The sequence below is a fragment of the Hemitrygon akajei genome, unplaced genomic scaffold (assembly GCF_048418815.1).
Source record: "Hemitrygon akajei unplaced genomic scaffold, sHemAka1.3 Scf000036, whole genome shotgun sequence".
NCBI lineage: Eukaryota > Metazoa > Chordata > Chondrichthyes > Myliobatiformes > Dasyatidae > Hemitrygon > Hemitrygon akajei.
This window is the reverse complement of record NW_027331922.1, coordinates 9,128,761-9,185,737: the sequence shown is the minus strand read 5'-3', so window position 1 is coordinate 9,185,737 and position 56,977 is coordinate 9,128,761. Positions and strand designations below refer to the sequence as shown.

General features: G+C 48.4%; 1 protein-coding gene across 1 annotated transcript; it reads left to right on the top strand.

Moving 5' to 3' along the window:
• Positions 1–17,524: 17,524 nt before the first annotated feature.
• On the top strand, positions 17,525–35,527 carry LOC140720122 (NACHT, LRR and PYD domains-containing protein 3-like). Its single transcript, XM_073035013.1, has 7 exons — positions 17,525–17,589; positions 25,897–25,993; positions 28,323–28,826; positions 29,392–29,558; positions 31,845–32,016; positions 32,111–32,176; positions 33,757–35,527. Exons 2-7 carry the CDS (start codon positions 25,984–25,986, stop codon positions 35,496–35,498), a joined length of 2,661 nt encoding a protein of 886 aa, XP_072891114.1. The 5' UTR covers positions 17,525–17,589; positions 25,897–25,983; the 3' UTR covers positions 35,499–35,527.
• The last annotated feature ends 21,450 nt before the right edge of the window (positions 35,528–56,977 follow it).

Genomic DNA, 56,977 nt, shown 5'->3' with positions numbered 1-56,977 from the left:
GCGGGGAATATTTGCAAGAATTTAGGGATGAGAGGGAGAAAGCAGAGGGCGGGGTGACGGGGGAAAGAAAGTGAGAGAGAGAGAAAGGGACATGGAGTGGGAGAAGAGTAAGTAAGGGAGGACAGAGAGTGTTACGGGGGGAGGAGGGATGCAGGGGAGGGACGATGGAGGGGATGGAAAGAGGAGAGGGAGAAAAGAGTGGAAGAAGGAGATTAGAGAGGGATGAGACGAGTGAAGAAGAAGTGAAAGGAGGGATATGTGTCACTCTTGCAGAGCCTCTGTTGACCGGATGAATTTTATCCTATCTCTCTCCAAAGCTATTGTAAAGAAGATAAAATTATGTTTATCTCCAAAAAGGTCTCCCACTGACTGTTCTGATACCTGACCAAGTTCATTTCCCAATGCCATATCAAGTGCATCCTCTCCTCTTATGGGCTTATCTACATATTATGTCAAGAAAACTTCATGAACACACCTAACAAACTCGACTCATCTAAATGCCTTGCTCCAGGGAGATACCAAATGATATTTGGGAAATAAAAATCTCCCATCGCGACATCTTTGTTATTATTTACCTTTCTAGGATTTGTTTTCCTATCTAGTCTTCAATATCCCTGTTTCTATCGGGCAGCCTATAAAAACACCCGGTAAAGTTATTGCCTCCTTACTGTACGGAACCTCCACCCACAGAGATTCCGTCGATATTGCCCTATGGTGTCCAACTTTTCTGGAGCTTAGTCACGATCTCTGATCAGCAGTGCCAGCCCCCATCTCTTTTCAGTTCCTCCCAGTACTTTCTGACACATCTGAACCCCGGCACCTGAAGTAACCATACCTGTCTCTGAGCATCCAAGTATCTGTAACGGTCACCACATCATATCTCCAAAGGAGATAGTGGTCACACACTACATCTTTTACCAAAGCATCGAAGAGGGATAGGAGGAGATAAGTTAGCAAAGCGTTTAGTTGGAATCGGGGGAAATATGAGGCTATTAGGCAGGAGATTGGAAGCAATAGCTGACAATAGGCAATCGACAACAGTTACAGGAGTAGGTCATTCGGCCCTTCGAACCAGATCCGCTATTAGCTGTGATCATGGCTGAATTGTGATCAATTGTACTCAGAAATGATTGAACGAAATGTGGCAAATGATATTAGGTACTTTCCAATGTGACAAGGAAGTTAGGGTAGCGTACAGGAACAGTGCTGTACGAAGGCTGTTGCAAATCTAGTCAAGAATTAAGGAAGGCCTTAGGAAAGGTTCAAAAGAGTAGTTGATGACAGAGATATCGGAGATTATAAAGCCAGCAGCAGTGGACCTAAGAAAGAAATTAGGAGAGCCTGAATGGGGCATGAGAAGGCCTTGCAAAACGGGATTAAGGTAAACCGCAGGGCACTCTATACGTATGTGAAGAACAAGAGAATAGGACGGATCAAGTGTGACAATAGAAAAGTGTGTATGGAACTGGAGGAGATAGCAGAGGTACATAATGACTACTTTGCCGCAGAATTCACTTGAATAAAGAATTCTGGCGATTGTAAGTATGACAGAGCAGACTGAAATGCTTGAGCATGTAGATATTAATAAAGACAATATGCAGGGAGCTTTCACAAAACATCAAGTTGCATAGGTCACCAAAGACAACCAGGCTACTGTGGGAGCCGAAGGAGGAGATTGCTGAGCCTCTGGCGATGATGTTTGTATCATCGATGGGAATAGAAGCGATTCCGGAGGATTGGGGGATTGTGGATTTTGTCCCTTTGTTCAAGAAAGGGAGTAGAGATATCCCAGAAAACTATCGACCAATGAGTCTTACTTTAGTGGTTGGTAAGTTGATGGAGCGGTTGATGGTAGCGTTTATTAACATTTGGAGAGACATAATATGATTAGCAATAGTCAGCAAGGATTTTTTAAAGGCAACGACACACACAAAATGCTGGTGGAACACAGCAGGCCAGACAGCATCTATGAGGAGAAGCACTATCGACGTTTCAGAGAGTTCTTGGGGTTCGAGTCCATGGACGCTCAAAGCTGCTACCTTGTTGTGATACCTGTGGTTAAGAAAGCATACGGTGCACTGACCTTCATCAATCGTCAGATTGAATTTAGGAGCAGAGAGGCGATGTTGCAAATACTTAGGACCCTGGTCAGACCATACTTGGAGGACTGTGCTCAGTTCAGGTCACCTCTTACAGGAAGGATCTGGAAACGATAGAAAGGATGCAGAGGAGATCTACCAGGATGTTCCCTTGATTGGGGAGCATGTCGTACCAGAATAGGTTCAGTGAATACGGCGATATTTCCTTGGAGTGACAGAGGATGATGGATGACCTGATAAAGTGTATACGATAATGAGAGATTTGATCGTGTGGATATCAGAGGCTTTTTCCCATGGCTGAAATGGATAGCACGAGAAGGGGCAGTTTTAAGGTGCTTGGAAGTAGGGAGAGAGGGGATGGCAAGGGTGTTATTTTTGGTCCGGTGAGTGTGGTGAGTGTGCGGAATGGCAACGGTGGTGGAAGCCGATACGATAGGTTCGTTTAACAGACTCCTGGACAGGGAAATGGGGCTCAGTGAAACCCTTGGTAATTTCGAAGGTAAGGACATATTGACACAGTTTGTCGGCCGAAGCGCCTGTATTGTGATCTAGGCATTTTCTGTGTTTCTGTGTTTCTATGACGGCTGGGAGGAGTGGACTGAGCAGAGTGAGTCCGAGGGTCGGCTACTCTCGGGAGAGGTCGACGGGAACAAACGGACGACAGTGTGAGCTCCAACGTTTGCACATTAGACTGTCTCATGAGAAGGTGCACCTTTCTTTTTATGTTGCTTTACTGATAGGTAGTCAAATTACGAATTATAAAGCTGAATCGTTTACTCTCATATTATGTACTCTTTGTAAACATCGCCGAACGTCCACCCAAATGAGATTTCGTAAGTTTCTCGGTCCGGGGGCTACCATCACCTAGATGAAGCCGGGAGCCGAACCGATGATTATATTCCCACTAATTTTTATTTTCTTGTAAGCCCTTTCTTTGGCTTTTACAAGAGCTTTGAGTTCCCTTTTCGGTCAGAATTGGATACTTCTTGAGAACTGAGAACATCTTTATTTTTGGAATACACATGTCCTGCACCTTCCTCATTTTTCACAGAAACGAAAGCCATTGCTGCTGTGCTGACAACCCTTGCAGATGTGGTTGGAGACATGGCAGATGAGTTCAACCCGGACAAATAGAAAGATAGAGCACACTATTAAAGACAAGACAATATCGATGAGCAGAGGGATCTTACGTTCCGTGTATGTAGCTCCAGGAACGTGGCTCCACAGTTTGCAGACGATATGAGGATAAGTGGAGGGGAAGGTAGTTTTGAGGAAGTAGACAGGCTACAGAAGGGCTTGGACAGGACAAAGTAATGGCAGATGTACTGCTGTGTTGAAACATGCATGGTCATGCACTTTGGGAGAAAGTAAAATGGTTGACTATTTTCTAAATGTAGAGGAAACACAAAAAAAAAAACACAGATTCAAGGGGAATTTAAAGTCCTTGTGCGGGATTCCCTAAGGTTTTTTAGGGAAGTCCAATTTGCAGACTGAATGTAGAAATCTACAGCACATTCCCAGCCCCTCAGCCCACAATGTTGTACCGATGATGTAACCTTCTCAGGTTGAGTCTGTGGTGAGGAGGGCAAATGCGTGTCAGCATTTCTACTCCAAAATAAAGGAAAGGTGAGATGCTGAGACTTTATAAAGCACTGGTGAGGCCTCACGTGGAGTATTGTGAACAGTTTTGGGTCTCTTATCTTAGAAAGATGGTGCTCAAAGTGGAGCGGGTTCAAACGAGGTTCACAAAAATGATTCCCAGATTGAAGGACGTCATATGAGAAGTGCTTGATATATCTAGGTCTGCACTCTGGAATTTCGAAGGAAGAAGGGTGACCCCATTGAAATCTGTTTATTTAAATTCCTTGATCGAGTGGTTGTGGAGAGGATAGATCTATGGTTGGGGAGTCGAAGACCAGCGGACAAAGACTTGGAAGAGTGGCGCGACCATTTAGAACAGAGACGAGGAAAAATGTAATTAGCCAGAGAGCGGTGAATCTGTGGATTTCCTTGCCACAGGCAGCCGTGGAGGCCAAGGCTAAGATTTCATTTTGCATATTTATATCAACGGTTCAGGGCTTGAAGGAATACCGGCAGAAGGCAATGGATTGAGGCTGATAAGTAAATTGGATCATCCACCATGAAATGGTGGAGCAGACTCAATGGGCCAAATGGTCTAATTTTTTCTACTGAATCTTACATTCTTATGATAAGTTACTTTGTTTTATTGTTGCAAAAATAAAAATGCAGTTGCTAAACTTGACTAACTGAAGATTGTGGCGACAGGTTAAGATGCAGACGCTGCCTTGCTTGTGCGAGCTAACAAAAGCTAACCACATTTTATACCAAGAATGAGGTCATGTTAACTTTTCTGCGAAACTGTCTTGGTAATGGAGGAACTGACAGCAGATGTGCAGTTCTAATTTTGTGCACCTCCCAGAATCATTCGTAGTCTGGCTAATATCCAACAAGTGCTTCCTGAAATCGCTCACTGAGTATATTTGTCTGTTGGCTATCGCCCAAAATTCGCTGTCTAAATTTAAGATATAACCTGAATTTGGCGGAGTCGTAAGGCAACGTGATCACGAATTCAAGTGTTAACCGTACACCGATGTCTGTGTCTTTATTTCTCTTTGATCGCGGGATAAATAAGTGTCTGTCCTTTCTTTAGCTTTTACAAGAGCCCTGAGTTCCCTTTTCGGCCACAATTGAATACTTCTTGAGAATCGAGTACTTCTCCATTTTTAGGAATACACATGTCCAGCACCTTCCTCATTTTTTTTCCGCAGAAATTAAATCCATTGCCGCTCTGCTGACATCCCTTGCAGATATGGTTGGAAAAATGACAGTGGAGTTCAACACGGTCAAATACAAACATATAGCACACTATTAAAGACAAAACCGTGTCGATGAGCAGAGGGGCCTTGCGCTCCGTGTTCATAGATCCCTGAACGTGGCTCCACAGTTTGCAGACCAAATGAGGACAAGTGGAGTGGCAGGTAGTTTTGAGGAAGTAGGCAGGCTACAGAAGGACTTAGAGAGGGCAAAGAAATGGCAGATGGACTACTGTGTGAGGTATTGCACTTTGGAAGGAAAAAACAAGGTAGAACATATAATGCCAATGGTAAGGCACCGAGGCCTGCAGTGGAAAACAGGGATCGGGGAATACAGATATATAATTCCCTATAAGTAGCTTCACAGGTAGATACGGTAGTAAAGAGAGCTTTTGGTACATTGGCCTTTCTAAATCAGTCTAATTCAGAATAAGACTTGGAATGTTATGGTGAGGTTATATAAGGCATTGGTGAGGCCGAATTTGGAGTATTGTGTGCAGTTTTAGTCACCACATTACAAAACCGATATTAATAAGGTTGAAAGAGTGCAGAGAAGGTTTACAAGGATGTTGCCGGGACTTGAGAAACTGAGTTACAGAGAAAAGTTGAATAGTTTTGGACTGTACTCACCGGAACGTAGAAGAATGAGGGGAGACATGATAGAGGTGTATAAAATTATTATGGGTATAGATAGAGTGAATGCAGGCAGGATTTTTCAAATGAGGCGAGGGGACAAAAAAATCAGAGGTCAAGGGTTAAGGGTGAAGGGTGAAAAGTTTAAAGTGAACTTTAGGGGGGCTTCTTCGCACAGAGAGTGGTGCGAGTGTGGAATGTGCTGCCAGATGAAGTGGTAACTGCGGGCTCACTTTTAACATTTAAGAAATAACTTGGACAGGTACATGGATGAGAGGTGTATGGAGGAATATGGCCCAAGTGTAGGTCTGTGGGACTAGGCAGAAAAATGGTTCGGCACAGCCAAGAAGGGACGAAAGGCCTGTTTTTGTGCAGTAATCTTCTATGGTTCTGTGGTTTATAAATGACAGACCACATCACCTCAAACTCCTAACGTTGTAATCCCTTCTGTTACGAGAGAGCCATAGGTGGGGATGAAAGCAAGTGGCGATTAAATTCTCGAACACACTCCGACTCAGACTTGAAATAAACAGGACAACAGTGATGAAATCGGAAGATAACGTCACAAGCAGCAGTACAAGACATGAATCTCCTACGGTTGAGAGCTGAGAGCTCAGCGTGAGGCCTTTAAGGACATACATTCCATGAAGGAAGATTGGCAGATAATAAATGGCAGTCCGAGTCTTAAAGGGAAAGAAACGCCTTACTACTCTCCGCCACCTGGATGCCTGAAGCTGTTCAGTCGGGGACATGACACCTTCTTCGCATCTGGGTGAATGTGTTGGGTCTAATGTAGATGTTCTGAGATGCTGACAGTCAGATTCCCAGGAACTTCAAATCATGGGGAGAGGCAGATTTAAGCCATTTGGCCCATCGGGTCTGCTCCAACATTTGATCTTGTCTGAGCAAGTTGGCTGAATCCCAATCAAACTCCGACTAAAAATATGCCCAGTAACCGCTTCTCCACGGGCGTCTGTGGCAACGAATTCCACAGACTCACCCCTCTCCGGCAAAATAAATTCCTCCCACCCACTCTCCGTTGTAAATGGACATCCCTCCATTCTGAGGCCGTGTTCTGTAGTTTTAGTATCGCCCCCGCCAAACCTCAGGAAGCCTTATCTCCACACGCACTCTATCGGGGATCTTCAACGTTTGATCGGCTTCAATAAGGTTCTTGTGAAGGATGAACAGCTCTGATGGGCAGAAGGGTGCAAGGTTGCCCACGTCCCCCTCCCCTGGGAGAATTACAAACCGTTACTGTTGCCAGGCTGCTAATAAGAGAGAAAGAGATGGAACAAAACATACTGGGACTGGAACATTTGCTTCAGACAAGGGCGAGATAACACCGGGGGAGAGAGACAATATTATGACTCCAGTAAGACTCACAGCTCCGGAGAGGGCTGTTTACTTGGTACTATTCTGTTCATTGAAATTCCTCAGTGGACAGCCGGAGTGGGCTGGTTTGATGGACTAAGCCATTCAAAGCTGATTGACACCTGAGACCCCGTGAGTAGGGATAAAAGTGAGGTCTGGGGAGACACCCCTCAGACACACCAGGAGACGCACCAGGAGATACACTAGTGAGCACTGTTTAAGGATTGGAACCCATGAGAAAGTGTGGAGGCATCGGAGACCGAACGAAGGATCGGTCAATTTTAACTCACAGTGTTTATAGCGAGGCCGGTGGGGGCTTCTGTGTGTGTCCACCCTTGCCTGGGTGACGAGTCAACCATGGAAGAACGGTCTAGCTAATGGACAGAGGGGTCATACCTGAATGGCCACAACTGCACATCGAAGAATCAAGAAAGTAAATGAAGATTTGCAAGACAATAGCTGTTACTGTTTGCTCTCTCTCTCTCTCTCTCTCTCTCTCTCTCTCTCTCTCTCTCTCTCTCTCTCTCTCTCTCTCTCTCTCTCTCTCTCTCTCTCTCTCTCTCTCTCTCTCTCTCTCTCTCTCTCCAACAATTACAACACATCGACCAACAACTACCTCAGCCTGTATGAACTGAACTGAACATTATATTCACATATGACAATTCATTATCCCCTAGACATCGATAGAGCTTGTTTATTATTGATTATTATTATACCCACACTTTTAGGTTTAGGATTGCTAACGTGTATTCTCTGTATATTTGCATTGTTGATATTGATTTGTATATTTTACTAATAAACACTGTTTGGAAAATAGTACCAGACTCCAACGGACACTTCTATCTTTGCTGGTAAGACACCCAGTTACGGGGAACGTAACAAGGTCAAGGAAGATAATCAGCGTTTTTTTAAGGTTTTTAGAAAGATCAACTGTTTCATTCTAACTCACCGACCGAACTGAAAGGCGTTTCAATTTTCATAGACACCTCGATCTCATTTGTTCATTATAACATAATCTCAGAACATATGGTAGATTTCTATTAATTACTGGTTTACTTTATAAATAAAAGGTAGATTTGGTTAACATTTATGCACCGAGTACTGACTATCTTGAATCATTTAAGGATATATTAGTACCTCTTCTACATTTAAATGAATATATGTTAATAGTGGGCGGAGATTTTAAATGTTGTCTGAATAATGTGAATGATAGGTCTGCTCCCAATCAGGTACTTCCAAACAAATCTGCTACTTTTATTAATTCATTTTAGCTGACTCGAGAATTTTAGAAATTTGGAGGGTTTTACATCCTAATGTATTTCATTTTTTCATAAATATCATAATTAGAATCGATACCTTCTTTATTGATTCGCGATTAGTTTCGTCTATAACTGCGTGTGCGGATGATGCAATCGCCATTTCTAATCATGTCCCTTTGAAATTATCAATTAAATTGATGTAACTTTTAGAAATAGACAATGGCGATTCAACTCTATTTTGCTACAGGATTTAAATGTTGTTAATTTCATTAAAGAACAGATCGAATTTTTCTTTTCAACTAACTCAACGGAAGAAATTTCCGGTGGGCTATTGTGGGATACCTTTATATTATATATCCGTGGGAAAATTATTTCATTTTCTGCAGAATTGTAAAAACGAATTAATAGTGAAATATGTACATTGTTTGATAAGAATAAGGACATTGATAAATATTCCATTGTTTCCAATCTGGAGATTTATGAAGAGAGAGTTGAACTTCAGATGCAACACAGTTTGGTAATACCATCCCAGATTGAAAACCAATTACTTAAAGCTAAGAGTCAATTTTATATACATGGTAATAAATCCAGTAATTTATTGGTCAAATATTGAAAGCTGCTTCGGCGAAACGTCTGATTAATAAAGTTCGCATACGTGAGGTATTTTGACGGTTGACCATGATGAGATTAATTATTCTTAATTAATTAATTAAACTGATGAACGTTTAGCAGTAGATGTGCCCATTACTAAAGAGGAAATAAAGAAAGCAATTTTTTCGATGAACTCTGGTAAAACACCTTACCCGGTTGGGTATATTTCTGAATTTTAAAAATCTTTTTCTGATTTACTTTCTCCCTGGTTATGTAGAATTTTTGAAGATGCTTTATTTGTAGTTATATTACCACAAACCTTTTAGGAAGCATCTTTTTCTCTAATTGGTAAAAAAGACAAAGATCCCACTTAATGTGTATCATACAGAGGTATATCTTTTTTGAATGTGGATTCTAAAATCAATACCAAAATATTAGCAATTAGATTAGAGAAGATATGGCCGGAAATTGTCTCCGAGGATCAGACAGGATTTGTTAAAAATCGTAATTCGCATTTTAATGTTAGGAGGTTAATGAACATTGTATACGCAACTTCATCTAATACTCCAGAATGTGTTATTTCGCCTGACGCCAAGAAGTCTTTTGACAGACTTGAATGGGAATATTTTTTATATACTTCAATAATTTAATTTTAGCCCACAATTTATATCTTAGATTCAACTGATGTATCATACACCTTTGGCCGCTGTATTTTCCAATAATCAGAGATCTCTCTTTTATTAGGCTTTTTCGAGGTACTAGACCGGGTTGACCTTTAAGCCCTTTACTATTTGATATTGCCCTGGTGCCCTTGGAAATCGTTCTTCGTAATTCACACAATATATTTGGAATTATTCCTGGGAATGGGACGCATAATGTTTCACTGTATGCAGATGACCTGTTCATATATATCTCTAACCCAAAGGAATCCATTCCTGCAGTAATAATGGTACTTGCTCAGTTTAGTAGTATTTCTGGTTATAAATTGAATCTTAATAAGAGTGTCCTTTGCCATTAAATATGAAAGTTTCAATTTATAGACAATCATCATTTGGGTAGTTTACTGATTATTTTATTTATTGTCGTGGTAAAATTGCTAAGAAGCATAAGGACCTATTTAAAGTTTTTTTAAACCCTTAATTAATCATGTTAAACAACTGTTTACTAAATGATCCCCATTGTCGTTATCTTTGATTGGTCGAATTAATGCTATTAAGATGATTATTTTACCTAAATATCTGTATCTGTTTCAGGCGGTATCATTTTTCATTCCTAAATCTTTTTTTTTATATTACTAATTCTAAAATTTCTTCATGTATATGGCAGAATAGAAATAGTATTTACAGAAATCAAAAAAGGAAGGTGGATTGGCTTTGCCGAATCTTGGACTTTATTACTGTGCAATTAATATTCGATAATTAACGTTTCGGACAAAAAAGCTGGATGAAACTCAATGTTCACAATTGATGAACCTCGAGCGGGTGTCTGCCCATGGATTTTCACTGGCTTCTATTTTAGGGCATCCGCTTCCATTTGCACTTACTAAATTGAATAACCCAATGATAAATCCAATAATTAAACACACAGTACGAGTATGGTTTCAATTTAGTATTTATTTTTGGATTGAATAAATTTATCCTGTCAAGTTCTATTATATCTTTTTTTTTCTTTCAACCATCTAGAATTGATCAAGCTTTTTTCTTTTACGCAAAGCAAAGGGAATAACATGTTTTCGTGGTTTATTCATGGATGAATGTTTTATGTCTTTTGAACAGTTGACTAATGAATATAATTTGCCTAGATAGCATTTTTCAGATATTTACTGATTAGAAACTTTCTGAACGCCACTTTAGTAAGCTTTCGGATATCGCAACAAATTGAAATTACAGAAGAAATAAAAAGTAAGTTTAAATCCATATCAGAAGAGCTTAATAGCATTTATTCATGATTTAATTATGAAAATACCCTTGGGTACTTCCGACAAAACAGACTGAGTGGGAAAGAGAATTTCAAATATCTTTATCTACAAAGAAATGGGAGACAATTCAAATAGTTAATACTTCAAGATGTGCCAGACTGTTTGATACAATTTAATGTAGTTCATTGGGCTCATATATCCAAGGATAAGTTTGCTCGTTTTAACTTCCATATAAATCTTGTCTGTGATAGATGTAATTCTTAAGTAGCTCCCTGGCACATATTTTCTGGAATTGTCCTCTCATAGGAAAATATTGGGAAGATATTTTTGATATTATTTCAATAGTTCTGCGTGTTGCTTTACAACCTCATCCTATTACTGCAATTTTTGGACAACCAGTGATAGAATCCACTCATTTATCCTCATCAGCTTGCCGTTCAATTGCATTTGTTACATTAATAGCTAGTAGATCCATTTTACTTAAATAGAAATATTCCAATCCTCCTACAACATTTCATTGGTTTTCCCAAACAATTGCATGGTTAAACTAAAAAAAATAGGAGCGGTAAGAAGGATCCTTCGTTTAAATTTGAAGAAACTTGGCGGAAATTTATTCAATATTTTTTTTAATGATGTAAACTGACACTTTCTGGATCCTTTTTTAGTATTTTTTTGTTCAGGTATAGAGGAACGGAGTTAAAAAAATATAATTTTAGCCGATGGGATATGGCAGCCCAATCTTTGTTTGTTTGTTTTTTAGTTTAGTTTTTTCATAGTTTGAGGTTCTTTTTTCACTCTTTATAAAATATCTTTTTCACGGCTGGTTACTAAGAGATTGGGAGGCTAAACTACATCTGTTATTTGGAAACTGTGTTTGTACATGTTGACCGTTATTAATGTAATCCCGATCTCTTTGAATCACTGTCATTATTGTTATGTTTACCTATTTGAAACTTAATAAAATGATTGAAAAAGAAAGAAAGAAAAAGGAAAACATAGAGAAGCTACAGCACAATACAGGTCTTTAACCACAAATCTGTGCCGAACATGTACTTAACTTAGAAATTACCCATTGTTACCCATAGCCCTCTAATTTTCCAAGCTCTATTTACCTATCCAAAAAGCTTCCTGCCATCAAGGTAACCGTGCATCCAGTTCGCTGTCTCTCCCTGGGTATCATGCGGGGTAACTTCCCACAGCAGCTGACCATGTGGAACCTGATCAAAGGCCTCACTGATGCCCGTATCGGCCACAGTCCGGGAGCAGAAGTGTCATAGTTCAAAGGGAATATATTTGGGAATAAGAGGTTTAGAGGGATCTGGGGAAGAGATTATTTGGAACATAGAACAAAGAACAGTACAGCAGAGTTCAGGCCCTTCGGCCCACAATGTTGTGCGACTCTTAAACCCTGCCTCCCATATAACTCCTCCATATACCTGTCTAGTAGTCTCTTAAACTTCACTGGTGTATCTGCCTCCACCACTGACCCAGGCAGAGCATTCCACGCATCAACCACTCTCTGAGTGAAAAAAAACTTCCTCTAATATCCCCCTTGAATCTCCCTCCCCTTACCTTAAAGCCATATCCTCTTGTATTGAGCACTGGTGCCCTGAGGAAGAGGTGCTGGGTGTCCACTCTATCTATTCCTCTTAATATCTTGTACACCTCTATCATGTCTCCTCTCATCCTCCTCCTCTCCCAAGAGTAAAGCCCAAGCTCCCTTAATCTCTGATCATAATGCATTCTCTCTAAACCAGGCATCAAACTGGTAAATCTCCTCTGTACCCTTTCCAATGCTTCCACATCCTTCCTATAGTGAGGCGACCAGAACTGGACACAGTGCTCCAAGTAAAAACACAAAATGCTGGCAGAACTCAGCAGGCCAGACAGCATCTATGGGAGGAGGTAGTGACGATGTTTCGGGCCGAAACTTTTCATCAGGAGTGAAGTATCATGGGATGGTCGAGGGGGGATAAGAAGTAGGGGGAGGGATCACGTAGTGAACTGGGAAGTGATAGGCTGGAGGGAAATGGGCTGGGGGGAAGGTGGAGAATTATGGGAAATAAAAGAGAAAGAAAGGTAGGGCCGGGGGAAGATTATAGTGACGGCGGAAAAAGAAAGAAGGAGAACAAGACTAAAATAATAGATAGGGATGGGGGTAAGAGGGGGGGGCAGGGGTATCAACGGAGGTCTGTGAGTTGAATGTTCATGCCGGCAGGTAGGAGGCTACCTGGGCGGGAGATAAGGTATTGCTCCATCGACCTGCGTGTGGCCTCATCTTGACGGTAGAGGAGGCCATGGACAGACATGTCGGAGTGGGAGTGGTCTGTGGAATTGAAGTGTGTGGCCACTGCTGGATGACTGAGCGCCGGTTGCGGCGCGTCTCCCCAATGTATAAATGGCCGCATCGGGAGCACCGGATACTATATATCACCCCAGTTGACTCGCAGGTGAAGTGGTGCCTCACCTGAAAGGACTGTCTGGGGCCTGGGATGGTGGTGAGGGAAGAAGTGTGGGGGCAGGTGTAGCACTTCTTCCGTTTGCAGGGATGAGTGCCCGGAGGGAGGTCGGTGGGGTGGGATGGGGGGTGGGATGAATGGACAAGGAAGTCGCGTCGGGAGCGAAACCGAGAGTCTGGGGTTTGAGAGGACAACATCCAAATAATCAAGCTTCCCTTTAAAACTGAGATGAGAGAAACCTCTTCAGCAAAACAGTGTTCAATCTGTGGAGTTTGCAGCAACAGATGGTGATTGAGTTTCTCACTGAGTATATTTACGGCAGAGGTTTATATATTATTGATCGCCAACTATTGATCATTTTTGTTAGCCAGAGCTACTAGAGAATTAACTGAATACAGCACGTTAAAAGCAGACTTTACAGTTTTAGATTCTTCATTTCAAAATGGCTGCAGTGTCAACCTTTGTCACAATGAAACTCACAGCATACGATGTCGAGTCTGTCATTTCCCTTTTAGGTTATTTTGTGGTGGGCCACTTCCTCCGTTTCCAGGGTAACGGCCCACCAGAGCTGCAAGAAGAGCTGCACATTTTTTTAACGCTCAGTGTTCGCCGCCTCTCAGGGTAGAGACAGTGGCCTCAGGAGCAAAGGAAACAGAATGATAGTGGGAGGAAAGGATGCTGTGAGCATTGGCGGTATGGAATGAACTGAGAACATAGAAGCATAGAAACATAGAGAACCTATAACATAATACACTGGCCCTTCGGCCAAGAGTGCTGTGCTGTCCCAAACATGAACTTACTTTCGAGAATTCCTAGGGTTACCCATCAGCCCTCTATTCCTCTAAGTTCCATGTACTTGCCCAAAATTCTCCTAAAACACCCCACTCTATCCGTCTCCACACCGTCGCCGGCAGGCCATTCCACGCACTCACCACTGTCTGCGTACAAAAACCTTACCCAGACATCGCCTCGGTACCTATTTCCAAGCCTCTTAAAACTGTGTCCTCTCGCGTTAGCCATTTCAGCCCTGAGAAAAAGCCGCTGACTATCCACAAGATCAATGCCTCTCATCATCTTGTACACCTCTATCAGGTCACATCTCATCCTCCATCTGTCGAAGGAGAAAAGGGCCAAGTTCACTCAACCTATTCTCATAGGGCATGCTCCCCAATCCAGAAAAAATCCTTGTAAATCTCTTCTGCAAACTTTGTATAGTTTCTACAACCTTTCAGCACTGAGGGGACCAGGACTGAGTCCAGTACTCCAAGTTGGGTCTGACCAGGATCCTAAACAGCTGTAACTTTACCACTTGACTCTTGAACTCATCCCATGGTTGATGAAGGCCAATGAACCGTACGCCTTCTTAACCATAGAGTCAATCTGCGCAGCTGCATTCAGTGTCCTATGAACTCGGACCCCAAGATCCCTCTGATCCTCCACACTGCCAAGAGTCTTGCCAATAATACGACATTCTGCCATGATATTCGACCTACCAAAATGAGCCACCCCACAATTATCTGGGTTGAACGCCCTCTGCCACTTCTCAGCACAGTATTCCATCCTATCAGTCCCGCTGTAACCTCGACAGCCCTCCACACTATCCACAACACCCCCAACCTTTGTGTAATCGGTAAATTTACTTTTTTTGTAATTTATTTTTTATTGAAGTTCATCATCAAACAAACATTTCCATGAGATATACTTCAGATATTGTACATACATATCACATAATCATATTTGCCACAAATATCATCTCTCTCATGATTCTGCCTTCTTCAACTACACATAGTGCTTTCCCCTTACACTCCTTCTCTACCTTTCCTGCCTAACCCCACCCAGCTTCCCCTCCCCCACCCTTTGATCTTTCCCCTTACCGGTTTTTCACCTGGCACCTCAAAGCCTTCGCCTTCCCACCCTTCCCCCTTCTTTATAGAACATAGAATCGTACAGCACATTGCAGGCCCTTCGGCCCACAATGTTGTTCCGACCCTCAAACCCTGCCTGCCATATAACCTTCCACATTAAATTCCTCCATATACCTGTCTAACAGACTCTTAAACTTGACTAGTGTATCTGCCTCCACCAATGACTGGCATTGCATTCCACGCAACAACCACTCTCTGAGTGAAAAACCTTCCTCTAATATCCCCCTTGAACTTCCCTCCCCTTACCTTAAAGCCATGTCCTCTTGTACTGAGCAGTGGTGCCCTGGGGAAGAGGCGCTGGCTGTCCACTCTGTCAATTCCTCTTAATATCTTGTACACCTCTATCATGTCTCCTCTCATCCTCCTTCTCTCCAAAGAGTAAAGCCCTAGATCCCTTAATCTCTGATCATAATCTATACTCTCTAAAACAAGCAGCATCCTGGTAAATCTCCTCCGTACCCTTTCCAATGCTTCCACATCCTTCCTATAGTGAGGCGACCAGAACTGGACACAGTACTCCAAGTGTGGCCTAACCAGAGTTTTATAGAGCTGCATCATTACATCACGTCTATTAAACTCTGTCCCTCGACTTATGAATGCTAACACCCCATAGGCTTTCTTAACTACCCTATCTACCTGTGAGGCAACTTTCAGGGGTCTGTGGACAAGTACCCCCTGACCCCCCTGCTTCTCCACACTACCAAGTATCCTGCCATTTACCTTGCCTTGGAATTTGTCATTCCAAAGTGTACCACCTCACACTTTACCGGGTTGAACTCCATCTGCCCCTTCTCAGCCCTATCAATGTCTCTGCCCAATCGTTGACAATCCTGTATACTATCTGCTACACCATCAACCTTTGTGTCGTCTGAAAACTTACCAACCCACACTTCTACCCCCACATCCAGGTCGTTAATAAAAATCACAAGAAGTAGAGGTCCCAGAACAGATCCTTGTGGGACAACACTAGTCACAACCCTCCAATCTGAATGTACTCCCTCCACTGCGACCCTCTGCCTTCTGCAGGCAAGCCAATTCTGAATCCACCTGGCCAACCTTCCCTGGATCCCATGCCTTCTGACTTTCTGAATAAGCCTACCGTGTGGAACCTTGTCAAATGCCTTATTAAAATCTATGTAGATCACATCCACTGCACTACCCCCATCTATATGCCTGCTCACCTGCTCAAAGAACTCTATCGGGCTTGTTAGGCACGATCTGCCCTTCACAAAGCCATGCTGACTATACCTGATCAGACCATGATTCTCTAAATGCCCATAGATCCTATCTCTAAGAATCTTTTCCAACAGCTTTCCCACCATAGACTATAGTGACCCTGCCCCCTCCCTCTCAATCCTGCCGAAGGGTCTCGGCCTGAAATGTTGACTTTTCGTGTCCACGGAAGCTGCCCGACCTGCTGAGTTCCTCCAGCGTGTTGTACGTGTTCCTTTGACCCCTGCATCTGAGAGTATTTGGTGTAAAATCCCGCTCCCCATACTAACACGGGTTATACAGACCAAAGAACAAACTGCCGGAGGAACACAGTGGGTCGGGCAGCGGCTGTGGAAGGAAATGGACCATCAACATTTCGGGCCGAGACCCTCCCTCTGGACTGAGAGTGGACAGGAAATATTCAGAGAAAAGCGGTGAGGGATAGGGATGGGGCAAGAGCTGGGGAGAGAGAGGTGGATCCAGGTGAGGGCAAGGTGGAGATAGTGACAGGGGTGGGAGGTGTGTTGTGCAGAAATAGAATTTAATTCCATGGAGGATTATAAGAAGTTAGACAGTGTTTGCTTTAGAGATTCGCCAGACTGATTCCTGCAGGACGATAAAGTCTCAGTGATCATCTTCACATAAATCAGAGGCCGGCGGATGTGAGGAGACCGAAGGGATCGAGGAAATGAGGATCGGGGAGAGCAGCCGCCATCTTGTTTTTGATTTGAGGGGCTGAACAGACTCCTCCTGCTGTTTCTCACTTGATGTTATAGTGTTCCTGTTCAGTGAGGCTCCGGAGGATTGTGAATAAAAATTACTGTTTATAAACAGACAAGTGATTTCAATGAAACCCGCGCAATTCCTGTTCGGGTGGGCATTGTGTATCGGACCGGGATGGAATCGAACCCGCAAAGCTCCAGGAACCGGGAGGCGGAGCAATGGGGACGGGAGAGATACAGAGGGGAACATTAAAAATGTAGCTGGTGTAAATATGAAATAAGGTTTAAAATGCGGCAGGTAGGTCGGGCAGTGTGTGAGGGGCGAGGAGCAGAGTCCCCAGTTCAGGAGGGAGTCCCTCCTCCCGTCACGTGATCCAGCGTCTGGCTCCCATTTCAAACACAGATCCGCAGCATCTGAGGTTTTCGCTTCCAAGGCCCCGCCCCCGCTCTCACAGTCTCCGGATGGGCGGTGCTTTTCTTCCCGTCCTCTGTTGAAGCGGGTCGTCGGCGGGGAGTGGTGTACCGATCGCTCTTTGCGGGACAAATTAATCAAGTTCTCATCGGTGAGCATTGAGGCCGGTCATTAGGGGTGAACGCGACCAACAATTTCCCATCGGTGAGTACTGAAGCCGATTCGCGGGAGGGGGGTGGTTGAGGGTAACTGATGTCGGGCAGAGAGTCCCGTTAACTTCCTCGAACTGGCGGCCTCGTCCCGCTTCCTGGATCCAACCTGTCGTGGTCGGTCCGGGTTATGGGACCTTCACGCCGGACCGCCTGAGATGAGCCGCCGCTCAGCCCCTGGTGTTCTGGTCCCAGGACCGGGATGAGGTGGTGATGCCGAGATTAAACACACGCATTAAGATGTACCTGGGGAACTTTAACTCCATCACCCGGCCCGGTAGCGGATCCAGACTTCACCTGGATCGACGCCTGGGGTCGGTAATTGTTTTACACGCTTCCATCACACCGGAAGCGGCCGTTCGGCCCGTTGTGTGCTTGCAGACAGCGAGGGTTAAACAGAGTGATCTCATCCTCGGGTCACTGCTCCACGTGTATGAGTAGATGCATCTTTCCCCCGTTCAGACAGAGGTTTATTTGAACACAATACGCGGCGGGGTAAAAGCGGCCATTTCAATTTTAGTTTCACCGTTACAAAATGGCTGCAGTGTTCGTCTTTGTCAAAACGACAGTTGTAGTACATGATGAGTTTGTTATTTCCTTTTTCGGTTATTTTCAGTGAGCCACTTCCTCTGTTTCCATGGTGACAGCCTGTCAGAGCTGCAGCGAGTGTTTCACTGGTTCTGTGGTCACGGCCTCTCAGCGCAGAGACAGCGGCCTCAGGGGCAAATGCACAGAGCGACAGTGGGGGAAAGGATGCTGTGAGCATTGACTGTATGGGCTGTGTTACACCAGGGTCAGAATGAACTGACAACTGACACATTGGTTGGGGTGGGGTGGCATTGACAGTCACGGTTGGCAATCAGTTACTATCTGTGCATTAAAATGAAGAGGGAGGAAATACTACAGTTGCAGGAAATTTAAAGTAAGGAGGAGAAAAATACTGGAGACGCTCAGCAGATCTCGGACAGTCTCAGTTCTGGAACTGGGTCTTCCACCATTTCACCTTTCAGAGATGTAGTCTGATGTACTGAGTTCCCAGCATTTTCTACTTTGTAATTTTACATTTTGTTCCTGCTACACTGCGGGAAACATGGCAGCCAGCTGTGCTGGGCAAGATCCCTCACAGCAGGAAGATTGTGATCAAATGTGCTCGGTTATAGCTGCTGGGGTCAGGCTGAAGTGTATCCGCATCCTCTACACAGACCGGGGAACCAGCCTGAGCCCCGGCCCCGGCAGAGGGTCATTAGGTTCCAGTTCCACCTTAGTCTGTGAATCGGACATGGCAGGAACACCACGGCAAATCGCCGGCACCAAAGCGTCTGTGTATGGGTGATAATATTGGGCTGGTGACTCTGAGGATATGGAACTGGCAGTATGCGGGCTTCAGTCCAGGTTGGTAATTCCACAGCTGGGATCGGAACTTTCTCAGTCTGGAGTGAAGCTGAAGTCTCGGGCGGTTGGGCATTAGTCATGGGGAAATCACCCTCTACACTGCCCAATAGGACATCATATCTGTCAGGTATTTTGGATATTATTTAAGAGTTCACTAGGGAGTTGGGTGAAGTTGTGCAGTGATGTTGTTTATCTGAACTTTGGTAAAGTCTGTAACAAAACCCGCGTGGCAGCTGATCGGGGAGGTTCGGTCAGGAAGGAGTCACGGGGAGCTGGCGAGGAGGATTCACTCCGGGCTCGAGAGAAGGAAGCAGAGGGAGATGATTGAAGATGATTTTAGCGAATGGAAGCCTGTGACGAGTGCGGTGTGTGTGTCAGTGTTGAGACCTCTGTAATTCACTATTCATGCCATTGATTTGTGTATGAATCTACTTGGCTACACAGAGTATTATGTACAGTTGTGTTCACCCTACTGCCGTAAATATATTTGAAACTGGAGAGGGTGCAGAAGAGATTGCTGAAGATGTTGCTTGGACTAGAGGGCCGAGTCATAGGAAGCGTTTGGCCGAGCTGGATCTTTATTCCAGAGGAGAATGAGGGTGACATTGTAGGAGCTGATGGAATCAAGTGGGAGATTAGATAATGTGGATGGTCGTGGTATTCTCCCCAGGGTTCAAGATACAAAATTGTTTAATGTTACTCCAGTACACAAGTGTGAAGGAGAACAAAATAATTGTTACTCTGGATCCAAAGCAAGACAGAAAAAAAAATGATGGAGACCACAATAATAGACAAAACACGATACATAAAGTATGATCGTTTAAAAATATTGATTGCATGTCCATAAAGTGAGGTTAAGCGCAGGAGTGTCTGGACAGATGAGACTGACATTGATTGTCTGTCCATAAAGTGAGGTTAAGCACAGGAGTGTCTGGACATATGAGACTGACATTGATTGCCTGTCCATAAAGTGAGGTTAAGCACAGGAGTGTCTGGACATATGAGACTGACATTGATTGTCTGTCCATAAAGTGAGGTTAAGCGCAGGAGTGTCTGGACAGATGAGACTGACATTGACTGTCTGTCCATAAAGTGAGGTTAAGCACAGGAGTGTCTGGACATATGAGACTGACATTGATTCTTCTTCTGCACGTGACTTGCGCCTTACATGCCTGGCCGATCATGACTCTCCACATCCAATGATCCCTCACAGCGTCGATGATACCTCGCACACTTAGATCTGTTAATTCTTTCACAGTGTCCATATATTTTCTTCTTTGCCTTCCTCTGTCACCTTTCCCAGGCATACAGCCTTCCAATGTAAGACATTCTATTTCTCCCTTTCTAATGACATGGCCCAGGAATTTAAATTTCCTCTCATGCAATATTCTCATTAAAGATCTTTCTGTCTGGGCATGTTGGAGTACTGTCTCATTAGTTACCCCATCTCTAGATGATATTTTCAGAATTCTTCTGATAAACCACATTTCTGCTGCTTTTAAGTTTCTTTGGAGCTCTGATGTTATCGTCCATGTTTCGGAAGCATACAGCAAGATTGACCAGATGTAACATTTTAGTAGCCTAAGCTTTGTTGTCATTGAAATGTGTCTGTTGGGAAAAATAGATTTCATTTTTTGGAAGTTGTTTTTGGCAATGGCAATTCTTATTTTTATTTTTACTTTACTTCTAGCATCTTGTGATATAAAGCTACCATGGTAATTACAGCCGGTCTTTTGTTCAATCTCTTTTGTTACCGATGGACAATTGGCACTTGGGAGAATTCTGCTCTTCTGATGTTACGATATATTTGGATTTTTTTTTACAATTGATGGTCAGACCAAAATCTGCACTTGTTTGTGCTACTTTGTCTCGGAGTATTTGTAGGCCTTCTGCAGCACTTGCTATTCGGGTGGTATCATCTGCATATCTCATATTGTTGATGATAACACCTCAAATTTTTATCCCATTTAGGTCTTCTATTTCTTTGAAAGTCATTTAAGTATAGATATTAAATAATTTCAGTGAGGCAACGCATCTCTGCCTAACTCCTGTTTGAATTTTAGTCCAAATGCTTATTAAATCATCAATTTCTACCTCCACCATTTGATTCCAATATACATTTTGAAGAGATTATTGGTCCCTTCCGTCAATGTTTAATTTAGTGAGAATTTGAAATAATTTTTCATGTTGACTTTGTCGAATGCTTTAGTGAACTCAATAAATCATAAAAATACATCATTTTGATATTCAGTTGTCCTTTCTGAAAGTATTCGTAGTATGACAATTGTGTTCCTAGCTCCTCTATCCTAAATAGACCCTTATTGCAGTTTAGAAATTTCTGGCCTTAACTTGTTTTTGATTCGACTCAGAACAATTCTCAACAAAATCCTTATTATGTGATTCACAAGACTGATTCTTCTATAACTTTCACAGTCAATAGTTCCAGGAATTTTAGGCAGAGTTATAAACACTGATTTCAAGAGATCGTCAGGGAATACACCAGACTCATATACGCCATTAAACGCTTCTGAAAGAATGTCTATGCCCAGATCTTCTTGGGCTTGTATCAGTTCCATTGATATTTCATCAGGTCCAGTGGCCTTACCATGCTTCATGCTTTTCATTGCTTTAGTTATTTTTTCTTTGGCAATCGGTGGGCCAGAATTAGGGTGTTTAATATCTGGGGGTTCCCCTCTACTATCTTCAGAAAAAGCTGCTCTATATACTGAATCCAGCTCTCACATACTTTATTGATCTGTTATGCATCCTGTAGAGGAGGTTTCCTTAATCCCAGTAATTTCCTTTTTTTGTGCATATCTTTGCTGTTGTTAACATAGCCTTCTAATTGATTGCATTTTTGATTCAGCGATTCTTCCTTTGCAATATAGCACAATTGTCTGGTCTGTGACATTGATTCTATGTTCATAAGTTGACGTTGGGTACAGGAATGTCTGGACATATGGGGACTGACATTGATTGTCTGTCCATAAAGTGACGTTAGGCACAGGAGTGTCTGGACATATGGAGACTGACATTGATTGTCTGTCCATAAAGTGAGGTTAAGCACAGGAGTGTCTGGACGTACGGAGACTGACATTGATTGTCTGTCCATAAAGTGACGTTAGGCACAGGAATGTCTGGACATATGGGGACTGACATTGATTGTCTGTCCATAAAGTGAGGTTAAGCACAGGAGTGTCTGGACATATGGGGACTGACATTGATTGTCTGTCCATAAAGTGAGGTTAAGCACAGGAATGTCTGGACATATGGGGACTGACATTGATTGTCTGTCCATAAAGTGACGTTAGGCACAGGAATGTCTGGACATATGGGGACTGACATTGATTGTCTGTCCATAAAGTGACGTTAGGCACAGGAGTGTTTGGAACTGTCAGGAAATGTTAAACTGGTAGTGGGTGAGGTGTGGAGCGTGGGTTAGTGAGTAGAGCTGTTGATCAGGCTTACTACTTGAGGAAAATAACTGTTTTGAGCCTGATTGTCCTGGCGTGGATGTTACAGATCCACAATTCCTTTAAGGTAGCACCAGAGTCATAAAGAGAGTTTTGGGCAGATTGACCTTCACAACGCAGGCTATTAGGAAGAGGGGTTGGGATATTAATGCTAAAGTTGTAAAGGGTACCGTGATTCTAAAATAGGCAGAATTGTCTGCAGTTCTGGTCAGCTACTTGGAGGAAAGTTACCGATCAGCGTGAAAGAGTGCAGGGAAAATTACACGGACATTGCTGGTATTTCAGGAATTAATTATAGTGATAGTTTGAACAGGTGAATCTTTATCATCCGGAATACAAGTGAATGACGGGGTACCCTAGCAGGCTTCCAACTTTTCTAAGCCATTTTGCCCTACAATTAAAGGAAGGGTGTATGGACCCAAGTTGGGAACCCCTGCTAGAGATACATAAATCTATGATGCTATAAGCAGGGTGAATGCAGGGAGACATTTTCCCCTCAGGCTGGGTAAGATCAAGGATTTGGGGCAAAAACTGACACATTGAAGGGGAATCTGAGGGGGAACTACTTCACTCACTGGGTGGTGCGAATGCGGAACAAGCTCCCAGCAGAAGTGAGAGATGAAGGTTCGATTGTGGTATTTGAGCGATGTTTGGGTGGGTATCTAGATGAGAGAGGTATAGAGGGCTGTGGTCTGGGTGCGGGGGGATGGGACCACACCGAACACGGCACGGACTGGATGGGCTAACAGTCCTGTGTCTGTGCTCTAAGGGCTCTGCGAATCTCAATTGAAACTTCTGCACATCATCGACATTTGTTGCGGAAGGGTCGTATCCAACAATTTGTTTTTATGTTGGACCAGCATCTACGCCACTGAGAGTTCTGTAGAGCTTGAACCACTATGAGATTTACCGAATGCACCTCGACAGGGTAAAAACAACCACCGGAATTTTAGTGTCACCATTACAAAATGGCTGAATGTTCAGTTCATCTTCGTCACAATGAAACTGAGAACATGTCACACTGAGTTTGTTGTTTCCCTGTTCGGTTATCTTTGCGAGCCACTTCCTCCGTCGCCAGGGCAACAGCTCACCAGAGCTGCAGAGAGTGTTGAACATGTTTCTCGCTCTCTGGTTGCTGACTCTCAGAGGAGAGAGAGTGGCCTCAGAGACGAGGATGCTTTGAGCATTTACTGTCCGGGATGGAATGAAGAAGATTGCAGGGATAGTATTTATGCAATTCTGTTCTGGGTGTCAAACGTCTTGCCGTCGGTGAATCGTTTCTACGTCAAAAGAACAAAAAAACATCTCCTGTACTGAGTGCTATATTTTCAATTTTATATTTAAAACATTTTGTTCCTGTTACACGACGAGGAAAGGGGCTGCTAATTGACCTGGGCTACACCGCACTCAACAATAAAATAATGAACAACTGTGCTCAATGTAACTGCGGAGACAAGTACCAGCGACCTCTTTGTGACCCAATGCCCACGTTTCCCGGCTGATCCCCGTCCAGACAAAGGATCATCAGGCTCCAGTTCTGCCATGGGTTGGTGTGGGAGTGTACGTTTTTGAACTGGGATTAGCTGAGACACTGCCGCATATTACCGGCAGAAAAGAGCCCTGAGAGAGTTGGTGCTTGAGATACAATCTTGGGATGGGGGCTCCGGGAATATGGAACTGGCAGTGTCTGGGCTTCGGTCTGCGTTGGTGCTTTTACAGACGCGGCTTGATGTTCCTCCTTCCGCAATGACGCAGACGTCTCCGGGGGCTGGATATTGGTAGCATGAATCTCTCATTGTGAGATGTGGGAACTCCCAGTGTGAGGTGTGGGAAAGATGAGAGAGTCTCTTGGTGTGGGCTGTGACCCTCTGGTGACCTGGGATACCACACCTGATCTGATCCAGATAAAATGAGTCAGGGGATCAAGCTGTCCGGGTTTATGAGATGCTGAGCGAGTATTTCTGTTCTGTGCTCAGGTGTTTGGTTGTGAAGTTCCTTTGGAAGCAAAGCAGAGAACGAGTCCCCATTCCATCCCTCACAGGGAGAGGCTGTGGTTAACTACGCTGTTTTGTATTTGCACCGGTAGAAAGAGACCGGGGTTTCAGAATTCAATTCGTATTTGGAAATTCCCCCTGACTAGCACCTGTCCATCAGCCAGTGGGAGTCAAAGAGAAACTCCTGGTGCTGAAGATAGAACAGAACATGGAACAGTACATCGCAGGAACAGGCCTTCCCGCCACAATGGTGTGCCAACCCAGCTGAAAAGTAAATCAACACCCCCCGAAATAAACTAATGACTCCCTCCAACACAATGTCCATATCCTCTCAATCTTCCTCACACCCATGTGCTTATCTAAACGTCGCTTAGAAGCCCCCATTGTATTTGCTTCCACCTCCATAACAGACAGGGCAATCCAGCCATCCACATCACTCTGAGTAGAACAACTTACCCTCAGTCTGAATCAGAGTTTCCATTGACTCACTCTGGAGAAAGTTTGGTGAGTCTCAGTCACTCAAACGCTAGTTCTTTAGTCATTACATTTCTGTACCAAGGGAAGTAGAAAATAGCTGGAGTCAGACTGAATAAGCCTAGAAATACCATTTATGTCTCTATCAGACTCAGTCGCAATCATTGCAGATGTCAGCATCAGCTCTGCGAAGCCACGCACATTCCCTCACACTGCTTGTCCATTTCCAACATCACCTCTGACCTTTCCTTGCTTCGTCTGTGTTACGTCACAATTATCTCAAAATGCGTGGAGAATTTCCTCCCGTTAGAAGATGCCGCTGTTGTTTCCTGCTGCAGTGATTGCAGAAATGTGGAATCACCATGAACTACAGCAACATGCCATTGACTCCTCTGTCTATTGCAAGCTGCAATGATATACTTGCCCTCGAGTATATCGTCGTGCGAGCCTCTGCTGAGAGCAAACCCCGTTGAAGCCAAATGTCCCAACATCACATTTCACTCAGTCCTAACTAGCAAATGCCAACCAATAATTTACATTTACCTACCCTGTCGTCATCAAGTGCTTTTCTACTAATAAATTGTCAGAACCAGCGAATCTGTGATTAAGCAGAATTAGGTTTTACAATGAAGTTATGTTCCTGTTTGACCCTGTACCAAAGGCCTGAAAATTAGGACCATTTCAGTGTAAACTGTGGTCAGCATTGTCTCGATGGGCTGAAGGGTCAGTATCTGTGATCTGTTGCTCTGTGCCTCTATCGGAAGGATGCTCCAGATATCACTGGACAGACATACAGACATGGTTTGGAAGTTGATGCGAACTGCGGCTCTGATACAGAGAATGGCTGTACTGTCACATTTGCAAAGTAATCCTTCACTCTCTTTGACTCACTGTCTGCTTGTTGTGTGTAATTCAGGGCATCACCAGAAGGCGGCGCTGTCCTGAACCACGATCAAAGTCCAGACAAGACGACGACAATCAACAACCGTCAGTCAGAATCAGAATGGCTACAGGTATGTTCACCCGGATCTTTATAACTAAATTTCTGTCCTGTTGGTGCACAATAGCTCAGAAAAAGAAGCTTACACAGGCGCTAACAGGGCAGAGAAAAAGTTTCATCAAGCAGTGTCATTGATCCTACTGGTAAAGTGACTTTGTGTAATCGATCGGTCCAACAGTTCCAGCGCAGGGACCTGACACCAGTAATGGTCGAATGACTCCACTCACCAGGCAAAGCTTCACCTGAGTGAAAGGAGCCGGAGACCCCGAATCAGCAGCGTGAGAGTGAAACACAAACAGGAATGTGACAGCGGTGTTGTTTGTTACATCAAAGTCTACAGACAGACGGACATACTTTATTGATCCCGAGGGAAATTGGATTTCGTTACAGCCGCACCAACCACGGATAGTGTAGAAATATAGCAATATAAAACAATAAATAATTAAATAATAATGTTAATCATGCCAAGTGGAAATAAGTCCAGGACCCGCCTATTGGCTCAGGGTGTCTGACACTCCGAGGGAGGAGTTGTAAAGTTTGATGGCCACAGGCAGGAATGACTTCCTATGACGCTCTGTGTTACATCTCGGTGGAATGAGTCTCTGGCTGAATGTACTCCTGTGCCTAACCAGTACATTATGGAGTGGAGGGGAGCATTTTCCAAGATTGAATGCAACTTGGACAGCATCCTCTTTTCAGACACCACCATCAGAGTCCAGTTCCACCCCCACAACATTATCTAGGTTCAGGGTTTGTTGCACATCAGGGCCTGTTTAGAGGTGAAAGACATCTTCAACTTTCATTTACAAAATTCAGAGACAGGTGACAAGAGCATTTCCGGGATTTCAAAGATTGTGTGATAATACAACACTTCAGGTTTTGTCAGGGCAGCTCTCAACTCCCCCCTCGCTGCGCAAAGCAGATGAGGGGGGTTTTCCGAACTCTGCTTTCTGTAGCCGAGCCGAGAACATTGCCAGCCTTGGAAATGGCTGAGGATCAGGAGACACTTCATTTGTGGTCTGCATCGGTCTGTCACTGTCTGGTCTGGAGGGGCTACTGCACAGGACCGAGAGAAGCTGCCGGAAGTTGTAAATCTTCAGGGAGCGGTGTCTCAGAAAGGCAGCGTCCATTATTAAGGACGTCCAGCACCCAGGGCATGCCCTTTTCTCACTGTTACCATCAGGGAGGAGGTACATAAGCCTGAATGCACACACTCAGCAATTCAGGAACAGATTCGTCCTCTCTGCCATCCCATTCCTAAATGGACATTGAATCTTTGGACACTACCTAACTTTGTTCAAAATATACAGTCTTTCTGTTTTTGCACATTTAAAAAAAAATCTATTCAATATACATAATTGGTTTACTTGTTTACTTATTTTTTAAAATTTTAATCATTTTTTTTTCCCTGCTAGATTACCTATTGCATTGAACTGCTGCTGTTAAGTTAACAAATTTCACGTCACATGCCGGTGATAATAAAACTGATTCTGATTCTGTTTTACGTGTGCAAGTTTACCCTTCAAGCTCCCGTGTTCCGGGGCAAACTGTCCCAGCCGAACCAGATAACAAACAACCCCATCCGGTAACGTACTTGTGAATCTCCCCGACACTCTTCCCAGCTGAGTCACATCCATCCTGTAGATTGTTGGCAATTGCGTCCTTAGCAAATGCAAAACTCTCTCAGCGAGACTTTGTTTAGCTACTGGAACTGCACGCAAGACTCTCCCTTTGCCAATGACTTGTATAGTAGCTACGTGACAATTATTATCCAGAAGATGGGATGGGACCCAGGGGACCAGGCATCATGGGCTTCAAGGTTATGTTCAATCTATAACCCAGGGGGCTGGACGTTGTCCATCTCAAGGCAGTGGTCAGTCTTTGACCCGGGGGACAAGACAGTGTGTGAGAAAGCAACCGGAGAACGTTTGATCTGGAGGATCGGACCACGAGTAATCCAGTGGCTTGTCTGTGAGTGATACAGGTGACTGGACAGTTTGTGATCCAGGGAGATTTATGTCTGTGGGAGATAATTCCAGTGGTAATTCCCGGTATCACCTAATGCCTTTCCATTAATAACCGCTGGTTATTGGTGTGTTCAGCTAATGCGTAGTCGGTGATCAGTATTACTGTGTCTATCTAGTTCTTTGTTTCTGGGATTCGATGTGTCCACTCACTGGCTTATCGGGATGATGACCTGGCATGAAGTGTGGTTCACATTCACCAGCACAGTCCCACTCCAAATCCGGTCAACCAGAGTCCCGGCTCCATTGCAGACACCCATTGTGAATCCTTGTTCGAGTATAAATCACTCTAAACCTGCAATTCATCATTTACTGCAGGTGGGAAATTAAATCGGTTACAGAAAGTACTCAAGAGGCTTTTACCAGGCAGCTCATCGAGGGAAGATGATCGGGACACGGGAAGCAAGGTTCCAAAGCAGGGTCAGATTGAGAGCAATGTCCCAATGGAATGCGGTCCGGCCGCAGAGGAGGAGGAGCAAATTCAGCCCAGAGACAGTGACGTCAGAGACACCGAGCAGGACCCTGGAACCGGCACAAGTGAGGCGACTGCCTGTCAGCCCAGAGACAGTGACGTCAGAGACACTGAGCAGGACCCTGGAACCGGCACAAGTGAGGCGACTGCCTGTCAGCCCAGAGACAGTGACGTCAGAGACACTGAGCAGGGCCCTGGAACCGGCACAAGTGAGGCGACTTACTGTCAGCCCAGAGACAGTGACGTCAGAGACACTGAGCAGGTCCCTGGAACCGGCACAAGTGAGGCGACTTCCTGTCAGCTCGGAAGCTCATTAAACACGGAATTGTCAAGTGCCCAACAGGGAGTGGGTGAGTGAAACATGAGGGTGATGTGTTCGCAGAATGAGGTGGGAAGTGGGTAAATGTGATTCCTTGTTGGAGGGTTGGTCAGAGAGGGGAAAAGTGTGGGCGTGGTGCATGCGGTGTAGTGTGGCACTGGTACCCGCACTAGAGGAAATGTCCTACCTGCTCTGAGGATTTCCAGGATGTGTATCGGAGGAAATGCAGCTCTCCAGATAAGAGAGAATTTCCAGGATATGAGTTATGGGAAATGTATTCACCAGGATAGAGAGAGTATCTCTGGGAAGCGATAACCCCAACATTTATTGCCCATTTTAAACTGAAATCGGTGAGTGGATGGGACGGTGGGAGAGAGAGGTTTCTGGTGAATGGGTTCCTTCTGGGAACGTCTAGCACAGCGCATTGATGGGTCGGTTTTTTAAGACCAGTGTTGGAGATTAGGGCAAAATACGTGTTTCCAGCTGAAAGCAGGTAAACATTGAGGTTCAAGACATGACTGGTTTGTTGAGTGGGTGAAGCAGTGGAGACAAGTGATATTTGAGTTTGTGACTACATTCTCATTTTATATTCGCAGAGACAGAGTTTACAATCTCCGACCTCCTGGCAGAGGGGGGCGAGTATCGACTGTACCAACTGACCAAGTTCTACAGGGACAGACTCAAACAAGCGATTGAAGAGAAAGTTGAAAGACTCGGTTGGATGTTGACAAAGGAGGGACATTTCAGTAGAGAAGAAAATGAGGTGAGTGTATTTAGTGTACTGTCACTGAACTGCTGGTATCAGAGGGAATAGTGATCGATATTAATCTCCTGCACGTTCTATGAGTTCTACATGGCAATGAAGACTTTGATCTCTGACTTGTCTTCAGTAGATCTGTTTCAGCTGTTCAGGTGGGGAGCACTGGGAACTGCAGGTTCAGAGTCACCTTCTCCTCTCACACCTGCTGTATTTATCAGTGTACCGGACATCAGTCAGACCTTTGTCTTCAGTAGATCTGTTTCAGCTGTTCAGGTGGGGAGCACTGGGAACTGCAGGTTCAGCGTCACCTTCTCCTCTCACACCTGCTGTATTTATCAGTGTACCGGACCTCAGTCAGACCTTTGTCTTCAGTAGATCTGTTTCAGCTGTTCAGGTGCGGAGCACTGGGAACTGCAGGTTCAGAGTCACCTTCTCCTCTCACACCTGCTGTATTTATCAGTGTACCGGACCTCAGTCAGACCTTTGTCTTCAGTAGATCTGTTTCAGCTGTTCAGGTGGGGAGCACTGGGAACTGCAGGTTCAGAGTCACCTTCTCCTCTCACACCTGCTGTATTTATCAGTGTACCGGACCTCAGTCAGACCTTTGTCTTCAGTAGATCTGTTTCAGCTGTTCGGGTGGTGAGCACTGGGAACTGCAGGTTCAGAGTCACCTTCTCCTCTCACACCTGCTGTATTTATCCGTGTACCAGACCTCAGTCAGACCTTTGTCTTCAGTAGATCTGTTTCAGCTGTTCAGGTGGGGAGCACTGGGAACTGCAGGTTCAGAGTCACCTTCTCCTCTCACACCTGCTGTATTTATCAGTGTACCGGACCTCAGTCAGACCTTTGTCTTCAGTAGATCTGTTTCAGCTGTTCAGGTGGGGAGCACTGGGAACTGCAGGTTCAGAGTCACCTTCTCCTCTCACACCTGCTGTATTTATCCGTGTACCGGACCTCAGTAAGACCTTTGACAAGGTTCCGCACAGAAGGTTAGTTAGGAAGGCTCAATCGTTAGGTATTAATATTGAAGTAATAAATGGATTCAACAGTGGCTGGATGGGAGATGCCAGAGAGTAGTGGTGGATAACTGTTTGTCAGGTTGGAGGCCGTTGGCTAGTGGTGTGCCTCAGGGATCTGTACTGGGTCCAATGTTGTTTGCAATATACATTAATGATCTGGATGATGGGGTGGTACATTGGATTACTAAGTATACAGATGATACTAAGATAGGTGGCGTTGTGGAAAATGAAGTAGTTTTCAAATCTTACAGAGAGATTTAGGACAGTTAGAAGAGTGGGCTGAAAGTTTGCAGATTGAGTTTAATGCTGATAAGTGTGAGGTGCTTTATTTTTGTAGGACTAATCAAAATAGGACATACATGGTAAATGGTAGGGTGTTGAAGAGTGCAGTATAACACAGTGAACTAGTAATAATGGTGCATAGTTCCCTGAAGGTGGAAGCTCATGTGGATAGGGTGGTGAAGAAAGCTTTTGGTATGCTGGCCTTTATAAATCAGAGCATTGAGTGCAGGAGTTGGGAAGTAAAGATAAATTGTACAAGGCATTTGTAAGGCCAAATTTGGAGTATTGTGTACAGTTCTGGCCACCGAATTATTCATAAAGATGTCAACAAAATATAGAGTGTACAGAGGAGATTTACTAGAATGTTACCTGGGTCTCAGCACCTAAGTACAGAGAAAGGTTGAACAAGTTAAGTCTTTATTCTTTACAGCGTTGAACTTTGCGGGGGGGGACTTGATAGAGGCATTTAAAATTATGAGGGGATAGTGTTGATATGGATAGGCTTTTTTCCATTGAGAGTAGGCGAGATTCAAACAAATGGACATGAGTTGAGAGTTGGGGGCAAAAGTTAAGGGGTAACACGAGGGGGAACTTCTTTACTCAGAGAGTGGTAACTGTGTGGAATGAGCTTACAGTAGAAGTGGCAAAGGCAGGTTCAATACTGTCATTTTAAAAACTGGATATGTATATGGACAGGAAGGGCATGGAGGGTTATGGGCTGAGTGCAGTTAGGTGGGACTAGGTGAGAGTAAGCGCTCGGCACGGACTGTGTTACTGTGCTGTAATAGTCATATCGTTGTATGACATAAGTGCAAGGGCTGCATATCTGGACTGTTGAACAGGCATTCTGTCTAAAATTAATTTTGCATCTTATCAGGACCGTCGGTCAAATTCACCTCAGCTCATTAATCCAGGATGAATATTAAACTGTGAGATTCGCCATGTCTGTCCATCTACTCCACAATAAATTAATTGTTTGCTTTTATAGAAAGTCACTGAACTGACAGAGAAGGGAAACCGGACAGAGAGTTCCAGACTCTTCCTCAGTTTGGTGATGGGCAAAGGTTCCCGGGCCCGGAGGGCGATGTGGGAATCCTTTGTGATGTGGAGGACTGAGTTACCGAAGTTGGACAGGATACTGAGGGAAATACAGGAGCTCGGTATGTTAAAAACACGCACTGAACACAAAGGCACATTGAATAGTTGTAATTATTTTAGTTCTGTTTTCATGAACTCTTTTGTTGATTTAAACAGGTCCTGACCCAGAGGAATACATAAACATTGCACAAGGGTTGTCTGAGTTACCCACTGAACTGACAGGTGAGTGATGAAATGCTCAGTTCAAACCACATCTCAAATGTTAGACTGTGACTTGGCAGAATCTGGGAACGAAAATCCACCATCAATCATTCGCCGATCTCTGGTTTCAGGTTACAATTCAGATCATCTCTCGTTGCAGCCTGAACATTGTAAAGCGTATTTTTCCAGCTGTTCCAGCTGTTGATGTATTAATCCAGCCCTTGTGTCTCTGAACCCTCCACTCCGGGTCCTAACGCTCTGGGAATCCCCACACACCCCAGACAGGCTCCTGACACACTGTATGACCCAGTCCAGGTGACCTTTCTCTCTTCAGACCTTTCAGATTCCGAAGCACCTTCTCCTTCGTAATAGCAGCTGCACTCAATTCTGTCCGCTGATGCTCTTTACAATTTGGAATTCTGCTAGTGACTTCCACAGAGTATGTCTGACATTTCCTTTTGCACCCATTACTAAATCTACAACTTCATTTTCCAGCGGTTCGATATCAACCCTCTACTTTTTTTACTCTTTATATATCTGGGAAAGAACAAAAAAAACCACTTTGTTATCCTCTCTTATGCTATTGACCATACCCTCGCATTTCCTGCACATTCACGTATCCCTTGAAGAACCTATAACATAGTTGCCTCCAACACGACCCAGGCTGTAAATTCCAGGCACACACCACTCAGTGAAAAATCTGCCCACATGTACTCTAAATTTATCCCATTTCAACTTTACCAAATGCCCTCTGCTATGAGTCATCAATCCTAAGTTGAAAGTAAAATACAGGCTCTCTACCCCAAATCTTATCTCTCAATCTTATAAACATCAGGCAGATCTCTATTCTAACTCCAGAATAAACAATCCAAGTTTCTCAAAGCTCTACTTGCCTCACATGCCACCGAATCCAAGCAACATCCTGGTGAACCTGTTCTGCACCCTCTCCAATCATCCCCAGTGCTGGACAATCAGAAGTGAACACAATACTCTAGATACTCCCTAAAACCATAAGTCTTAGGAAGATAATGAAGCCATTCAGCTCATTGAATTTGCTCTGCAATTCTTCTCAACCCCATTATCCTGCCTTCTCTAAATGCTGACGCTCTTCCGAATCAGGAACATCTCTGAGTAAAGAAACCCCCATTTCCCGCATGTTCTGTTCCTGTTTTGACACCATTGGTGTTTGCAGTGGACACCTGTGACTCCCCAGTGTGTAGCTTTGCCAAAATGCACAGTGTCCTGCTCTCCATATTTCCACACCAGGTCAGCAATAACATCGTCTGTTAATGATGCAAACAATGCTTTAAATATAGTGGAATATTGTAATGGGAGTGCAGTCAGGATTGCAATGGGATATCCGGGGAACGTTCACCTTCATCAGTCATTAGCGTCAGAATATCAGGATTGGACATTTTTCTGAGACAATCATCGCTGTTAGCTCCTGTGTCTGTGAACAGAATTTTACTTTCTGTCCTAATATCCATGGAAGCATTGAATTAATTCATGTAATCCCAAACACTGAATATTGGAATGCAGTTATAAAGACCTTTGTCAGTTGAGCTAGTTAACATTTTGAATATGTTTTTGTTCCCATGAAGATGTTCAACAGAAACACAAGGAGACTCTGCGGGCACAAACTGAAACATTGAGAGTGAACACGATCCTGATGAGGGAGAAGGTGAAGGTTTTCCAGCTGGATGATCGATACACAAAGCTCACGGTCATTTCTACTCTTCGAGATCGGAGACTGGTGGAACACGAGCTGCTGGCAAGAGGCAGAGACCACGAGGATTATAGAGAGAAACATTTCCGTGGAGCGTTAGAAAAAATACAGACTGCTCAGTTATTCCACAGCAGTTTTTCCCGCAGTAAATCCAAATCTGGGAGTTCCGCAGCAGTAGCCGGAGTGCCAGGAATAGGGAAAACAACAATGGTACAAAAGATTGTTTATGACTGGGCCGCCGGGAAAATATTCCAACAATTCCAGTTTGTCTTCAGTTTCACATTCCGGGATTTAAACTCTATTAACTGCAGAATAAACCTGAGGGAACTGATTCTGGATCAGTATCCTTACTTTGGGAATATCCTGAGAGAGGTCTGGAAGAACCCAGAGGGATTGCTGTTTATATTCGATGGTTTGGATGAATTCAAGCACAGAATCGATTTTGCGGACGGTCGGAGAGATACAGAACCCAAGCACCAGTGCCCAGATCCCGAGTGGTGGTGTGAAGTGTCTGACATAGTGTACAGTTTAATCCAGGGCAAGCTGCTCCCAGGGTGTTCAGTGCTGGTGACCACCCGCCCCACTGTGTTACATTTATTGGAAAAGGCAAAGATCGGTGTCCGGGCTGAAATCCTGGGATTTGTTGGTGAGGAACGGAAGGAATATTTCATCAGGCATTTTCAAGATCAGATGGTGGCAGCAGCTGTTTTCAAACACGTGCAGGAGAACGAGATCCTGTACACCATGAGCTACAACCCCTCCTACTGCTGGATCCTCGCTCTGACACTGGGCCCCTTCTTCACACAAAGAGTCAGGGACCCGCAGCGAGTTCCCAAGACCATCACTCAACTGTACTCCTACTATATTTACAATATCCTGAAAAACCACGGCCGTGAGATTGAGAGACCCCGTGATGTGTTACTCAGGGTGGGTCAGATGGCCTACAGAGGAGTGTCCGAGAAGAAGATTGTGTTTACAGACGGAGATTTGATCAAGTTCAATCTGCAGCCTTCCCAGTTCCTGTCCGGTTTCCTGATGGAGCTTTTGGAGAGAGAGGATTCTGCCCGGAGCGTGGTGTACACATTCCCACACCTCACCATCCAGGAGTTTGTAGCTGCAGTCGCAAAATTCTTGTCTGTACATCCCGAGGATATCCTGAAATTCCTCACTGAAGCCCACAAGATGGAAGATGGGCGATTTGAGGTATTTCTACGTTTTTTTGCTGGTCTCTCCAACCCAATGACAGCTCGGGGCCTGGAGGAGTTTCTGGGTCCATTTCCTAATCAAACAACCTGCCGGGTGATTGACTGGGTGAAGGAGGAGGTTAAACGCCAGAGTGGAAACACGGAGAGTGAAGCTGGTAAAAGGAGCCTCCTGAACACATTGCACTTCCTGTTTGAGTCTCAGAATCGTGGACTGGCTCAGGCTACACTGGGATCTGTGGAAACACTTTCATTCAGTGGAATGACACTGACCCCTATTGACTGCGCGGTCCTGTCTCATGCCATCGGACTCTGTGATACAATAAAACACCTCGACCTGAAGAAATGCCACATTCAGTGTGAAGGAATCCAGCGGCTGGGACCCGGGCTGCACAAATGCCAGGACTTGAGGTAACTTGAACAGTTCTCTCACTCAGAACTGTGAAAAGGTTCCATTGTGCTGTTTGAATGAAAAGGGATTTGGGTAAATCTGCAGTAAATCAGATTGAGATGAATTGTGACAAATGCCACCCCCTTCATCCTGTGCGACCACTCTTCCCCATCCCCCTTTTTCCTGTTGGATTTCTCTTAGCCATTACCCTTCCTCTTTTCAGATTTCTCCTCCACACCCACGTTCCTGCTGTGGGATCTCCCTCCTGTCGGATCACTTTCCCCATCCCCCTTCCTGTGGGATCTCTTCTCCCCATCCCAGTTCTTCCTGCGGGATCTCATTTCCTCATCCCCTTCCTCCTGTGGGATGTTTCTTCCCCATCCCCCTTCCTCCTGCAGGATCTCTCTTTCCTATCCCCCTTCCACCTGTGGGAACTCTCTTCCCAATCCCCCCATAACTGTGGTATCTCTCTTCCCCATCCCTCTTCCTCCTGTGGGACCTCTCTTCCCCATCCTCTTCATCCTGTAGGATCTCTCTTCCCCATCCGCCTTCCTCCTGTGGGATCTCTCTTCCCCATTCACCTTCCTCCTGAGGGATCTCTTTTCGCGATCTCCTACCTCCTGTGGGATCTCCCTTCCCCATCCCCTTCCTCATGTAGGATCTCCCTTCCCCATCCCCCTTCCTCATCCCCCTTCCTCCTGTGGGAACTTGCCTTCCCATCCCCTTTCCTCCTGTGGGATCACCTTTCCCCATCCACTTCCTCATGTAGGATCTCCCTTCCCCATCCCCCTTCCTGCATTGGGATCTCTTTTCCCCATCCCCCATGTAGATTTATTTTCCCGATCTCCTTCCTCACTTTCGATCTCTCATCCTAATTCAGCATCCTACTGCGGGATCTCTCTTCAATGTCCACTTCCGCCTCTGGGATCTCTCTTCCCCATCCCTCTTCGTCCTGTGGGATCTCTCTTCGCCATCCGCTTCCCCGTGTATATTTATTTTCCAGATCTCCTTCCTCCCGTTCGATCTCTCTTCCTGATTAAGCTTCCTACTGCAGGATCTCTCTTCTATATCCACTTCCTCCTCTGGGATCTCTCTTCACCAGCCCTCTTCCTCCTCTGGGATATCTCTTTCCCATCCTCTTCCTCCTGTAAGATCTGTCTTCCCCATCCGCCTTCCACGTGTGGGATCTCTTTTCCCCATCACCCTTCCTCCTGTGGGATCTCTCTTCCCATTTCTCCTTCCTCCTGTGGAATCACTCTTCCCTATCTATTTCGACCTGTGGGATCTCTCTTCCCATCCCATTCCGCCTGTGGGATCTCTCTTCTCTATATCCACTTCCTCCACTGGGATCACTCTTCCCCATCCCCCTCCTCCTCTGGGAAGTCGATTCCCCATTCTCCTTCCTACTGTGTGATCTCTCTTCCCCATCCCCCTTTTTCCTGTGGGATCTCCCTTCCCCATCCCCCTTCCTCCTGTGGGATCTCTCTCCCCAGCCCCCTTCCTCCTGTGGAATCTCTCTTCCCCAGCCCCCTTCCTCCTGTAGGATTTCTCGTCCCAAGCCCCCTTCCTCCTGTGGGATCTCTTTTTCCCCATCAGCCTTCCTCCTGTGGGAACTTTCTTCCACATCCCCCTTCCTCCTGTGAGATCTCTCTTCCCCATCCCCCTTCCTCCTGTGGGATCTCTCTTTCCCATCCCCCTACCTGCAGTAGGATCTCTCTTCCCCATCTCCCTTCCTCCTGAGGGAACTCTCTTCCCCATCCCCCTTCCTCCTTTGGGATCTCTTTTCCCCATCCCCCTTCCTCCTGTGGGATGTCTATTCCCCATCCCTCTTCCTCCTGTGGGATATCTCTTACGCATCCTCTTCCTCCTGTGGGAACTCTCTTCCCCATCCCCCTTCCTCCTGTGGGATCTCTCTTTCCCATCCCCCTACCTGCAGTAGGATCTCTCTTCCCCATCTCCCTTCCTCCTGAGGGAACTTTCTTCCACATCCCCCTTCCTCCTGTGGAATCTCTCTTCCCCATCCCCCTTCCTCCTGTGGGATCTCTCTTCCCCATCCCCCTTCCTCCTGTGGGATCTCTCTCCCCAGCCCCCTTCCTCCTGTGGAATCTCTCTTCCCCATCCCCATTCCTCCTGTGGAATCTCTCTTCCCCATCCCCCTTCCTCCTGTGGGATCTCTCTCCCCAGCCACCTTCCTCCTGTAGGATCTCTCTTCCCCAGACCCCTTCCTCCTGTGGAATCTCTCTTCCCCAGCCCCCTTCCTCCTGTGAAATCTCTCTTCCCCAGCCCCCTTCCTCCTGTGGGATCTCTCTTCCCCATCCCCCTACCTCCTGTTTGATCTCTCTTCCTGATTCTGCTTCCTACTGTGGGATCTCTCTTCCCCATCCACTTCCTCCTGCCGGAAATTTCTTCCCTATCACCCTTTCTCCTGAGGGATCTCACTGCTGCATCCCTCTTCCTCCTGTGGGATCTCTCTTTCCCATCCCCCTTCCTCCTATGTGATCTCTCTTCCCATCTTGCTCCTGTGGGATCTCTCATCACCTTCCCCTTCTCCTGTGGGATCTCTCTTCCCCAGCCCCCTTCTCCTGTGGGATCTCTCTTCCTGATTCTGTTTCTGACTGCGAGATCTCTCTTCCCAATCTCTTTCACCATGTGGTATCTCTTCCCCATCCTCCTTACTCCTGCGGAATCTCAGTTCCACATCCCCTACTTCCTGTGGGATCTATCTTCCCCAGCCCCCTTCCTCCTGTGGGATCTCTCTTCCCCATCCCCCTTCCTTCTGTGGGAATTCTCTTCCGGATCCCCTTCCTCCTGTGGTATCTCTCTTCCCCAGCTCCCTTCCTCCTGTGGGATCTCTCTTCCCCAGCCCCCTTCCTCCTGTGGGATCTCTTTTCCCCATCACCCTTACTCCTGTGGGTTCTCTCTTCCCCATCAAGTTTCCTCCTGTGAGATTTCGCTATCCTATCCCCCTTCCTCCTGTGGGATCTCTCTTCCCCAGCCCCCTTACTCCAGTGGGATTTCTCTTTCCCATTCTCCTTCCTCTTGTGGGAACTGTCTTCCCCATCTCCCTTCCTTCTGTGGGAATTCACTTCCGGATCACCTTCCTCCTGTGGGATCTATCTTCCCCATCCCCCTTCCTCCTGTGGGATCTCTCTTTCCCATCCCCCTACCTGCAGTGGGATCTCTCTTCCCCATCTCCCTTCCTTCTGTGGGAATTCTCTTCCGGATCCCCTTCCTCCTGTGGTATCTCTCTTCCCCATCTCCCTTCCTCCTGTGGGATATCTCTTCCCCAGCCCCCTTCCTCCTGTGGGATCTCTCTTCCCCATCCCTCTACCTCCTGTTTGATCTCTCTTCCTGATTCTGCTTCCTACTGTGGGATCACCCTTCCCCATCCGCGTTCCTCCTGCCGGAAATTTCTTCCCTATCACACTTTTCGCCTGAGGGATCTCTCTGCCGCATCCCTCTTCCTCCTGTGGTTTCTCTCTTTCCCATCCCCCTTGCTCCTATGTGATCTCTCTTCCCATCTTGCTCCTGTGGGATCTCTCATCACCTTCCCCTTCTACTGTGGGATCTCTCTTCACCATCCCCTTCATCCTGTGAGATCTCTATTTCCCATCCCCCTTCCTCCTGTGGGATCTCCTTTCCCCATCCCCCTTCCTCCTGTGGGATCTCTCTTCCCCATTCTCCTTCCTACTCTGTGATCGCTCTTCCCCATCGCCTTCCTCCTATTGGACCTATTCCCCATCCCCCTCCCTCCTGTGGTATCTCTCTTCCCCATTCTCCTTCCTACTGTGTGATCTCTCTTCCCAATCGCCTTCCTCCTGTGGGATCTCCCTTCCCCATCCCCTTCCTCCTGTGGGACCTCTTCCCCATCCCCCTTCCTCCTGTGGGACCTCTTCCCCATTCCCCTTACTCCTGTTTGATCTCCCTTCCCCATCAGCCTTCCTCCTGTGGGAACTTTCTTCCACATCCCCCTTCCTCCTGTGGGATCTCTCTTCCCCATCCCCCTTCCTCCTGTGGGATCTCTCTTTCCCATCCCCCTACCTGCAGTAGGATCTCTCTTCCCCATCTCCCTTCCTCCTGAGGGAACTCTCTTCCCCATCCCCCTTCCTCCTTTGGGATCTCTTTTCCCCATCCCCCTCCCGCCTGTGGGATCTCTTTTTTCCCATCTATTTCCTCCTGTGGGAACTTTCTTCCACATCCCCCTTCCTCCTGTGGGATCTCTCTTCCCCAGCCCCCTTCCTCCTGTGGGATGTCTATTCCCCATCCCTCTTCCTCCTGTGGGATATCTCTTTCGCATCCTCTTCCTCCTGTGGGATCTCTCTTCCCCATCCCCCTTCGTCCTGTGGGATCTCTCTTTCCCATCCCCCTACCTGCAGTAGGATCTCTCTTCCCCATCTCCCTTCCTCCTGAGGGAACTTTCTTCCACATCCCCCTTCCTCCTGTGGAATCTCTCTTCCCCATCCCCCTTTCTCCTGTGGGATCTCTCTTCCCCATCCCCCTTCCTCCTGTGGGATCTCTCTCCCCAGCCCCCTTCCTCCTGTGGAATCTCTCTTCCCCATCCCCCTTCCTCCTGTGGAATCTCTCTTCCCCATCCCCCTTCCTCCTGTGGGATCTCTCTCCCCAGCCCCCTTCCTCCTGTAGGATCTCTCTTCCCCAGACCCCTTCCTCCTGTGGAATCTCTCTTCCCCAGCCCCCTTCCTCCTGTGGAATCTCTCTTCCCCAGCCCCCTTCCTCCTGTGGGATCTCTCTTCCCCATCCCCCTACCTCCTGTTTGATCTCTCTTCCTGATTCTGCTTCCTACTGTGGGATATCTCTTCCCCATCCACTTCCTCCTGCCGGAAATTTCTTTCCTATCACCCTTTCTCCTGAGGGATCTCACTGCTGCATCCCTCTTCCTCCTGTGGGATCTCTCTTTCCCATCCCCCTTCCTCCTATGTGATCTCTCTTCCCATCTTGCTCCTGTGGGATCTCTCATCACCTTCCCCTTCTCCTGTGGGATCTCTCTTCCCCAGCCCCCTTCTCCTGTGGGATCTCTCTTCCTGATTCTGTTTCTGACTGCGAGATCTCTCTTCCCAATCTCTTTCACCATGTGGTATCTCTTCCCCATCCTCCTTACTCCTGCGGGATCTCAGTTCCACATCCCCTCCTTCCTGTGGGAACTCTCTTCCCCAGCCCCCTTACTCCAGTGGGATTTCTCTTTCCCATTCTCCTTCCTCTTGTGGGAACTGTCTTCCCCATCTCCCTTCCTTCTGTGGGAATTCACTTCCGGATCACCTTCCTCCTGTGGGATCTATCTTCCCCATCCCCCTTCCTCATGTGGGATCTCTCTTTCCCATCCACCTACCTGCAGTGGGATCTCTCTTCCCCATCTCCCTTCCTTCTGTGGGAATTCTCTTCCGGATCCCCTTCCTCCTGTGGTATCTCTCTTCCCCATCTCCCTTCCTCCTGTGGGATATCTCTTCCCCAGCCCCCTTCCTCCTGTGGGATCTCTCTTCCCCATCCCTCTACCTCCTGTTTGATCTCTCTTCCTGATTCTGCTTCCTACTGTGGGATCACTCTTCCCCATCCGCGTTCCTCCTGCCGGAAATTTCTTCCCTATCACACTTTTCGCCTGAGGGATCTCTCTGCCGCATCCCTCTTCCTCCTGTGGTTTCTCTCTTTCCCATCCCCCTTGCTCCTATGTGATCTCTCTTCCCATCTTGCTCCTGTGGGATCTCTCATCACCTTCCCCTTCTACTGTGGGATCTCTCTTCCCCATCCCCTTCATCCTGTGAGATCTCTATTTCCCATCCCCCTTCCTCCTGTGGGATCTCCTTTCCCCATCCCCCTTCCTCCTGTGGGATCTCTCTTCCCCATTCTCCTTCCTACTCTGTGATCGCTCTTCCCCATCGCCTTCCTCCTATTGGACCTATTCCCCATCCCCCTCCCTCCTGTGGTATCTCTCTTCCCCATTCTCCTTCCTACTGTGTGATCTCTCTTCCCAATCGCCTTCCTCCTGTGGGATCTCCCTTCCCCATCCCCTTCCTCCTGTGGGACCTCTTCCCCATCCCCCTTCCTCCTGTGGGACCTCTTCCCCATTCCCCTTACTCCTGTTTGATCTCCCTTCCCCATCAGCCTTCCTCCTGTGGGAACTTTCTTCCACATCCCCCTTCCTCCTGTGGGATCTCTCTTCCCCATCCCCCTTCCTCCTGTGGGATCTCTCTTTCCCATCCCCCTACCTGCAGTAGGATCTCTCTTCCCCATCTCCCTTCCTCCTGAGGGAACTCTCTTCCCCATCCCCCTTCCTCCTTTGGGATCTCTTTTCCCCATCCCCCTCCCGCCTGTGGGATCTCTTTTTTCCCATCTATTTCCTCCTGTGGGAACTTTCTTCCACATCCCCCTTCCTCCTGTGGGATCTCTCTTCCCCAGCCCCCTTCCTCCTGTGGGATGTCTATTCCCCATCCCTCTTCCTCCTGTGGGATATCTCTTACGCATCCTCTTCCTCCTGTGGGATCTCTCTTCCCCATCCCCCTTCGTCCTGTGGGATCTCTCTTTCCCATCCCCCTACCTGCAGTAGGATCTCTCTTCCCCATCTCCCTTCCTCCTGAGGGAACTTTCTTCCACATCCCCCTTCCTCCTGTGGAATCTCTCTTCCCCATCCCCCTTTCTCCTGTGGGATCTCTCTTCCCCATCCCCCTTCCTCCTGTGGAATCTCTCTTCCCCATCCCCCTTCCTCCTGTGGAATCTCTCTTCCCCATCCCCCTTCCTCCTGTGGGATCTCTCTCCCCAGCCCCCTTCCTCCTGTAGGATCTCTCTTCCCCAGACCCCTTCCTCCTGTGGAATCTCTCTTCCCCAGCCCCCTTCCTCCTGTGGAATCTCTCTTCCCCAGCCCCCTTCCTCCTGTGGGATCTCTCTTCCCCATCCCCCTACCTCCTGTTTGATCTCTCTTCCTGATTCTGCTTCCTACTGTGGGATATCTCTTCCCCATCCACTTCCTCCTGCCGGAAATTTCTTCCCTATCACCCTTTCTCCTGAGGGATCTCACTGCTGCATCCCTCTTCCTCCTGTGGGATCTCTCTTTCCCATCCCCCTTCCTCCTATGTGATCTCTCTTCCCATCTTGCTCCTGTGGGATCTCTCATCACCTTCCCCTTCTCCTGTGGGATCTCTCTTCCCCAGCCCCCTTCTCCTGTGGGATCTCTCTTCCTGATTCTGTTTCTGACTGCGAGATCTCTCTTCCCAATCTCTTTCACCATGTGGTATCTCTTCCCCATCCTCCTTACTCCTGCGGGATCTCAGTTCCACATCCCCTCCTTCCTGTGGGATCTATCTTCCCCAGCCCCCTTCCTCCTGTGGGATCTCTCTTCCCCATCCCCCTTCCTTCTGTGGGAATTCTCTTCCGGATCCCCTTCCTCCTGTGGTATCTCTCTTCCCCATCTCCCTTCCTCCTGTGGGATCTCTCTTCCCCAGCCCCCTTCCTCCTGTGGGATCTCTTTTCCCCATCACTCTTACTCCTGTGGGTTCTCTATTCCCCATCAACCTTCCTCCTGTGAGATCTCGCTATCCTATCCCCCTTCCTCCTGTGGGATCTCTCTTCCCCAGCCCCCTTACTCCAGTGGGATTTCTGTTTCCCATTCTCCTTCCTCTTGTGGGAACTGTCTTCCCCATCTCCCTTCCTTCTGTGGGAATTCACTTCCGGATCACCTTCCTCCTGTGGGATCTATCTTCCCCATCCCCCTTCCTCCTGTGGGATCTCTCTTTCCCAAGCCCCCTTCCTCCTGTGGGATCTCTCTTTCCCATCCCCCTACCTGCAGTGGGATCTCTCTTCCCCATCTCCCTTCCTTCTGTGGGATATCTCTTCCCCAGCCCCCTTCCTCCTGTGGGATCTCTCTTCAACCATCCCCCTTCTTCCTTTGGGATCTCTTTTCCCCATCCCCCTCCCGCCTGTGGGATCTCTTTTTTCCCATCTATTTCCTCCTGTGGGAACTTTCTTCCACATCCCCCTTCCTCCTGTGGGATCTCTCTTCCCCAGCCCCCTTCCTCCTGTGGTATGTCTATTCCCCATCCCCCTACCTCCTGTTTGATCTCTCTTCCTGATTCTGCTTCCTACTGTGGGATCTCTCTTCCCCATCCACTTCCTCCTGCCGGAAATTTCTTCCCTATCACCCTTTCTGCTGAGGGATCTCTCTGTCGCATCCCTCTTCCTCCTGTGGGATCGCTCTTTCCCATCCCCCTTCCTCGTATGTGATCTCCCTTCCCATCTTGCTCCTGTGGGATCTCTCATCACCTTCCCCTTCTCCTGTGGGATCTCTCTTCCCCAGCCCCCTTCTCCTGTTGGATCTCTCTTCCTGATTCTGTTTCTGACTGCGAGATCTCTCTTCCCAATCTCTTTCACCATGTGGTATCTCTTCCCCAGCCCCCTTCCTCCTGTGGGATCTCCTTTCCCCATCAGCCTTCCTCCTGTTGAATCTCTCTTCCCCAGCCCCCTTCCTCCTTTGGGATCTCTTTTCCCCATCCCCCTTGCTCCTATGTGATCTCTCTTCCCATCTTGCTCCTGTGGGATCTCTCATCGCCTTCCCATTCTCCTGTGGGATCTCTCTTCCCCATCCCTCTTCCTCCTGTGGTTTCTCTCTTTCCCATCCCCCTTGCTCCTATGTGATCTCTCTTCCCATCTTGCTCCTGTGGGATCTCTCATCACCTTCCCCTTCTACTGTGGGATCTCTCTTCCCCAACCCCTTCATCCTGTGAGATCTCTATTTCCCATCCCCCTTCCTCCTATTGGACCTATTCCCCATCCCCCTCCCTCCTGTGGTATCTCTCTTCCCCATTCTCCTTCCTACTGTGTGATCTCTCTTCCCAATCGCCTTCCTCCTGTGGGATCTCCCTTCCCCATTCCCCTTACTCCTGTTTGATCTCCCTTCCCCATCCCCTTCCTCCTGTGGGACCTCTTCCACATCCCCCTTCCTCCTGTGCGATCTCTCTTCCCCATCCCCCTTCCTCCTGTGGGATCTCTCTTTCCCCAGCCTCCTTCCTCCTGTGGGATCTCTCTTTCCCCAGCCCCTACCTGCAGTGGGATCTCTCTTCCCCATCTCCCTTCCTCCTGAGGGAACTCTCTTCCACATCCCCCTTTCTCCTGTAGGATCTCTCTTCCCCAGCCCCCTTCCCCCTGTGGGATCTCTTTTTCCCCATCAGCCTTCCTCCTGTGGGAACTTTCTTCCACATCCCCCTTCCTCCTGTGGAATCTCTCTTCCCCATCCCCCTTCCTCCTGTGGGATCTCTCTCCCCAGACCCCTTCCTCCTTTGGAATCTCTCTTCCCCATCCCCCTTCCTCCTGTGGGATCTCTCTCCCCAGCCCCCTTCCTGCTGTAGGATCTCTCTTCCCCAGACCCCTTCCTCCTGTGGAATCTCTCTTCACCAGCCCCCTTCCTCCTGTGGGATCTCTCTTCCCCATCCCCCTACCTCCTGGTTGATCTCTCTTCCTGATTCTGCTTCCTACTGTGGGATCTCTCTTCCCCATCCACTTCCTCCTGCCCGAAATTTCTTCCCTATCACCCTTCCTCCTGAGGGATCTCTCTTCAACCATCCCCCTTCCTCCTTTGGGATCTCTTTTCCCCATCCCCCTCCCGCCTGTGGGATCTCTTTTTTCCCATCTATTTCCTCCCGTGGGAACTTTCTTCCACATCCCCCTTCCTCCTGTGGGATCTCTCTTCCCCAGCCCCCTTCCTCCTGTGGGATGTCTATTCCCCATCCCTCTTCCTCCTGTGGGATATCTCTTACGCATCCTCTTCCTCCTGTGGGATCTCTCTTTCCCATCCCCCTTCCTCCTATGTGATCTCTCTTCCCATCTTGCTCCTGTGGGATCTCTCATCACCTTCCCCTTCTCCTGTGGGATCTCTCTTCCCCAGCCCCCTTCTCCTGTGGGATCTCTCTTCCTGATTCTGTTTCTGACTGCGAGATCTCTCTTCCCAATCTCTTTCACCATGTGGTATCTCTTCCCCATCCTCCTTACTCCTGCGGGATCTCAGTTCCACATCCCCTCCTTCCTGTGGGATCTATCTTCCCCAGCCCCCTTCCTCCTGTGGGATCTCTCTTCCCCATCCCCCTTCCTTCTGTGGGAATTCTCTTCCGGATCCCCTTCCTCCTGTGGTATCTCTCTTCCCCATCTCCCTTCCTCCTGTGGGATCTCTCTTCCCCAGCCCCCTTCCTCCTGTGGGATCTCTTTTCCCCATCACTCTTACTCCTGTGGGTTCTCTATTCCCCATCAACCTTCCTCCTGTGAGATCTCGCTATCCTATCCCCCTTCCTCCTGTGGGATCTCTCTTCCCCAGCCCCCTTACTCCAGTGGGATTTCTGTTTCCCATTCTCCTTCCTCTTGTGGGAACTGTCTTCCCCATCTCCCTTCCTTCTGTGGGAATTCACTTCCGGATCACCTTCCTCCTGTGGGATCTATCTTCCCCATCCCCCTTCCTCCTGTGGGATCTCTCTTTCCCAAGCCCCCTTCCTCCTGTGGGATCTCTCTTTCCCATCCCCCTACCTGCAGTGGGATCTCTCTTCCCCATCTCCCTTCCTTCTGTGGGATATCTCTTCCCCAGCCCCCTTCCTCCTGTGGGATCTCTCTTCAACCATCCCCCTTCTTCCTTTGGGATCTCTTTTCCCCATCCCCCTCCCGCCTGTGGGATCTCTTTTTTCCCATCTATTTCCTCCTGTGGGAACTTTCTTCCACATCCCCCTTCCTCCTGTGGGATCTCTCTTCCCCAGCCCCCTTCCTCCTGTGGTATGTCTATTCCCCATCCCCCTACCTCCTGTTTGATCTCTCTTCCTGATTCTGCTTCCTACTGTGGGATCTCTCTTCCCCATCCACTTCCTCCTGCCGGAAATTTCTTCCCTATCACCCTTTCTGCTGAGGGATCTCTCTGTCGCATCCCTCTTCCTCCTGTGGGATCTCTCTTTCCCATCCCCCTTCCTCGTATGTGATCTCCCTTCCCATCTTGCTCCTGTGGGATCTCTCATCACCTTCCCCTTCTCCTGTGGGATCTCTCTTCCCCAGCCCCCTTCTCCTGTTGGATCTCTCTTCCTGATTCTGTTTCTGACTGCGAGATCTCTCTTCCCAATCTCTTTCACCATGTGGTATCTCTTCCCCAGCCCCCTTCCTCCTGTGGGATCTCCTTTCCCCATCAGCCTTCCTCCTGTTGAATCTCTCTTCCCCAGCCCCCTTCCTCCTTTGGGATCTCTTTTCCCCATCCCCCTTGCTCCTATGTGATCTCTCTTCCCATCTTGCTCCTGTGGGATCTCTCATCGCCTTCCCATTCTCCTGTGGGATCTCTCTTCCCCATCCCTCTTCCTCCTGTGGTTTCTCTCTTTCCCATCCCCCTTGCTCCTATGTGATCTCTCTTCCCATCTTGCTCCTGTGGGATCTCTCATCACCTTCCCCTTCTACTGTGGGATCTCTCTTCCCCAACCCCTTCATCCTGTGAGATCTCTATTTCCCATCCCCCTTCCTCCTGTGGGATCTCCTTTCCCCATCCCCCTTCCTCCTGTGGGATCTCTCTTCCCCATTCTCCTTCCTACTCTGTGATCGCTCTTCCCCATCGCCTTCCTCCTATTGGACCTATTCCCCATCCCCCTCCCTCCTGTGGTATCTCTCTTCCCCATTCTCCTTCCTACTGTGTGATCTCTCTTCCCAATCGCCTTCCTCCTGTGGGATCTCCCTTCCCCATTCCCCTTACTCCTGTTTGATCTCCCTTCCCCATCCCCTTCCTCCTGTGGGACCTCTTCCACATCCCCCTTCCTCCTGTGCGATCTCTCTTCCCCATCCCCCTTCCTCCTGTGGGATCTCTCTTTCCCCAGCCTCCTTCCTCCTGTGGGATCTCTCTTTCCCCAGCCCCTACCTGCAGTGGGATCTCTCTTCCCCATCTCCCTTCCTCCTGAGGGAACTCTCTTCCACATCCCCCTTTCTCCTGTAGGATCTCTCTTCCCCAGCCCCCTTCCCCCTGTGGGATCTCTTTTTCCCCATCAGCCTTCCTCCTGTGGGAACTTTCTTCCACATCCCCCTTCCTCCTGTGGAATCTCTCTTCCCCATCCCCCTTCCTCCTGTGGGATCTCTCTCCCCAGACCCCTTCCTCCTTTAGAATCTCTCTTCCCCATCCCCCTTCCTCCTGTGGGATCTCTCTCCCCAGCCCCCTTCCTGCTGTAGGATCTCTCTTCCCCAGACCCCTTCCTCCTGTGGAATCTCTCTTCACCAGCCCCCTTCCTCCTGTGGGATCTCTCTTCCCCATCCCCCTACCTCCTGGTTGATCTCTCTTCCTGATTCTGCTTCCTACTGTGGGATCTCTCTTCCCCATCCACTTCCTCCTGCCCGAAATTTCTTCCCTATCACCCTTCCTCCTGAGGGATCTCTCTTCAACCATCCCCCTTCCTCCTTTGGGATCTCTTTTCCCCATCCCCCTCCCGCCTGTGGGATCTCTTTTTTCCCATCTATTTCCTCCCGTGGGAACTTTCTTCCACATCCCCCTTCCTCCTGTGGGATCTCTCTTCCCCAGCCCCCTTCCTCCTGTGGGATGTCTATTCCCCATCCCTCTTCCTCCTGTGGGATATCTCTTACGCATCCTCTTCCTCCTGTGGGATCTCTCTTTCCCATCCCCCTTCCTCCTATGTGATCTCTCTTCCCATCTTGCTCCTGTGGGATCTCTCATCACCTTCCCCTTCTCCTGTGGGATCTCTCTTCCCCAGCCCCCTTCTCCTGTGGGATCTCTCTTCCTGATTCTGTTTCTGACTGCGAGATCTCTCTTCCCAATCTCTTTCACCATGTGGTATCTCTTCCCCATCCTCCTTACTCCTGCGGGATCTCAGTTCCACATCCCCTCCTTCCTGTGGGATCTATCTTCCCCAGCCCCCTTCCTCCTGTGGGATCTCTCTTCCCCATCCCCCTTCCTTCTGTGGGAATTCTCTTCCGGATCCCCTTCCTCCTGTGGTATCTCTCTTCCCCATCTCCCTTCCTCCTGTGGGATCTCTCTTCCCCAGCCCCCTTCCTCCTGTGGGATCTCTTTTCCCCATCACTCTTACTCCTGTGGGTTCTCTATTCCCCATCAACCTTCCTCCTGTGAGATCTCGCTATCCTATCCCCCTTCCTCCTGTGGGATCTCTCTTCCCCAGCCCCCTTCCTCCTGTGGTATGTCTATTCCCCATCCCCCTACCTCCTGTTTGATCTCTCTTCCTGATTCTGCTTCCTACTGTGGGATCTCTCTTCCCCATCCACTTCCTCCTGCCGGAAATTTCTTCCCTATCACCCTTTCTCCTGAGGGATCTCACTGCTGCATCCCTCTTCCTCCTGTGGGATCTCTCTTTCCCATCCCCCTTCCTCCTATGTGATCTCTCTTCCCATCTTGCTCCTGTGGGATCTCTCATCACCTTCCCCTTCTCCTGTGGGATCTCTCTTCCCCAGCCCCCTTCTCCTGTGGGATCTCTCTTCCTGATTCTGTTTCTGACTGCGAGATCTCTCTTCCCAATCTCTTTCACCATGTGGTATCTCTTCCCCATCCTCCTTACTCCTGCGGGATCTCAGTTCCACATCCCCTCCTTCCTGTGGGAACTCTCTTCCCCAGCCCCCTTACTCCAGTGGGATTTCTCTTTCCCATTCTCCTTCCTCTTGTGGGAACTGTCTTCCCCATCTCCCTTCCTTCTGTGGGAATTCACTTCCGGATCACCTTCCTCCTGTGGGATCTATCTTCCCCATCCCCCTTCCTCATGTGGGATCTCTCTTTCCCATCCACCTACCTGCAGTGGGATCTCTCTTCCCCATCTCCCTTCCTTCTGTGGGAATTCTCTTCCGGATCCCCTTCCTCCTGTGGTATCTCTCTTCCCCATCTCCCTTCCTCCTGTGGGATATCTCTTCCCCAGCCCCCTTCCTCCTGTGGGATCTCTCTTCCCCATCCCTCTACCTCCTGTTTGATCTCTCTTCCTGATTCTGCTTCCTACTGTGGGATCACTCTTCCCCATCCGCGTTCCTCCTGCCGGAAATTTCTTCCCTATCACACTTTTCGCCTGAGGGATCTCTCTGCCGCATCCCTCTTCCTCCTGTGGTTTCTCTCTTTCCCATCCCCCTTGCTCCTATGTGATCTCTCTTCCCATCTTGCTCCTGTGGGATCTCTCATCACCTTCCCCTTCTACTGTGGGATCTCTCTTCCCCATCCCCTTCATCCTGTGAGATCTCTATTTCCCATCCCCCTTCCTCCTGTGGGATCTCCTTTCCCCATCCCCCTTCCTCCTGTGGGATCTCTCTTCCCCATTCTCCTTCCTACTCTGTGATCGCTCTTCCCCATCGCCTTCCTCCTATTGGACCTATTCCCCATCCCCCTCCCTCCTGTGGTATCTCTCTTCCCCATTCTCCTTCCTACTGTGTGATCTCTCTTCCCAATCGCCTTCCTCCTGTGGGATCTCCCTTCCCCATCCCCTTCCTCCTGTGGGACCTCTTCCCCATCCCCCTTCCTCCTGTGGGACCTCTTCCCCATTCCCCTTACTCCTGTTTGATCTCCCTTCCCCATCAGCCTTCCTCCTGTGGGAACTTTCTTCCACATCCCCCTTCCTCCTGTGGGATCTCTCTTCCCCATCCCCCTTCCTCCTGTGGGATCTCTCTTTCCCATCCCCCTACCTGCAGTAGGATCTCTCTTCCCCATCTCCCTTCCTCCTGAGGGAACTCTCTTCCCCATCCCCCTTCCTCCTTTGGGATCTCTTTTCCCCATCCCCCTCCCGCCTGTGGGATCTCTTTTTTCCCATCTATTTCCTCCTGTGGGAACTTTCTTCCACATCCCCCTTCCTCCTGTGGGATCTCTCTTCCCCAGCCCCCTTCCTCCTGTGGGATGTCTATTCCCCATCCCTCTTCCTCCTGTGGGATATCTCTTACGCATCCTCTTCCTCCTGTGGGATCTCTCTTCCCCATCCCCCTTCGTCCTGTGGGATCTCTCTTTCCCATCCCCCTACCTGCAGTAGGATCTCTCTTCCCCATCTCCCTTCCTCCTGAGGGAACTTTCTTCCACATCCCCCTTCCTCCTGTGGGATCACTCTTCCCCATCCGCGTTCCTCCTGCCGGAAATTTCTTCCCTATCACACTTTTCGCCTGAGGGATCTCTCTGCCGCATCCCTCTTCCTCCTGTGGTTTCTCTCTTTCCCATCCCCCTTGCTCCTATGTGATCTCTCTTCCCATCTTGCTCCTGTGGGATCTCTCATCACCTTCCCCTTCTACTGTGGGATCTCTCTTCCCCATCCCCTTCATCCTGTGAGATCTCTATTTCCCATCCCCCTTCCTCCTGTGGGATCTCCTTTCCCCATCCCCCTTCCTCCTGTGGGATCTCTCTTCCCCATTCTCCTTCCTACTCTGTGATCGCTCTGCCCCATCGCCTTCCTCCTATTGGACCTATTCCCCATCCCCCTCCCTCCTGTGGTATCTCTCTTCCCCATTCTCCTTCCTACTGTGTGATCTCTCTTCCCAATCGCCTTCCTCCTGTGGGATCTCCCTTCCCCATCCCCTTCCTCCTGTGGGACCTCTTCCCCATCCCCCTTCCTCCTGTGGGACCTCTTCCCCATTCCCCTTACTCCTGTTTGATCTCCCTTCCCCATCAGCCTTCCTCCTGTGGGAACTTTCTTCCACATCCCCCTTCCTCCTGTGGGATCTCTCTTCCCCATCCCCCTTCCTCCTGTGGGATCTCTCTTTCCCATCCCCCTACCTGCAGTAGGATCTCTCTTCCCCATCTCCCTTCCTCCTGAGGGAACTCTCTTCCCCATCCCCCTTCCTCCTTTGGGATCTCTTTTCCCCATCCCCCTCCCGCCTGTGGGATCTCTTTTTTCCCATCTATTTCCTCCTGTGGGAACTTTCTTCCACATCCCCCTTCCTCCTGTGGGATCTCTCTTCCCCAGCCCCCTTCCTCCTGTGGGATGTCTATTCCCCATCCCTCTTCCTCCTGTGGGATATCTCTTACGCATCCTCTTCCTCCTGTGGGATCTCTCTTCCCCATCCCCCTTCGTCCTGTGGGATCTCTCTTCCCCATCCCCCTTCCTCCTGTGGAATCTCTCTTCCCCATCCCACTTCCTCCTGTGGGATCTCTCTCCCCAGCCCCCTTCCTCCTGTAGGATCTCTCTTCCCCAGACCCCTTCCTCCTGTGGAATCTCTCTTCCCCAGCCCCCTTCCTCCTGTGGAATCTCTCTTCCCCAGCCCCCTTCCTCCTGTGGGATCTCTCTTCCCCATCCCCCTACCTCCTGTTTGATCTCTCTTCCTGATTCTGCTTCCTACTGTGGGATATCTCTTCCCCATCCACTTCCTCCTGCCGGAAATTTCTTCCCTATCACCCTTTCTCCTGAGGGATCTCACTGCTGCATCCCTCTTCCTCCTGTGGGATCTCTCTTTCCCATCCCCCTTCCTCCTATGTGATCTCTCTTCCCATCTTGCTCCTGTGGGATCTCTCATCACCTTCCCCTTCTCCTGTGGGATCTCTCTTCCCCAGCCCCCTTCTCCTGTGGGATCTCTCTTCCTGATTCTGTTTCTGACTGCGAGATCTCTCTTCCCAATCTCTTTCACCATGTGGTATCTCTTCCCCATCCTCCTTACTCCTGCGGGATCTCAGTTCCACATCCCCTCCTTCCTGTGGGATCTATCTTCCCCAGCCCCCTTCCTCCTGTGGGATCTCTCTTCCCCATCCCCCTTCCTTCTGTGGGAATTCTCTTCCGGATCCCCTTCCTCCTGTGGTATCTCTCTTCCCCATCTCCCTTCCTCCTGTGGGATCTCTCTTCCCCAGCCCCCTTCCTCCTGTGGGATCTCTTTTCCCCATCACTCTTACTCCTGTGGGTTCTCTATTCCCCATCAACCTTCCTCCTGTGAGATCTCGCTATCCTATCCCCCTTCCTCCTGTGGGATCTCTCTTCCCCAGCCCCCTTACTCCAGTGGGATTTCTGTTTCCCATTCTCCTTCCTCTTGTGGGAACTGTCTTCCCCATCTCCCTTCCTTCTGTGGGAATTCACTTCCGGATCACCTTCCTCCTGTGGGATCTATCTTCCCCATCCCCCTTCCTCCTGTGGGATCTCTCTTTCCCAAGCCCCCTTCCTCCTGTGGGATCTCTCTTTCCCATCCCCCTACCTGCAGTGGGATCTCTCTTCCCCATCTCCCTTCCTTCTGTGGGATATCTCTTCCCCAGCCCCCTTCCTCCTGTGGGATCTCTCTTCAACCATCCCCCTTCTTCCTTTGGGATCTCTTTTCCCCATCCCCCTCCTGCCTGTGGGATCTCTTTTTTCCCATCTATTTCCTCCTGTGGGAACTTTCTTCCACATCCCCCTTCCTCCTGTGGGATCTCTCTTCCCCAGCCCCCTTCCTCCTGTGGTATGTCTATTCCCCATCCCCCTACCTCCTGTTTGATCTCTCTTCCTGATTCTGCTTCCTACTGTGGGATCTCTCTTCCCCATCCACTTCCTCCTGCCGGAAATTTCTTCCCTATCACCCTTTCTGCTGAGGGATCTCTCTTTCCCATCCCCCTTCCTCGTATGTGATCTCCCTTCCCATCTTGCTCCTGTGGGATCTCTCATCACCTTCCCCTTCTCCTGTGGGATCTCTCTTCCCCAGCCCCCTTCTCCTGTTGGATCTCTCTTCCTGATTCTGTTTCTGACTGCGAGATCTCTCTTCCCAATCTCTTTCACCATGTGGTATCTCTTCCCCAGCCCCCTTCCTCCTGTGGGATCTCCTTTCCCCATCAGCCTTCCTCCTGTTGAATCTCTCTTCCCCATCCCTCTTCCTCCTGTGGTTTCTCTCTTTCCCATCCCCCTTGCTCCTATGTGATCTCTCTTCCCATCTTGCTCCTGTGGGATCTCTCATCACCTTCCCCTTCTACTGTGGGATCTCTCTTCCCCAACCCCTTCATCCTGTGAGATCTCTATTTCCCATCCCCCTTCCTCCTGTGGGATCTCCTTTCCCCATCCCCCTTCCTCCTGTGGGATCTCTCTTCCCCATTCTCCTTCCTACTCTGTGATCGCTCTTCCCCATCGCCTTCCTCCTATTGGACCTATTCCCCATCCCCCTCCCTCCTGTGGTATCTCTCTTCCCCATTCTCCTTCCTACTGTGTGATCTCTCTTCCCAATCGCCTTCCTCCTGTGGGATCTCCCTTCCCCATTCCCCTTACTCCTGTTTGATCTCCCTTCCCCATCCCCTTCCTCCTGTGGGACCTCTTCCACATCCCCCTTCCTCCTGTGCGATCTCTCTTCCCCATCCCCCTTCCTCCTGTGGGATCTCTCTTTCCCCAGCCTCCTTCCTCCTGTGGGATCTCTCTTTCCCCAGCCCCTACCTGCAGTGGGATCTCTCTTCCCCATCTCCCTTCCTCCTGAGGGAACTCTCTTCCACATCCCCCTTTCTCCTGTAGGATCTCTCTTCCCCAGCCCCCTTCCCCCTGTGGGATCTCTTTTTCCCCATCAGCCTTCCTCCTGTGGGAACTTTCTTCCACATCCCCCTTCCTCCTGTGGAATCTCTCTTCCCCATCCCCCTTCCTCCTGTGGGATCTCTCTCCCCAGACCCCTTCCTCCTTTGGAATCTCTCTTCCCCATCCCCCTTCCTCCTGTGGGATCTCTCTCCCCAGCCCCCTTCCTGCTGTAGGATCTCTCTTCCCCAGACCCCTTCCTCCTGTGGAATCTCTCTTCACCAGCCCCCTTCCTCCTGTGGGATCTCTCTTCCCCATCCCCCTACCTCCTGGTTGATCTCTCTTCCTGATTCTGCTTCCTACTGTGGGATCTCTCTTCCCCATCCACTTCCTCCTGCCCGAAATTTCTTCCCTATCACCCTTCCTCCTGAGGGATCTCTCTTCAACCATCCCCCTTCCTCCTTTGGGATCTCTTTTCCCCATCCCCCTCCCGCCTGTGGGATCTCTTTTTTCCCATCTATTTCCTCCCGTGGGAACTTTCTTCCACATCCCCCTTCCTCCTGTGGGATCTCTCTTCCCCAGCCCCCTTCCTCCTGTGGGATGTCTATTCCCCATCCCTCTTCCTCCTGTGGGATATCTCTTACGCATCCTCTTCCTCCTGTGGGATCTCTCTTTCCCATCCCCCTTCCTCCTATGTGATCTCTCTTCCCATCTTGCTCCTGTGGGATCTCTCATCACCTTCCCCTTCTCCTGTGGGATCTCTCTTCCCCAGCCCCCTTCTCCTGTGGGATCTCTCTTCCTGATTCTGTTTCTGACTGCGAGATCTCTCTTCCCAATCTCTTTCACCATGTGGTATCTCTTCCCCATCCTCCTTACTCCTGCGGGATCTCAGTTCCACATCCCCTCCTTCCTGTGGGATCTATCTTCCCCAGCCCCCTTCCTCCTGTGGGATCTCTCTTCCCCATCCCCCTTCCTTCTGTGGGAATTCTCTTCCGGATCCCCTTCCTCCTGTGGTATCTCTCTTCCCCATCTCCCTTCCTCCTGTGGGATCTCTCTTCCCCAGCCCCCTTCCTCCTGTGGGATCTCTTTTCCCCATCACTCTTACTCCTGTGGGTTCTCTATTCCCCATCAACCTTCCTCCTGTGAGATCTCGCTATCCTATCCCCCTTCCTCCTGTGGGATCTCTCTTCCCCAGCCCCCTTACTCCAGTGGGATTTCTGTTTCCCATTCTCCTTCCTCTTGTGGGAACTGTCTTCCCCATCTCCCTTCCTTCTGTGGGAATTCACTTCCGGATCACCTTCCTCCTGTGGGATCTATCTTCCCCATCCCCCTTCCTCCTGTGGGATCTCTCTTTCCCAAGCCCCCTTCCTCCTGTGGGATCTCTCTTTCCCATCCCCCTACCTGCAGTGGGATCTCTCTTCCCCATCTCCCTTCCTTCTGTGGGATATCTCTTCCCCAGCCCCCTTCCTCCTGTGGGATCTCTCTTCAACCATCCCCCTTCTTCCTTTGGGATCTCTTTTCCCCATCCCCCTCCCGCCTGTGGGATCTCTTTTTTCCCATCTATTTCCTCCTGTGGGAACTTTCTTCCACATCCCCCTTCCTCCTGTGGGATCTCTCTTCCCCAGCCCCCTTCCTCCTGTGGTATGTCTATTCCCCATCCCCCTACCTCCTGTTTGATCTCTCTTCCTGATTCTGCTTCCTACTGTGGGATCTCTCTTCCCCATCCACTTCCTCCTGCCGGAAATTTCTTCCCTATCACCCTTTCTGCTGAGGGATCTCTCTGTCGCATCCCTCTTCCTCCTGTGGGATCTCTCTTTCCCATCCCCCTTCCTCGTATGTGATCTCCCTTCCCATCTTGCTCCTGTGGGATCTCTCATCACCTTCCCCTTCTCCTGTGGGATCTCTCTTCCCCAGCCCCCTTCTCCTGTTGGATCTCTCTTCCTGATTCTGTTTCTGACTGCGAGATCTCTCTTCCCAATCTCTTTCACCATGTGGTATCTCTTCCCCAGCCCCCTTCCTCCTGTGGGATCTCCTTTCCCCATCAGCCTTCCTCCTGTTGAATCTCTCTTCCCCAGCCCCCTTCCTCCTTTGGGATCTCTTTTCCCCATCCCCCTTGCTCCTATGTGATCTCTCTTCCCATCTTGCTCCTGTGGGATCTCTCATCGCCTTCCCATTCTCCTGTGGGATCTCTCTTCCCCATCCCTCTTCCTCCTGTGGTTTCTCTCTTTCCCATCCCCCTTGCTCCTATGTGATCTCTCTTCCCATCTTGCTCCTGTGGGATCTCTCATCACCTTCCCCTTCTACTGTGGGATCTCTCTTCCCCAACCCCTTCATCCTGTGAGATCTCTATTTCCCATCCCCCTTCCTCCTGTGGGATCTCCCTTCCCCATCCCCTTCCTCCTGTGGGACCTCTTCCACATCCCCCTTCCTCCTGTGCGATCTCTCTTCCCCATCCCCCTTCCTCCTGTGGGATCTCTCTTTCCCCAGCCTCCTTCCTCCTGTGGGATCTCTCTTTCCCCAGCCCCTACCTGCAGTGGGATCTCTCTTCCCCATCTCCCTTCCTCCTGAGGGAACTCTCTTCCACATCCCCCTTTCTCCTGTAGGATCTCTCTTCCCCAGCCCCCTTCCCCCTGTGGGATCTCTTTTTCCCCATCAGCCTTCCTCCTGTGGGAACTTTCTTCCACATCCCCCTTCCTCCTGTGGAATCTCTCTTCCCCATCCCCCTTCCTCCTGTGGGATCTCTCTCCCCAGACCCCTTCCTCCTTTGGAATCTCTCTTCCCCATCCCCCTTCCTCCTGTGGGATCTCTCTCCCCAGCCCCCTTCCTGCTGTAGGATCTCTCTTCCCCAGACCCCTTCCTCCTGTGGAATCTCTCTTCACCAGCCCCCTTCCTCCTGTGGGATCTCTCTTCCCCATCCCCCTACCTCCTGGTTGATCTCTCTTCCTGATTCTGCTTCCTACTGTGGGATCTCTCTTCCCCATCCACTTCCTCCTGCCCGAAATTTCTTCCCTATCACCCTTCCTCCTGAGGGATCTCTCTTCAACCATCCCCCTTCCTCCTTTGGGATCTCTTTTCCCCATCCCCCTCCCGCCTGTGGGATCTCTTTTTTCCCATCTATTTCCTCCCGTGGGAACTTTC

Excerpts from the sequence above, each read along its gene's own strand:
- LOC140720122 (XM_073035013.1), top strand. Across the intron at positions 28,827-29,391 it reads AAGTGCCCAACAGGGAGTGG|AGACAGAGTTTACAATCTCC; the intron begins GTGAGTGAAACA and ends TTATATTCGCAG. Across the intron at positions 32,177-33,756 it reads GTTACCCACTGAACTGACAG|ATGTTCAACAGAAACACAAG; the intron begins GTGAGTGATGAA and ends GTTCCCATGAAG.